The following is a 72,089-nucleotide window of genomic DNA, read 5'->3' on the forward strand; positions in this document are numbered from 1 at the left end:
CTACCTAGCTCGGATTGGATTTGGCTTGGATTTCCTAAGTATTTGTTGGTGTCCAAATAAGGAGCTTGACCCCAACACTCTTGGAATAAGACAACTACACTCTCTTCAACCTCATCCAAGTCATCCAAACTATACTTAACAACTATAGGATTTTCCCCCAGTACAAGCTAAAAAGGGGCTCATCTCTCTCATCCAGAAAAAAAGGTCGGACATCCTCAACAGATCGAATTTTAAAGAAGTAATTTTTAAAGTCATGGAAAGAGTTATAAAAAATGGCAAAGACCTTTCTCCCTTGAACAGCTCAAAAGGAGATCCAGCCTTGCTCTTTGGAACTAAAGTACTTGATAAGAATAAAAAGGCAAGAGAAAACTTTATTGGAAGGAGGGACGTCGAGTTCATGGCAGAGGAGTTGATAAATTTTCAGAAAACCCCAAAAGTTGGGGTGGAGCTGGGAAGGAACGACTTTACAAAGCCTAAGGACCTCGGACTCAAAGTCGGTGAAAGGAAGGCTAATCCCCAAATTTGTAAAAAAAGTATTCATACACATATATGAAATGACGTTCCGACTTGTCAAGTTGGAAAAAACAAACCCTCTCTTCAGGATCAGCCATTATGACCTCATATCTATGCTCATCCTCCCGGTTTTCACACAACCTATGATACCTATGAAGGGTCTCAGCATACTCATTATCAATAACAGGAAAGGAAGAAAGAATAGATACGTCTACCCAAGTTAAGTCGGACGAAACTTAGACGACATGCTAAGAATTACTGAATGAGACATAAAAGCTACACCTACGATCATGGTTCTGAAAACCGGACTGGACTGGCCGGTCAAACCGGTTCAACTACGAATTGGCGATGCAAGCGATCCGATCCTCCCCCTATAACCGCTCGAAAGAAAACCAGTAGAAAACCGTCGAACCGGCCAAAAATCGGCCGGTTGGACCGAACCGGTAACCGACCGGTTCGGATAAAACGACGCCATTTTTTAGTTGTAAAAGAAAAAAGAAACGGATCCAGGTCATTCCCAACCCCCCCTCGTGACCCAACCTCCCCCCCTCTTCCCCCAACCATTCATTTATTCATGTACTGGAGAGTGGAGAACTCTAAATCGAAGAAACCCTAGTCGCCTAGCCCTCCGCCTAGCCCTCCATATTGTCGCCGCCTAACCCAGGTCCTCAGCGTCGCCGCCGTCCCAGGTCCTCAGCAACGCCGCTTCTTCCTCCATCGTCGCCGCCTAACCCAGGTCCTCCATCATCACCGCCTAACCCAGTAACTCGGCAGGTCCTCTTCGGCTCTTCATCCTTACTGGCTTCTCGGCACGGACCCAGGTTAGTGGCTTCTTGTCTTCATTTTCACTAAGGGTTTGGTCTTCTTCTTTAATTTTTGTTCCATTTTTCTTCAAGTCTGCTTCAAGTCTGCTTCGGTCTTTGTTTCAAGTTTAGTTCTGAAGGTTGGTTCTTCAATTCTTCTTTTGGTTCTGTCTTGTATTTGCTGGTTGCTAATGCTGGAAATTTTACAAATTTGCAAATTTATATGTATGGTTCTGATTGTATAGTTCTGTATGTATGGTTCTGATTGTATGGTTCTGTATGTATTAAATTTGTTTTACCAGTTGCTGATAGTGTTTTACTGGTTCTGATGGCTCCTAATTTATTTGTTGCAATATTGTTGAATGTTGTAGGCAGAATTTATATATGGTCTTGTTAAGGATTTTTTTTATTTTTCATTGTGTTGTAGGCCATATACGGATATACCGATGTCTACTACTCCAATAATTACCTCACTCTCTGCCACAGAGGCAGGTAAATGGGTGCTAAATCTATCCAAACTAGCAAGAGTTAGATCCAATCCAAGGAAGTATGGTGTTCTTGTTGCGTGAAGCTCGTATTTGCACTTCGGTATGAGCGAAAGGATTCCTGGTTGCTTCGAGAGCGCCTCGGCTTCTTGGTTAGTTAGCCTTGTTGAGAAGCCATGGACTACATGCTTGTAGGTGTATAGCATCTCTGCTGATTCTGATACTGATTGCAATGATGATTCAAACCAATTGTGGTGATCATTGAAACTTGCTGGCATGGTGGACTTCTCCATGTGGACTATGTATGTCTTTTTTGGATTGTTCTATGTTGTTTTCTGCTATGGTGTGTTTGGCACAGAAAATCAACAGAAGATTCTGAAGAAACATGAATTTTAGCATCTTCATTTTGTGACTGTGTTCTTGCTAACTAAATCTTTGGCTTGTGTCTTGTTTTTTTTTTATTTGGATATGTGGGAATGTTAAGGTATTTATTGTTGTTGATTTGGAACTCTTGAACTTTTATATATCATATGGGCAAAGATTCTTTTACATGATAATTGGAGGTTACACAAAAAGGGTTGTTCTCAAAACAACTGAAAAATATGGACTAAGTTATAGAAAATAATTAGGCAGTGTTGTTAAATTGAATTAATAATTATTTGTGTTTGTGTATGTGTTTAGATCCATGAAAAGGTACTACTTTTCAGGAAGTTATGCAAGTTTGAACAGACCATTGTGTTAATCTCTTGTGTAGTTGTGTTGCCTCTTCACATTATGTTATGTGTTTAGATATATTTTTTTACTATTTAACTTTTGAGTTTGGATTTTGATAAGATTATATGTATTTGGTTGATGATGTTTTATGTAGTGTTTTAAATTTCGAAGATATTTTAAGATTTATATTAGACTATAATTATATTTTAGGATGTTTATTTATAATTTATTTATTATTCTATTCTAAAACATTTTTTCGGTTGAACCACCGATTAGACCGGTTAGACCAGTAAACTAGTGACTAGAGCGATTTGATGACCGGTTCAGTTTTCAGAACCTTGCCTACAATACAACAAAAGAAGATCATCACCACAAAGTCAGAAAGTAGGGAACCACAACACAAATATTCAGGCAAATTTGCACGAGGTCGGGTTGTCTTTAACAACATGAAAGAACTTCATAGTTCTTAAAAACTTCTTGCGAACAAACAATCAAACCAATTTAATAGAAATGCCGCCGTTTTTCGGATATAAAAGAACGGCACCATTTGGGGGCAAAGACCAGAGCCCCACACACGGTACACAGATTTATAGTTATAGATTTATAGTAGAAGAAAATAAATTCCAAAGAAAGAACGTGAAAGACCATCGCAACCATGAAGATACAACTTCAAAAGAACATCAAATAAAGTTCAAACAAGGAATCATTTTGCACACAAAACCAAAAGCACATTATCTAACTGAAAACAAAGGTGTGTGAAAAATAAACGTTAAAGGCGAAAACTAACCTTGATTGAACGGGGAAACAAAGAGCACACGTAACCGCAAATACACGAACGTTCCAAAAACTCCTCAAGAAAGCATGAATGAAGATTGAAAAGCAAAAGTTTCAAGATGGAAAAACCTTGCTAATGATGATGGTTGCAACGAAGAAGATGAAGAGCTTTGTGCAAGAAGGAAGTAAAAACATTTTCAGAAAGAAACGAAAAAGAAGAAAAAGAAAAGAATTTGGGTACTTATAAAGGACTAGGGGCATGATGATAAGTCATCTTAGGCTAGTTTCACAAGCATTTTTTACTTGTTTTCATTAGGTTTCATACACTTTCTTGAGCAATAAGTAAGTAATTGGATTGGAATTTCATACATCCTTTGATTCAGCTAAACATGGTTGTTTATGTGCTTTTTCATAAGGTTTTATACAAATTACACTTGTGTTATGAATGATGCAGAACCTTGTGATTATGGCAAACTTTTATGCAATGGTTTGATTGATAATAGGTGGAAAAGAAACAAGAAAGAAGCAGAGGAAGGAAGCAGAGGATGTAATGTTGGTAGCCAAAGTTGGCTCACCAATGTTACCTCAAACGTTGGAGGAGAAGGGGGTGGCTAATGTTGGTGGAGGCAACGTTCTAGTAAAATGGGTGCCAACGTTGGAGGGAATGTTGGTGAACCAATGTTACCTCCAACATCTTCGATAGTTTTCAAAATCTGGAGCTGAGAAAATTTTGGGCGACGCGTACGCGTCTATGACGCATACGCATGGAAGTGTAATTTCCGTGTACGCATGAGCTGCGCGCGCGCGCAAAATGGCAAGAATCCCATTTGATGCGAACGCGTGGGTCACGCGTACGCGTGATCAAGCCAACGTTGGAGGGAACGTTGGTGGACAAACGCTGCCTCCAACGTCCGCGATGAGAGGCCCAAAATTGGAGTTGGAAAATTTGCATCAACGCGCACGCGCCTATGATGCGTACGCGTGGATGCAGACTTTGGCCAGACACGCAAATGCGTGAGCGACGCACATACGCAAAACGCTGTTTCGACACGTACGCATGGGCGATGCACACGCGTGGATGGAAAAATGTTGGTACACCAATGTTGAGTCAAACGTTGGCGGCAACGCTCATTCTTTTAAAAGCAACGTTTGACTCAACGTTTTCTAGCAAACGTTGATCACCAACGTTGACACCAGCTTTAGTGTAATTGAGCACCCATGCAAATCATGAATGTTAATTACCAAACACTCCTCTTCAACATCACTAAGACCCATTCTAGATTGCTTCAATGGAGGCCAAAAAGTCCAATCCAAGGACTTGAAGACTGAATTAGAAAGTGTATAAATAGAGGAGAATTTGATTTAGAGAGGGGGGCTAGCAGATCTAAAAAGCTAAGGAGTCAGGAACCCAAATTGGGAAACTCTGCACTTCTTTTCTTTATATTTTTCTCTTCTGCATTTCTCTGCAATTTTCTGTATTTCTGGTTTTTAATTGAGCAATGATGAACTAAACCCCAAATTCATTAAGGGGAGGAGCTCTATGTAATCATAATGAATCAATAAAATTCTTCTTCTTCTCAATTCAATTGTGTAGCTATAGGATATCCTCTGTTTTTATTGTGAATTATTCACTCCGGAAGGGGGTTTAATTCAGCTGAATGCTTGTGTGAGCCTCGGAAGGGGAATCGCTTGCATTAAAATTGGAGCTTTATCCTTCACAATTCTCTTAACCAACACCATTCGGGAGGAATTGAGGTTTTGAGAATTTGTGTGGCTTATAGATAAGAGAATGTGCTCTAACTCTTCTCATAACAATTAGATCAAGGAATTGGCAAGATTGATTGTGATTAGAGAGATTGGATTGCCAAGGAATTGGGATCCAATCAATTTCAATCCGCCATAGATCTACTCATATGATTGGAAAAGGAGTTGAGACTCAATTGATTCATGATGGATTATGATATCTCCAATCCCTGATGAATCATTTTCTTTGAATTTTCTCAATTTAGATCTCTCCGATTTCACTTTAATTTGCAATTGTTCACTGCTGTTTTGATTCCTTGCACCCAGTTCCCCTTTATAATTCATGAAAATTAAGTTTCACTGCAATTTAGATTCTGCAATTTTACTTTCTTGCATTCTAAGATTCAGCTATTTACATTTCTTGCAATCTAAGATTCAGCTCTTTTAATTTCTTGTTCTTTAAGTTTCAGTCATTTAAGTTTCTTGTCATTTAAATTTCAAGCAATTTATATTCAGCTCTTTAGATTTCCTGCAATTTAATTTCTGCTGATCCAATTTCACTCAAAACATCACTTGTTATCTTGACTAGACTCATCACCATACTAAAATTGTTTGATCCATCAATCCCTGTGGGATCGACCTTACTTTTGTGAATTTTACTACTTGATACGACCCGGTACACTTGCCGGTTAGTTTGTGCGAATTCAATTTTTCGCCATCAAGAAAAAAGAGTAATTTCGTGACCCCTCATTCATGGCGCAAAACTACAAAAGGACATAACACCTCAAATTTTAAAACACATCGAGTGCCCGACCTAGTCCCAAAAAAGGCGGAGTGCCCGACCTAAATGTGCCAATCCACAAGAAACCGATCTAATCTACAAATGCTCGAACCCGACCTCATAAAAGTTCAGACTCAAACAGGGGCATTGTTCATACCCTGGCCAAAAAATATACCCATGCCCAAAATGAATAGAAGTCCACCCAAAAGAGATGGCCTCATCTACACCTACCCAACAACCTTAGATATATGTCGGACACAACGACAACAACTCAACTCTACTTATCTAAATAAGTAACTAACTCCTAAGATATCTCTCACTTATCTAAAAGGGAGATCTCAACAACTTTCCTAAAAAAAGGAACAGTTATCCACCATCAAAAGTGGAACTACTCTGAAAGCTGGTTATCAACTCTATTATAAATACACTGACACTTTCAGGTATATTCAAAATCCAATCTACTAAAAACATGCTTTAAATCCTTGCTAACTTAGATATCAGAGTCCCTTGCAGATATCACCTCCTACCTTCTCACGAAAAACTCATATGGCAGCACCTCAATATCAATAGAAGTCGGACGCTGTCTCATAAAGAGTCTGAACCTCACGTTCAGGCCTAAAAACAATCCTGTTTCAAGTAATCCTCGTAATAATATTATTCAATTCGTAAAACAACGTGATTTTTTTAGAATGGTAGATAGGATGTAGCTTAAATAAAGAGAATTAAAATAAAATAAAAACGGAAGAAAATTGGTAAATAGTTGGTGTTTTCCTTTTGTCTATCAGTAGTAATGAATAGAATGGAAGTAAAAACTAGACACTAAATATTAATAGAAAGAAATCCTAGATGGGTCTGGTAAATATTCTGAATTGTTGTGCCAAACAACAGTGGCATATTTTTAAGAGAACTGATTTGTGTACGTTAAAATAAGTTATCAAATTTAGTTACTATGTATTTTTAAATATATATGCGTTGTTTTACACACTTTTAATATATATTCTGTATTTATATTTTATATGACTTATTGATTTGATAAGTGATTTTTTTTTACACTTACCATAGTTGCTTTTAAGATATATGACGTGGTAAATCAATTAATTGATAAGATGTTAGTATATTAGTTATTAAAATTAATTATAATACATTCAATTAATAATTAATTATCTACAGATTGTACAATACTATATATCCATCATCTATACTTGCAAAATTCTTCAATCACCTTGCGTCTCAAAATTATGCTAATATATGCTTATCTTTTTTCACAGCTTGTGTTAAGAAAGGGACTACTATTTTTTGTCTATTTATGAAATATGAAAAAAAATAATTTGTTATAGTTCCTACTACTGGAGTTTGGACCTAGGGAGTGAAGAAGGAGAAGAAAGGAATTACACTAAAATGATTCATTCTATTATTGGTGGTATTGACTATTGAGATTGTCGCAATCTATAATAGAGTAAGGAGCAACGAGCAAAATCTCAGGCAGCACCACAGGATTTTTTATTTTTATAAATTAAATAAATGTAATAATTACTAAAATAAATAATTTTAAAAATATTTATCGAAATAAATATTTCTCTTTTATCTAATTTTGTATCTTATCTAATTTTGTATGTATCTCATTTACAGTGTAAATAAGATAAGACAGATATATGCGATACGTGTTTGTACTTTTTAAAAAAAATAAAATTAATAACAAATATTAATAATATTAATAATCTAAACTTTTGACATGTAATTAGTACATAAAAAGATTGGTAGAAGAAATTAAAATGAATATATTTGATCAATTTTAGTCCATTTTAAATGATAGGGATTAACACGTTTACTTGGAAACCATTAAACTGCCCAATATTAACATGCGGTTACCTCTTTTCTAACTACCCACTATTTAAAAGTTTAAAATATAATTTAAATACACGTGATTTATTTAATGACCCAGATAATAGATGCCACTACTCCATTGGTATATATTATAAAATCTTTTTTATTTAAATTATATTTTAAATTTTTATGTACTTTCATGCAACAAATAAAATTTATATGTACTCCGTACAACAATCGAAAAAAAGTAGGTGAATATGAAAGAAACAAATATATTAATAATGTATAGTTAAAAATATATTTGTAACTACCTATTATCAATAGTGGACTGCCCATTATTAATAGTGTGTTAGAAATATATTTGTAACTACTCATTAAATAAATCACGTGTAAATAGTAATGGGTAGTTACAAATTTATTTCCAGCACAGTCTACTATAAATAATAGGTAGTTACAAATATATTTTCAGCACATTATTAATATATTTGTTTCTTTCATATTCACCTACTTTTTCATTTGTTTTACGGGAGTACATATAAATTTTATTTTTTGTACATAAAAATTTGAAATATAATTTTAAGTAAAAAAGATTTCATATTATATACCAATAGAGTAGTGACATGCATTAGTTGGGTCATTAAATAAATTACGTGTATTTAAATTATAGTTTAAATTTTTAAACAGTGGATAGTTAGAAGAGAGATAACCGTGGCAGTTTAATTTTTAAATAGTGGGTAGTTAGAAGAGAGGTAACTGTATTAATAGTGGACAGTTTAATGATTTCCAAGTAAACGAATTAATCCCTATCATTTAAAATGGACTAAAATTGATCAAACATATCAATTTTAATCTCTTCTACCAACTTTTTTATGTACAAGTTTGAATTATTGATATTATTAATATTTTTTATTATTTTCAATTTTTTTTAAAAAAAAAAAGTACATATATATCGTTTATGGTCGCATACATCTATCTTATCTCACTTACATTGTAAATGATGATCACTGTAAAATGATAAGAGAACTGTATTTATTTCGATAAATATTTTTAAAATTATTTATTTTAGTAATTATTATATTTATTTAATTTATAAAAATAAAAGACCCTAGCACCACATGGAAAGAGGAAATTGTTTCTTACTTTCTTTTAAAAAGCATGACATAAATTTACTTGAAGTAGCATATTAAAAAATACAGGTAGCTCATGTTCAAGGGAAAAAAAGGTAAAGGTATTAATTTTCTTCCCTCCAACTATATTCTTGGAAGCATCTCAGCTTTGTTCTTCTTGGGTAAGAGTAGATCTTCAGTAAGGAACATGGATTCAACACAAACCCATAAAGAAAATTTGGGTGGTGCAAGCTGCTCCTGAGTGGAGGTCTTATCATGGAAGGAGAGTGTTGACATTGGAGTTTTCATATTGAAAGAGTTGCTCAGAAACAATAAATTTTCATGGTTGGTTTTGGTGGTAATAATGGTCAAGTACTCAGCGTAAATTTGGTCAAATACTCAAAAGTGTAAATTTCTTACCATGTGGGCTCACATCTCCCTGTTATTGACACTAGGGATGGCAATGGGAAGTAGGGGCGTACATGGTCCGACACGACTCGAAGATCCGGCCTAATCCCAAATACTTTAGGGACTAATTTACTGTGATTTCATCGGGTTTAGGATCGGGTAAGGGTCTCAAAAATAGATCTAATCATTATTTCGGGTCGGGTCCGGGGCATAGTTCGGGTCACCCGAACTCGGCCCGGTGGCCCGGTCATCATACACAATTAATATTTTGTGTTATTAGTGATGGATGATGGCTATTCTTATGTGGAATTTAAATATTGTAAACCTTAATATTTTGTCTTATTAGTCATTATAAGATTATAAGTTAATGTTTTATGTTTAAAATGCATAAGACTTTAGACTAATGCATAATATTGTGTTATTTGTATTGATTTAAATATTTGGTGTTATTAGACAATATTAGTATTGATTATGGTTATGCTTTAATTTTAGAGAAGGGTTGGTTCTTGTTATATTTTTTTAAGTGAATTTTACTATGTGAATTGTGAAATAATGGTTGGAGATTAGGTGATTTTTACATGTTAAAGACCCGGTTTTTACCCAGTTTTCACCCGACCCGAAGGTGCGTAAGTTTCATCGAGTCTAGGATTGGGTTAGGGTCTAAAAATTAGGCCCGATCTATATTTCGGGTCAGGTCTGGGTTAAGCCAAATGCGGTGTGGCCCGGCCCATGTACACCCCTAATGGGAAGGGTAGCAGCAGGCTTTTGCCCTATCCGATCCCGTCCTATAATAACCTGCATTAAACCCATCCCGCTCGTACCATAGGTAGTAAAAGGTTAAGCTCTAACCCGCTCCTGTGGGTACCTGCTCCTGCGAGTACCCGCCCCGCCCTTACCTGCCCCTATAATTATTAAAATTTAACAAATAAAATTAAATTTTAAAATTTATATAACCATCATTACATACAAAACATAAATTAAAATAAAAATTTAAATATGATACAATATTATTAATTATTTTACTAATTATTATATATATATATATATACCAGGACAGGTAGGGGTGGATTTAACCTAAACCCGCCCCGCCCCGCCCCGCCCAAGAACCCTCCCCGTTAAAAATTCGCTCCGATGCAAGGACAGATAATTATCCGCTCCAAGCAGATAAGGGCGGAATGGGTACCCACGAATTCGAATAGTGTTGTCACCCATAATTGACGCTGTCAATTATACATGGATACTGCACTGTCAACATCTTTGTATTACCAATTGATTAATCAATAATATCTCAAGTCTTGTCTTGCACTATTCTGTTTTAAAACTATTAGGTTGACAATGACATTTGTATTTCACTTCTTTTAGTTTTCTCTTTCACCATGAAACATTGAAACCAATAAGGTGTTCAGACACAGGTTACTTCACTCAAAAAATTGTTTGTGAATTGGATTTTGAAGTGTCTCCCGTTTCAAGTTCAAGTATGTAACTCAGTACTTTGACATTGGTAACATAAAAACCTAAAAGGAACAAGTGAAGTTGAATTCGCTGTACTAAAATAAAAGCCAAGCATTGAAAATCATTAACTTAACCACATTAATCCAGTGGTCAACTCTGTTACTCATCTCTGAAGTGTTCTTCAATGGTTTCACACCAAAATTGAAGTCAACACCCAGTCCCAGAGTATACCTGTAACTTCTTAACTATTCAATCCAAGAAGCTTAAGTCATGTTCGACTTTCAGTTTAAATATTGTCACGCATTTTTTCTTAGAAAATGTTAATTATAATAGTAGAGTTTATACGAAATAGGTTCAATAAAACTCTCAGTTCTTTCCTCTCGGCTCTCGGCACATGTTAAAAATAAAAAATAAAAACACAAATAAAAATAATAATAATTAAAAAAATAAAAAAAATAATAATAATAACAATAATGAAAAGAAAAACAACAACAACAACAATAAGGGTCCTATTTCTCTTGGTTAACTACTAATAAATACTTCCTAAAGAATAATAGGTACATGATATTCTATCTATTACCCTCATGTGCGTCCATAGAACCCAAGTCCTTTCCATGGTGCAGATCCCGAGTCTGTGACCACCTGAGAGGGTGTGACCTCGGCTTTTTCGAGATCCAATTGTATTTATTTACTTTGTCTCTCATTTTTTATTCTTTTATTTTTTTTGTTTTTTTTTGAAAACTTGAAGTTGAAAACTAAACTAAAAATCCAACAATTTTGACGGTCAAACTTGAGTTTTTATATAGCAATACTCAAATAAATGTCCATGACTGAACCTTTCAAGAAATCATGAGATATTCAAATTATCTTCGGAATAAAAAAATTGGTACAGGAGCACACGGTCGGTTTACCATTCGGAGCTTGCAGCAGATCCAATTCTCAACAGGCATTCTCGCAGCAAAAGTTTCAACAGCCTCCAATTCCTCCCTGCACATATAAAAACATCAGTGTTTGTGAAAAGTATGTCTGTTAGTTACGTAATGTTATACAATATACATATAATAAAAGTGGCAGCCTAGTGCACAAGTATCCTGCGTTACTCGCAGAAAGGTCACATCCAAAGGGTATAAAGTAAGCAGCCTAACCTGATAATTACATCAATGAATGTTTCCACTGCATGAACATGTGACTTTAAGGTCACACGGAGACAACTTATTTGTTGCTCCAAGGCTCTCTTTCTGAATATATTATACATATAAGTCCATGTTATAGATGAATGAGCATTCTACTTATTGCAGAAAGAACAATAACTATTCCCTCTCTTTCCCAAAAAAAAAAAAAAAAACTATTGCCTTCTCCTAAATGCATTGTCAAAATATATTAATTTTTCAAAGAATTTACAAAGTGAAAAACACTGTTTTGGGAACGAAGGAATAACATGTAAAGAGAGGAGAACCAAATAATGAGAAGTGAAGCGATGGTAATGACTAAAGGGCGAATAAGCATTGTTTAAGGCCAAGCAACATATTTTGTTCATGTAATTTTTTTTTCATACAAGAATTATTTAAGAGTTTTGTTAATCAATTCTCAAATTTTTTAAGAATACTAGTTAAGAAAACCAAGAGTAGGAAATGTTTAACAAAAATAGTAAGATTTTTAAGCTAAGGCATTGAATAGTTGGAAAATTCAAGAGTTCCCACTACTATCTTTTAAGCAGACCATTAGAGTAAGGACACTCGTTGGCTGATGAGGTTCCAAGGTTCCATCATTAGGTACCGAAAGAACCTCACCAGTCATCACATGCGAACGCGACCTGCAAGTTTGCAGTATTACAGTAGATACCGAGCAGACCCCATAACAGTCCCACTGCTACCTATAGTAGAGTGGCAAAAGCACTAAGAAAATCCAAAAACCAAATTGTTGACCCAGTGAAACTGAATTAATCCCACAAGGTATTGAAACTTCAAAGCCGGTGCTAAAAATACATGTCCATGGATACTTTTACAATCTAAGGTAATGAACAGTGGATGAGACTAAAAAGAGAATTTATAAAAAGATTATCTAGTCAAAATCACTACTGAAATTTTTCGAGGAAGCAGAGCAGATGGCTGCGCTTGTCAAACATTAATTGAACTTAATTACTTCAAAATAACTTAACTATTGGTTATTGAAATGCTCAAGACTTCGCCGAAGCGAATCATGCTTCAGATAGACAGATACAGTTAAGATATTGATGCCAAATTAGCATATTGTGCGTTACAAAAAAATTCAACATGGAAACAAACTATAGAGACAGGAATATTACCGTCCACCAGGGTGCCCAACATAGACCACAATACTGATAAGCCCTCCTGGCATTAGAATTCTCTCTGCAGCTTCCAGTGCCAGAAACGTTGTTTCTGGCCTTGTTATTATTTCTTTTTTGCCACCAGGAAGATAACCCAAGTTGAAGCCAACAAGCCTAAAAGGAAGTATTGTGGCACATTAAGATAGAGCTCACAGCTTTAAAAGTGACCACCATGATGAGTGCTTCTAAAACATGGTAAGTACATAAGTGGACTTGATATTCAAGATTACACATTAATAATATTCAGTTCAAGAACACAACACTGATAAACCAAAAGTTCCTTTCACATCTCATGGAAAAAATGAGAAAACACTAATGAAATTTGAACCTCCCTTCCCTTTTGGATACAATGACAGTAATGAGATTTGAACCTAGGATCTTATGCATACAACATAAATCCCACACCATTAGACCCCTCATGGTGCCCTTTTTTTAATATCTTTTTTCTTATAATACTATTCATCAGTTCCTTATCTCAACCCACCACCATTAGGATCACCACTTCATTGGTGGCAGCGCAACTTTGTCAAAACTATCCCCCTTTCTTTCACAATTAGTGAGACCACATCATCAATAAAGAAAACGAATATATCTGTTTATATTATTTTATTTGTCTCTCCTCTTCAATGCTGAAGTTAGGAATACTAAAAGTAACAAAAGTACAATACTTGGATTGGGTTTGAAAAAGTACTTGATACAGTGACTATCATAATAGTTATTGATGAAGAAAACCTATGTATAATATATTGGTTAAATAGCATGAGGCTTTTCAAATACTAGCATTTGCAAAGTGACAGTAGAACACTTTGAATAGATTAAGATTCAATGGTTGACATAGCTTCTTCATTTACCAACCCAAATCTGATGAAGTGCATGCTAGGATGGCTATCATTATGGTAGCTACGGTAGCTATACAACTTTGGCAACCCTTTAAAAATGTTGCTAAAATTAACGTCATGCTTTTTATATTTTTGCAACATTTTTTCCTTTTAAGTTTTAAACTAAAAAGTGTTTTCAAATATTTGAAGAGTATTACTTAAATTTTAATAGCACTTTTTAAATGTTGCCAAAATTGTAAATCTACCATAGCCACCATATTGATAGCCACCATAGACTCTACCATCCAAAAATGCTTGTGGAAATAGTATGATCTAAAAAATATTTATATATTTCGTTGTGTTCAAATTTTGAGATAGATTTGCTTAGTCTTGATAGGATTCATTCAAATGAGACCAACTTGGACTTAAGGCTAAAATTTAGTGTGTGTATGTGAGGTGCTGGTTTGGTGGCGTAGAAAAAGAAGCAAAGGATTTGCAGAGTAATTAGGAATTCATTTCACAAACACAACCTATTGAATGAAGTATTTTAGATTTTGGTGATTACAATTAAACTAATTCAATTACATCGACTGTTTAGAACCATTAGTTTCTAAACACAAAATGTGAACATAGGAATTGAGTTTAGGGAAAGTGAGTACCTCACTAAGGCATTCCTTGGAACCACTTCTTCCATTTTACTATGACAGATGTTGACTAGCTTGACAAGTTGTCTCTGCATATATTTTGCAATTAGTTACATAGTAGATCATAATTTTTGCTAAATTAATTACATTGAAATTAAAAGTATTAAATACTTAAATAACATACAGTCATACCCTACAAAAGAATTTCAAATATAATAATAAAAGAAAAGCACATAAAACTGAGACCGAATAATTTGAAGCAGCACCAAAAGTTATCTGGACAAATTTGTCTGTATAATATAGCCTTTTTTTTTTGGATGAAATATAGCCAACTTATTTATACCAGAGCTGAAAATACTTTATACTTATTTTCAGTTCTCACCTCATCCGGATTTAGTGATTCTTCAAGCAAGATAGAAGTATTATCTAAAGCATCTTTCTGAATATCCAATGCATATACATAACCTTTTCGAGAATCATCAGCAACCAAGTTGAGCATTGCCAAGGTGTCAAAGCCGTTGCCACAAGTGGCATCTAGGACTGTGTCTCCCTTCTGGACAACATGTTTCCATACCCTGGAACGAAGAATGAATGGTAAGTAGCTGAAGTAACAAAATTTATGCCATAGGGTTGCAAGTTGCAAAGTGAAAACAATACAATAGGCATACCACGAGAGTCCTTTAACAAGCAATGTTCATGATTACTTTCTAGCTAAAACCTAAGCTCCACTATAAGCTAAATAACAGTAGCACTCAAAAGTGGAATAAATAGAATGCTTCTGCAAATTATTAGATTAGTTTATGCAAGTGGAGCATTTGATCAACTTCAAGCATATTAGAGATATTAGTAGATTAGTTCGTTAGCTAGAAACTTGTTCTACTTCATATGCTATAAAATATAAATGGTTTGCTTCACTTGTAGTGCACACGTTTCCTCATTTTATCAATGTTAAGTATCTAAGGAAAGTGGGAAACCACACCTTAAAGGCTAGCTATTAAGAGAGAAGAACCACTCTCTTTAAATATAACATCAACCATCCCATACTACCTGACTTGGGACTTTGGGCACCCCATAATACCCAAGTCCCTAGCAATCAATTTCATATTTTCCAATTTGCACTTAGTCTTAGCTCTTTATTTTCAGTACCAACCAATAAAAAGTCTGCATATCTATTACATTGAAATAAAAAAGTCATGGTTTTGCACTTTTGCATAATTCTTTTTTATTGCAAAATTCAAATAGAGCTGATATGGTATGAGAGAGAAATCAATACAGCATATATTGGGTGATGATATTACCATTACTATTTTAAATAATGTCACTCCACTCCATACATGATTTTCTTGTATTGTATGTTTGCATTAATTTATAAAAAAAGGAGTGGCATTATCAAAATAGGAGTATCAATATGTATTCTCCGTATATTAAAAGTTGAGACTTTTAGACTCACCATTTTCCACAAAGAAACAATATCAACTAAAAATTGAATACTTAAAAGGCAAACACATAAGTACAGTTTTTTCCATAATCAATAAGCAGAGCAATTGGAGGAATTTATAAAATTTGTGATACAATATCGACTTTTAATTATAGAAAAACATATTAGCTCCCTTAGTATACACTTGGTTAGTGGGGACAGGAACAAGAAATAGAAAAATGTGTTTCCCTTCACCATCTAAGGACACAAAAAACATTATTTTCTACATAAACACTTTTTTTTTTACATTTATCGAGAATCAAATCGAAATAACTGAAGAAAAATAAAAGAATTCTTTTTTGCAAGTTTGAAAAATCTCTTACTGGAAAGCCACAACAATTGCACCTATGAAAGCAGCTAAGAGAATTATTGAAATTAGCTCAAATGGAAGAAAAAAATCTGTTGATAAATGAACTCCAATTTATTGACTAGTAACGGATTCTGACTTCTGAGGAGGGAGGGACTATACTGATTGATTAAATTGCATACCCCGCATGCCCATTAACATATAAATTCAATCACTCGTAATATCACATTAGAAAAAATGGTTATTTTCCCCATTGTTCATCAAAAGAACGGATATGATTGAAACATATCCGTAAATACCATAAACATATAAATGAAATGATGCAAATCACCAAGTTAGGTCCCTAAAGATTTTTTTGCGGACAATTATTCCATTCGAAAATATTGAACCTAACCCGTGGACCCCAATGATAAAAGAACAACATTCGACATACATGTGAGCAAGGTCTGTTGCCTTCTTCTTGCCACACAGATAGCTCACCAAAGTATCATCCATTCCTGAAAACAAAGGCACAATATTATGCAACTGAGTTCCCACATATTTCAACTTGAATATATAATTGAAATTAAAAAGAAAAACGGTTACCAAAAAGAGGAGAATGTTTTGGCGAAGCAGAAGGAGGAGAAGATTGAAGGGTATTGGCCTCAGAAATGAAGTCATTTTGCCTAGAGGGTTTCGCGCAGCAACAAAAGGTGTTGATCCTTTGAGGGGGAATGGCCAAGAGATTGCGGGGAGAGCATATTGTAAGAGAAGTGAAGCAGAATCTAAGGGATGACATCAGTCACACTTAATCTTACTTACAAAGTTCAAACCAATGTAATTTGAATATTTTTAAATCCAAACCCGAAATAAAACAAAATTTACTCGAGTAAACCAATTTTTCTAACAACCGGACCACCAATTGAATCGTCCGGTCACTCAAATCAAATGATCTGCTGTGTAAGCTTTTGAAAATCGAGTCGATCGTTTTTGTTATTGGTTTATTAATTTAAAAATTCAATTAGTTTAATTATAGTTTAACTGAAAATCTGAAATAATCGAATTATAATAGAATAATTTATAAAATTATAAATAAATTTATAAAAATATAAATAAACGTTAATATAAATTTTAAAATTTATAAATTAAAAATATAAAATTGAATAAAATTTTATAATTTTATGTAAGTACAACACAAGAATTAAATAAAAAAAAACAAATATCAAAATTTATATATGTATATAAGTATACTATAGAATAATAAATAATAGATAAAAAAAATTATTAGTTTAATTGTATCTTAATTTGTAAATATTTGCTTGAAAAATAAATATATTTTATATCTTTTAATTTTTAATATATTTATTTTAAATTAGATGTATTATATTAATTTATTATATAAAAAAATATTAAAAAGACAAATGAGCTTTTTTATCGACAGAGTTACTACAAAAAAATAAGCTTTTTGCCATGCTTTTAAAGCGTGCTAAAAAAGTGTGAAAAAGCGTGCTGATAGTTTTTTGTCACGCTTTTTGTCGATCTATTGGCATGTTTTCTTTTTATCCACGCTTTCATCTATTGCCACGCTTAAAAGCGTGGCCGTATGTATAACTCTATAGCTACGCTTTAAAAGCATACCAAAAAGTGTACATATAGCCATGCTTTTGAAGCGTGCCTAGAAGGTTTGTTTTGGCTACGCTTCTAAAGCGAGCCGATAGGGGTAGATATGGCTCCACTTTTTAAGTGTGCCAATAGGGTAATATATGGCTACGCTTGGTAAACGTGGCTGTTGATGACAAGAAGATACGGCTATGCTTACAAAGCGTACCAATAGATGAGGATATGGCTATACTTTTAAAGCGTGCACGCTTTAAAAGCGTACCGAAAAGTGAAAGATATGGCTACGCTTTTAAAACGTGCCAATAGTAAAAGATATGATATCGCTTTTGAAGCGTGCCAATAGTGAAGAAACATGATCCTATTGCCACGCTTTTAAAGCGTGCCTATATCCCTATCATCAAAAAAGAAAATCTGGCATATGCTTTTACCCATACTCTAATGCACTCCAAAAATAATAAAAAAACATTGACAAAAATATGTGAATATCATTTAAAAAAATTAATTAATAAAAATTAGTATTACATTAATAAAATTCAAACCAAAGTAGTTATAAAATACATTGGGCTAAAAAATATCAATACATATAAAACTTATTAAAAGTTATTAACTTATTCTATCTCTTTGTCATTTTTGTGTAAAAAATAAAAAAAATTAAAAACTAAATATCAATAATCCAAACATAATGGCAAAAACTCATGCTGCTGAATCTTGTAGCTCACACCATTGTGCTTTAGAAAAAGGAGATAGCCCTCTTAGAAGAACTTCTATAATTTTTGTAGCGCTTGAGGATTTTATATTCTTCATGCATGAATATCAATGCAGTTTCTTTACTTCCCGTTCTTCTTACCTGCAACAAGTTTAAAAGAAATGCCATGAAAACACACTCAACCATTTTATCTTCATTTAATAATGATTTCAAAAAGTCTAAGCACAACTACACAAAACATAATGCAGTTTTGTATTGTAACTATCAGCTTGAAAATGCTGTTATACCTTAAATTGCATAAAGTCTCAGTAAGGATGCATAAATTGCATAAAGCTAAAACAAAACAATGTTTGATCCATTTATACTCTTGAGAAAAACAAAATTACTCTTTGAAGTCAAATAATTGCCTAGCGTATAGCATTACAAGTTCCAAATTTCATATAGATCAGATACTATAAATCACCTATAAACAGTTTGTAAAATATATTTATATATAAATATATATAATGTAGAAACTGATCAGATACTACATTATGACCAGTTTGTAAAATATAATCAGAAACCTATAAACAATAATGAAATATTAGATACGATCTATATTCATTAGAGACAAGCTGTTTTGAGATATCCATATTACTCTGCTGTTGACACAACACCTCAAGCACATCATTACCGATTCAGAACCATCCTTAATGCATGCATATACTCGTACATTAGTAATAGAACTAGTAATAGAACTATTAATTATTAATATTATAATAATAGAATATCTTTTTTCTACTTAAGCAATGACTTAAGGATAACACGACTAAAGATAACAAGCTGCAAGCAATGATGTCAGTGCATTGGAAAATTAAATGTAGGCCACTAGAAATATTGATTTTAATTCCGAAATTTTCAAGTAATCCATGAAATAGATAAGATAAGCAAGGAAGGTCGACCAAATATTCAATTACTGGATGTGAGCAAGCAAAAATAAAAAATAAGAATAAAATGGCATAAGTATAATTAATATGTCAAAGGGAGAAATTCCTACGTAACGTTGGGGATTTGAGTTGAAAAGGAATCAAATGAAAGCCAAAAACATGTGTTTGTTTCCTTTTGGATTGCGTGGTTTTACTGGTTTGTATTTAATGAACCAAAAACCAAAGCAAAGGGTTGCTGGAATTGGAGAGGGACCTACGCTCACACTGTCACACATTACCCCCACTTGATCACATGCACCGTCCAAACTCCCTGTACTCCATGTCAATTTCTTCAAGGGTCTCTATGTGCTCACTCACAAAGCTGAGATACAAGGAGGAGGAGTGTCTTTTACTCTTAAGGCTATTTCACAACTTTCAACAGTGTCTAATGCAAAACACAATTAAAATTTAAAACCGGGTAAAAGTCCAAAAATAATGTACCTCACTGGAACAGCTAAAAGACTCCTCACACCTTTCTGACCAAGCTCAACGAGAGTTTCATCTGTATATGGTTTCAACCACTGTACCAGGCCCACTCGACTCTGGAAATTCATCCAACAATTCCATAAGAAACAGAGGCTCTAAAAGGTAAGCCAACAATTCAGCAATTAAAAAGCAAGTTAATGAGGTCCAAACTAACCTGATAAGCAAGAGTGTGCTTATTGTTAATTCCTCTAGCTTTCAACTCCTGCATAATCAGATTTACCATCACTTTGTGCACTGATAAAAATAATAATAGCAGTAAGTAGAAGCAGAAGTAAAAGTATTGATATGAGGTGCTCCATTAAGTAGAAGCAGAAGTAAAAGTATTGATATAGTGTATATGGGGCTTTTGCAAATATTAGGTTATTTGAGTGTTTGAGAAAAAGGTATACAGGAACCATATCATAGATATTCTACAGCTATTCCAGGGTTGTGAAAGTAACTCATCTGACTATATTCTGTGATCAAATAATAAATAAAAGGGGGAAATAGAGACAATGGGATGAAATTTACAATAACAACTTCAGCTTGCAATTATTTGATATAATCAGAATAAAAGTATGCCTTTATAATATAGAGAACTAAATTTCCAATTTAAAAGAAGCAAATGATATTATGTTTACACATAACAGTTAATAACATGATACATTCTAAAGAAAAACAGAAACTTAGACTCTTACTATGGCAAGTAATTACCACATCCCAACTTGCCTCTTCACTTCAAAAAGGATACAAAGCAAACAGGACAAAGAAGAAACATATAAAGAGAAGATTTATTAGTGTCACTATTATTACCCTTAGCCAATGTTGAATACAAAGGACATGCGAACCAAATAGTACCATTCTGTATCTGTGAGATCCTCCGGAGACAGTGCTGCTGAACGCCTTTTGGTTTGAGGGCTGGCTTCTACAGCTTTGAGGGACTTGTATAACTCCCGAAGCTGCTCACTCCGCTGTAACCCTATCTGATCAAAATTGAGTTCCACTCCTTGTCTTAATGTCTCCATCGTAATATCCTTCCCCCCAACTCAACACCCTGCTAAATGGGCACCATGAATAGAAAGAAATTGATTTTGAATAGTAGTATTATTGAATTGTGGTGTTGTCTAAGAAGCCATTGTATTGAGTTGTTCATATTAGAGAAGAAGAAGAAGAAACAAGTCATGATGTATCTCGTCATATGAAGTCCATTGAGGTATTTTCACAAACAACACATATTCAAGAAACAGAAAATGAAAAAAAAATCACAAAACAGAACTGAAATTCAAGGAAACAGTTAGTTAGAAGTTAGTACCCGGGTTGGGTAGATGAAGTAGACCAGAATATTGCATAGCTCTACTGGATGCTTCTCACAGACAAAGCAAGCTGTTCTTTGAAGTTCTCCAGCAACATTTCCTTGTTCTTTGGGTTCAGGAAAATAACCTTTCAGCTTGAATCATACTTGATTCTCCCCATGAAACCTAAAAAATGAATTAAGCAAACTCTTAAAAAATTTGGTCTAGAAAACACATTGGTATACCAGACAGCAGCTGACAGAATTTATATCTTTATCAGTTTTACAAAGGGCATTTGTGAAGAATACAAAAATAGAAGAATTTTTATAGGAAGGATAAAATCTGAGTTTCCAATGGCATTAAATACATAGAAGTTCACTTTCTCTATAAAATCATTTCCCTTTTGTATTAGTAAAACTCTCTCTATACCAAATCATATCCGCAGAGAACACATTAGGATAAAAAGTAAAAACATATATCCAGGCCCCAAAAAAATGAGTATGAACAGAGGATACTTATTTGATTCAGATCAAATGCTTAGCTTCCTACCACCAGATTATTGCAAAATTACAGCATTTAAGCTAGGAAATAATTTTCTTTTGATGAAATGCAAACCGCAGTACATAAGCCTATTACATGTCTTGAAGGTTGAAACTTCTTTGATGGAGCTGCCTGCAATTGAAACTTTTATCTAACTATTCAATTCCATTAGACAAAATCAAATACAAGAACGAAAACGAATTGAGCACTCACATAGTTGCATAGAACTTCCAACACACCTTCATCACAGATACACTGCTGCACCAAGACCGTTCTAGGTGGCAGTGCACCAGAGACCCTCACACCCTCAAGAAACCTCCATTTAGTATTTCTTTACCAAAAAATTGAAGACAAACATCAGAAACCATTCCAATAAGCAATTTACATCATAATCAAACAAAATAACAAATGATCATATCACTCAAACCTTATATCAAGTATCTGTACTATTCGAATAAATGCATGTGTCATGGTAAGGCAAAGCACATATAATAAAATAGACAATCCATCGCATTCCCCACACCAATGCAATCAAACTAGAGGGTTCACCACATAATAGAAACAAAACAAAAAGAGAGGTGATTACAGTTGCAAGAGATGATTATATAAGAAAAGAAAACATTAATCAGCGTTATGGTGAGGGTTGAATAGAGAAATTTGCGGAGGGTTGAAATAGAGAAACAAAAAGGGATTAAATCTTTAAATACGTACCTTCTTGTGTTATGGTGAGGGTTGAGCGCCGATTGAGGGAGGAACGACGATTGAGGGAGAGGCAGCGACGATTGAGTCAGCGTCGACGGAGGTAAGGTTTGAGCAAGAGAGAACGAGCGCTGATGGAGGCCTTGCGAGCGAGAGTGAACGCCGACGGAGGGCGCGCCGATGGAGGGTGCGCCGGCGGAGGCAGCACCGATTGAAGTTTCCAAGAGTTGTAAAAGAGGGATAAAGGGTTGCAAGAGAAGGATAGAGGGTTGCAAGTTGAGAGCGGGCTACGACCTGAAAGATGACGATGGATTCTCACTTCTCAGTGATGAAGAGGGCTGCGAGCTGAGACCTGAGAGGGCTGTGAACTGAGAGAGAGCTGCGAAAGTTTAGGGTTCTTAGTTGAGTAATGGAGAGGATTCGAGGGTTTGGGTTCTCACTTCTAAGTTAGGGCTGTTTTGAGTGTTCTGATAAAGAAATTAAGTGTTTGAGTGAGAAATTAAATTAAGTGGGAATCCTATCGTCACGCTTTTTTAGGGTCCCAAATAATTAGAGTTTATAGGCACGCTTTAAAAATGTGCCCCGTATCTTGACAAACTAGCCACGCTTTAAAAGCGTACCTGTTTCTCTTTATGGGCACGCTTTTGAAGCATGACAAAAAAAAGGGTAGTCAAATCATAAATCAGTGGCCATCTTTATAAAAACGTGCCAAAATCTCTCTATGGCCACGCTTTTGAAGCGTGCCAAAGAAAAGCATGGCCGAATCACAAATCAATGGCTACTCTCATAAAAGCGTGGCCATTAATCACTTTTGGCCACACTTTTAAAGCGTGGCAAGAAAAAAGGGTGCCGATAGGCCTTTTTTCTTGTAGTGGTGCCAGTTTCCAAGTTATGGCCACATTTATTAAGCGTGACTGTTAAGCACAATTGTACGATATAGCCACGATTTTTAAGCGTGGCCATAAGTTAGCTCACAAATACTCTTTTTTCATTAATCTTCCTAATATTTCTTGCAAAATTCATATATAATTTTAAAATCATAGACCAAAAAGAACTATGTATATATCAACAAATCCAATATATATATATACTTATCACCAAAAAAGTAGACTTTGATTACAAAGTACTAAATAGATGAATTATAATTCCAACAAGTGTCACATATCTATTTCTTTTACATACTTAGTTACAAAATATCAAACTTCATGATTAGTGTGATCATTTACTATGAACTCTATTATTTTTACCACTGTCTTACACAATTTTAAATATTATTGTGTTAGTGCATGTTATAAAGGCTAATTAATAATACAAATCCAATTTCAAATCCAAATTGATTAAGAATAAAAATGGCAAGACGATTTTAATTAGGTCCCGCAATAAAGTTATTAGCATTTGGCAAGTACATAATTGAAGCATATATAAATGTTTAGAGAAGGGGGGTGGGGGTGGAAGAGAGCATGTAATTCATCAATAATTAACTAAAAAAGATAGCACCCACTTGGATAGAGGAATCTAAGAACATATATATAAATGTATATTTAGACCTTTCAACTGTCATATAAAAAATGTGGCACACCCTGTTTTCACATCTTTTTTATTCACCAGCTTCATTAATCTAAGCACATGATTCATAATATTCGTTAGATTAAGACAACCTAAACTATTGATTTGTATTTTATAGTGGTTAAATTACTCTCAAAGAAAGAGGGGGCTGTGCTGTGTTACTAGCATATAATATATAGGCATTTTATATAATTTTTTTTGGGCAAGTTCGTTGCATGATAATTCAAAGCTCAAGACATTAGAGGACACTAGTTTTCAATGCTATACATAGTCACAACCATATACTGAAATTCAAAGTAAATCTAAATTCACACCGAATTAAAGCAATGAAGTTTGATGCAAAGGAGATATTCAGTTGCAAGTACTTATCAAAAAATATTTTTCAACTACCAATCTCTTTGCTTGTTGCAACTGTGGTTAGGGACGGATCCAAGGGGAGGGGCGGGGGAAGCATAGGTCTTGCCCCCTCCCCCAACTTTTTTGAACAAAATTAATCATTATAAGGATATAAAGTTATTATATATTATATAATTTTATTTGAAAAATAGAATAAGTAATTGTCTTAGATTAATAATTAAATTAGTATACTCAAAACAAAGTAACAATTTTTAAATTGAAAAAAATATTATTGCCAATTACTTTTTAATTAAATAAATTTCCAAATCTTTAAATATTTAAACCTTTTTTCTCTTTTTAAATAATTTTTTTAATTTTCCATCTATTATCATATAAAAATACTTTAATATTTATAATAACTAAAAAAATCTTTATATATTATAAGACATAATGAAATTTATTTATTTTTCTCATGATATTATATTAATAACATACATATTATGTAAATTCACTAAAATAATTATATTTTATATATTTTATTCATGAATATATTTTAAATGCATATAACAAAGTTAATAGAGCAACTTATTTATATTATTTTATAGTATATTTTTTATGATATGAAGCATAAAAATATAACTTATTGTCACAATAATACTCAACAAAATATGCTAATAAAAAACAGATAATTTTTATATTTTATCGAATCCAAAATAAAAAGAAAATATAAGAACTAAGATAAATTTTTTATGTAACAAGAATTTATTAGTATTTTTTTAATAAAAAAAATATTAATTATGATTATATAATATTTTAATTTTTGGCCCCTCCTCTACTAAATTCTTAGATCCGTCCCTGACTGTGGTGCTCTTTCCTCTAATCAGAATCATAAACAAACCACATTTATATGGGAACATAGAAGAAGAAACAAGAGAATGCAACATATTTTCTGGGCATTGGGCTACTTACTATTCTAAGGACCCTTATTACAATAATGCAACATATTTTGCTTAGACACAGATTTTACCACACAATGCATAAACACCACTAACTAATAATTAACTGATTGCTAACAAAATCAAGTAACAAAGAAAAATCAACAGTACACTTCAAGAAAATTCAACAACCAATAATGCATATTCAGCCAGCAACAAAAGTTCAATATGAAAAATGAAATTCTATAATCTAGAACAAGGCAGCGACCACCTATTTCTCTTTTTTTTTATCAGCATCTCTGTATGACAATAATACGAAGAAGATAGTAACTTACATTATCGGTTGGTGGAATGTGAGTTGATTCGGAGGAGCCCCAAAAGAGAAATTTGGGCAGCTTGCACTAAGGCTGCTACCTCTTTGTCACTCATTCTAGGGCTGATTTGGTGCAACATCACCTTTAATAGACCACAAACACTGTCTATCTTCTTCTCTAATGATAAGACCTTGTCATTGTATTCAAGTTTGACGTGGCGAATCTCCTCATCCTTTTTAAGAGAGCTTCTTCTAATCGAAGTCCCATAACAACGAACTCGACCTAATTGGTCCTTTTCTAGCACTGCTACAAATGTATCCTCATGATTTTTTCCTGCCTCTATGCGGTTTTGAAGTTTATTCTACCAAAAGTGACAGCAACAAAAAATACAAAGTCACATTAACTTAATATAAATACAAATCAATTTAGCATTTATATTGTACAATTCCAAATACAAATACAAAACTCACGATTGTTGTTTATGTTTTAGCATCAATTTCTTTTCCATTTTTACTTGTACGAGTTGCTGTGAAAACTTCAGCCCTTGATGATTCTTCATTATTCTATTTAGAGTCACATTAGATTTTGAAGAGAAAAACATACATGAAGCATACTAACTAGACAATATAACATGGATATAAAGGAGAAATTACAAAAAAAAATTGGACTTTTCTGTTTCATAATTTTTTGGCCTATGGTAATTATTCTTTTTCTTTTAGTGATCTCCCCGTTCTCTATTCTGCATACACAAGAAATAAATGAAAAAAATGTTATTTTATTAACTAAATGAACATAATCAGCACAAGCAAGTAATTAAATAAGCAAAATAACCAACAGAAGTAAGTCATTTAGGATACTACCAAAACATCCTACATGAACACATATCAAGATGTTTTAGAATCAACATCCTCATGTACTCATCATATTCGCTTTTCTCTTCTTTCTCACAACGCTGTTTTGCAAACATGTTTGGAGCCATATCTATGATAGTTGCTCGTAGATCATTTCTTACTAGATCAACTTCGCCATTATCATTTGGAAGACATAGACTCATTTCAAGTTCACATGGCTCCCTTGCATATATTATTAGGACATAGAGAATCATGATCACATGACCTCCAATGATAAAGTAATTAAAACAGATTCCACTTGTTATTTTGTAAGTTAAACTAAAATTAAGATAGTCAACTGGCACCGTAGAAACTAAATCTGTACGCCAGCAGCAGCAGCAGTACCACAATGGAAGCAAACCAAGAGAGATGGCAGTAGCAGTAGCAGCAAAAATATATCTACCAAAAGCCTGGATAAAAAAATAGACTTGAATAAATACTAATATAATTAATATATAACTTCCAATATTTTCCAGTAACCTCCCTCACTCACTGATTTATCACTTCAAGTTTTAGTTCATGTTTAGATATATAGAAAAAATTCGGCAAACAACACAAGATTCAGTTCAGGAAATAAACTAACAGAAAGCAAGCAAACACAAGATTCTGTTCAAGCAAACAAACACAAAATATCTGTGATGATTTGAGTGGCTTAAAGAGTAAAAGATATGTTCAAAAATATTTTTTACCAATGTTAAAAGATAAAGGACTAATGAACTAGTTAAAAAGTTTTCTTATAAGTATATAAGTATAAACAATATAAAAAGCCAAAGAGGACATGTTAGTTTTTGTTGGATCCACAAATTGCTAAATAGGCTAGCCATTGATGAGCGGATAATTTATACACTTTTTGGCATTATTTTTACATAGTTTTTAGTATGATTTAGCTAGTTTTTAGTATATTTTTATTAGTTTTTAAGTAAAATTCACATTTCTGGACTTTACTATGAGTTTGTGTATTTTTCTGTGATTTCAAGTAATTTCTGGCTGAAATTGAGGGACTTGAGCAAAAATCAGATTTAGAAGTTGAAGAAGGACTGCAGATGCTGTTGGATTCTGACCTCCCTGCACTCAAAGTGGATTTTCTGGAGCTACAGAACTCCAAACGGCGCGCTCTCAATTGCGTTGGAAAGTAGACATCCAGGTCTTTCCAGAAATATATAATAGTCCATACTTTGCTCGAGTTTAGATGATGCAAACTGGCGTTCAACGCCAGTTCCATGTTGCATTCTGGAGTTAAACGCCAGAAATAGGTTGCAAAGTGGAGTTAAACGCCAGAAATAGGTTACAAACTGGCGTTCAACTCCAAAAGAAGCCTCTACACGTATAAAGCTCAATGCTCAGCCCAAGCACACACCAAGTGGGCCCCAGAAGTGGATTTCTGCATCATTTACTCATTTCTGTAAACCCTAGTAACTAGTCTGATATAAATAGGACCCTTTACTATTGTATTAGACATCTTTGATTAGTTTTATGCTATCTTAGACCTTTGTGGACGCTGGCCATTCGGCCATACCTGGACCATTATCACTTATGTATTTTCAACGGTAGAGTTTCTACACACCATAGATTAAGGTGTGGAGCTCTGCTGTTCCTCATGAATTCATGCAAAGTACTATTATTTTTCTATTCAATTCAAGCTTATTCCTATTCTAAGATATTCATTCGCACCCAAGAACATGATGAATGTGATGATTATGTGACGCTCATCACCATTCTCACCTATGAACGCGTGCCTGACAACCATTTCTGTTCTACATGAAGATCAGATAGAATAAGTATCTCTTAGGTATCTAATACAGGGGGCTGAGTCCGAGATATTAGAGTCTTCGTGGTATAAGTTAGAACCCATGGACGGCCATTCCTGAGGTCCAGAAAGTCTAAACCTTGTCTGTGGTATTCCGAGTAGGATCTGGGAAGGGATGGCTGTGACGAGCTTCAAACTCGCGAGTGCTGGGTGTAGTGACAGATGCAAAATTATAGTAAATCCTATTCCAGTATGATCGAGAATCGACAGATGATTAGCCATGCAGTGACAGTGCATTGGACCATTTTCACAGAGAGGACGGGATGTAGCCATTGACAACGGTGATGCCCAACATACAGCTTGCCATGGAAAGGAGTAGGAATGATTGGATGAAGACAGCAGGAAAGCAGAGGTTCAGGAGGAACGAAAGCATCTCTATACGCTTATCTGAAATTCTCACTAATGAATTACATAAGTATCTCTATCCTAGTTTATATTTTAATTATGTTTTAATTATCAATTCACCATAACCATTTGAATCCGCATGACTGAGATTTACAAGGTGACCATAGCTTGCTTCAAGCCGACAATCTCCGTGGGATCGACCCTTACTCACGTAAGGTTTATTACTTGGACGACCCAGTGCACTTGCTGGTTAGTTGTGCAAAGTTCTGACAAAGTGTGATTCACGTTTGAGAGCACCAAGCCTTTGGCGCCATTGTTGATGATCACAATTTCTGTGCACCAGCCCTCTAAACTTTAATTATTTTTGTTTACCTTATCAATTATTTTAATTTAATTAGAGATTCTATTACAAAACATATAAATAATAGCAACATAACATTTATTATCTTAGTTGCCTTTATAGAAACTGCCAGAGTTTTTTAAATTAAATTATAAATGTCCAAGAAAAAAATGTTTACTTTCGTTCATAGATTAAAATTGGACAGTAGCAACTAGGATTAAAGTAGCTCGTATTTTGAAAATAAATTAAAGTGAAAAGTATAGACTAAAATTAAGATAGTCAACTAGCACCGCAGAACAGAAAATAAATTCATACCACAATAGCAGCAGCAGTACTACAGCAGAAGCAAATCAAGAGAGGTGGCAGCAACAACAGCAAAAAGATAACTACCAAAGGACTGAAATAAAACAAAGCTTAAATAAATACTAATTACTAATATGTAGCTTCCAATATTTCTAACAACCTTCCTCAGTCTCTGATTTGTCACTTCAAGATTTAGTTCAAGTTTAGACATATAGAAAAAATTCAGCAAACAAATACAAGATTCAGTTCAAGTTTAGACATATGATGACTTGCATTATCTACCCTTCTTTCTTACATAAAGAAGACCATAAAAGAGCATAAATCTCATTTGATCAGTACAATTGATGCATTATTTGATAAATATTATGGTACACCACTTTGAGATAAGTTGTGCTGAATTTCAGGTGAGAAAAATATCAAAAATTTGGTGGAAGACAAACAAGAAGCTGGGCGTGTGAAACTGGCGTGACACTTGAAGCAAACTCCACAAAAACGCACTGGCGTGGCATGCCAGGAGCAGGGCATGGCACGCCAGTTCTAAAGTCCAGAGAAGAGATTCAAAGCATGCATATGGGCGTGGCACGCGAGAGACTGGGCGTGGCACGCTGATACAAAATTCCAGAGAGCCACAATGGAGGACACAAAAGGGGCGTGGCACGCCAAGCTGGGCGTGGCACGTGACGTGGCGGAAATTGGCGAATTAAGAATTGTTATAAGATATGCGTTGCAAGTATAGTTCTTAACCAACCAGAAATCCACTTATCAATTTAGAAGGGTTGTCACAAAAATTAAAATTAAAATACTGGGAGTATGAATCCCAGGTCGTCTCCCAACGAGTTGCAGAAAGGTGTGCTATTTTATTAATCAGATGTTTTCAAAAGGAGTTTGAGTTGAATAATCAGGAAATTAAATTGGAGAAATTAAGTAATTTAAATAAAAGCCTTGACTGGGAGTAGATTAGTTGGAAGCCCTATTCTTGTTGAAGTACTCTCAAGATTAATTGATAATTGAAGGTTGTTCTGTTTAGTTATCCCTTACTAGGTAAGAGAAAGTCAAACAAGTTGGAATGCTGTTTCTATTCACAAGTTCCAATCCGCTCAATTGAAAAGGATTAGTGTCAGTGACTAGAGAGCATTCCAACAGTAAACCCAATTACAATTTTTCTTTTAAGCACCCCAACTCAAGGGTTCCTTTCAATCAACTCCCCGTCAAGTTAGGGAACTACTCGCTCATCGTGAATGTGGAACTCATAACATAGGAAAGGGAATTAAAGAAAGACATGATAAATAAAACTCAAAAGAATCAATTAAAAATAAAAGTAATTCTTGTATTAATAAATTCTAAAATAATCCAATAGTAAAATTGAGTAAATTAAAGGACATGGAAGAGTAAAGCCAAGTAAAGAAAACGAACTAGAATGACGAAGTCTTGATGAGATAATAACTCTTCTCAATATCCCAATGCAAAGGGCAATAGAAATAAAATCCTATGAACTATGAACGTGTAGAGAGAAAACCTAGAGGAGGAGTAAAACTAGATCTAAAAACTAAAAATTGTGTGGAATGAATGTTGTTCTGGTTTCTGCATGTTCTCTGGCTCTAGCCTGCTTTTCTGGGCCGAAAACTAGGTCAAAACAGGGCACAAAATCGCCCCCAGTGAATTCTGCAGATTATGCAGATCACGCACGTCACGCGATCGCATCATTCATGCGGACGCGTCATTCGGCGTTTTGCTTTGCCACGCGGGCGCATCGTCCATGCCTCCGCATCACTTATGCTATTCCAATCCGCGCGGTTGCGTGAGCCATGCGGCCGTGTCACTGCGATTTCCTCTCTTTCGCCAGTCGCATAAGCCATGTGGCCGCGTCACTTGTCGCTGGTCATCTCCTTAATTTCTTGTGTTCCTTCCATTTTTGCCAGCTTCCTTTCCAATCTCCAACTCATTCATGCCCTATAAAGCCTGAAACATTTAACACACAGATCACGGCATCGAATGGAATAAAGGAGAATTAAAATACATAATTAAAAGTCTCTTAGGAAGCAAGTTTTCAATCATGTAATAATTTTAGGAAGGAAATATAAATGCATGCTAATCATATGAATAAGTGGGTAAAGACCATGATAAAACCGCACAATTAAGCACATTATAAACCATAAAATAGTGGTTTATCAACCTCCCCACACTTAAACATTAGCATGTCCTCATGCTTAGTTGAAGGAGATAAAATAAATGAGTAGGAACATGTAAAACTCATGCAATGCAATGCAACCTATATATGTGAATGTAACTATATGATTCTTGTCTACTTGATCAATAGTAAATAAGCTCTTCAAAACAATTACAGATCAAATTCCACTAATTCAATTCTCATGCAGTAAGAACAGATAAAAATACAAGAAGGTAGCTCATGAAAGTAGGGAACATAGAATTTTAAGCATTGAACCCTCACTGATGATGTATGTACGCTCTAATCTCTCTAGTGTATAGGGCAATCACTCTATCCTTCTCTAATCATGCTCTCTAATTTTTGTTCTTCTCCTAATCAATCAACAACATTTAATATACCAATGCAAACATCATGAGGTCTTTTCAAGGTTGTAATGGGGCCAAGGTAATGGTAAGGATACATATATGGCTAAGTAAGCTTATAAACTGAATCTTTAATTAACCCAAGCTTTAACATAACATATATATACATATATATTCTATATAGCTTTAGAATTCATACCTAGCTACCCAGAATTTCCCTTTCACATTCCATACTCATGTATCAACTTTTTATTTTAATTTTATCATACATGCATTGATCTTTGAATTCTTAACTTAGCATTGGGGAAATTTTGTCCCCTTATTTATTTATTGAATATTTTTGGTTTTTTTTAAACATAAACATAAAAATAAACATAGCTTATCAATGCACATAGATTTTCGATTCTTATAGTTTCACATGAGTAGGTGTCCAAATTCCCATTACATTATCATGACACATTCCCTTATTATCTTTTGTTCCCACAATTTCCCATACTTAATTAGCACACACAATTCTATCTTAAGCTAACCAAAGATTCAATTTGGGATATATAATTGTTTTTCTGCTTAAGGCTAGTCATGTGGTAAAATATAGAACAAATGGGATTTAAAGGCTCAAAGTGGCTAACAAAGGTAATTGAAAGGGTATGCTTAATTTGGATAAGTGAGCTAAACAATTAATGGTCTCAATCATATGCAAACATATAAATATAATAAACATTGGACATATAGGATGGAACAAAATATAGATCACAATCATAGAGAAGCAAACACACAAGAATAAAATAATTATGGTTAAATAATGTAACCATGCATAGAGGCTCGAATCTCAGAGGTTGTGTGTTCTTTAGCTCAAAAATCATGTTCCAAATACAACTTCAAGCAAATTTAACATAAAAGTTTTAATTAAAATTAGTGAAATTTTGTTCCAAAAATAGAGTCTTAGAAGAAACTTATTGTCTTCTCAATCAAGTAGAACATGCATGCAATTTATCCTATTCTATAAAAGAAAAACTAACTAAATATCCTAATTCATTGGTGTTTAGGGAAGAGAAATTACCTCCGGAAGTTAGGTACTGACCGACCTCCCCACACTTAAGGCTTTGCACCGTCCTCGGTGCCATCTGTCAGGAACAAAGGGGGGCTAGTAGCAGTGTCTCCACAGGCAGGACCATCATGGCTTCCTGTGCTGGTAAAGGAAGTGGAGTCCGGGGTGTCTAAGTCCTTGAATTTTCCCATAATCAGCTCCTTGAGGTATGTGAATCGGCGCTTGTGGTGCTTGTGGAGCAGTTGGTCTGTTGTAGGTGCTTGTGGTGTTGAAGAAGGAATATCTTCAACCGGTTCAGTCTGATGGCTTGTGGCGGCTGGTGGAGGTCTGATGTATTTCCTGTTAGGGACATACTGATCATCCCGTGGAAGCATGGCTTTGGTGTCCCTAGCTCTGTAGGAGACTCCGGCTACTGAGACAAGATCTGAGACCAAGGGGGGAAAAGGTAAGTTGCCCGCAATTTATACGTGTCCCATGGCATTCCGGATGTGTCTTGGTAGGTTTAGAGGTTGGTCTATAAGGATGCACCGTAGTAGAACGGCCATGTCCGCAGTGAAGGAGGACTCGTGAGTGCTCGGAAAGACGTAATGGGACATGATCTGTGCCCATACGTGAGCCTCCAAGGTAAGTACTGAAGCCGATATTCCCTTAGGGCAGGTACGATGGTATCCGTAGATCCAACGGCTGCCAGGTAGTGCGATAACTCTGAGAACGGTGTCCCAGTCAAATTGGTACATTTGGCGCTTGAGTGCGGCTTCTTGAAAGGCATCCAATCCTTCTGGAACAGGGGGAAGACCTAGAGCTCTTTGAATGGCCTCTTCTGTAATGGAGACTTGCTTCTGACGGACAAAGACAGACTGCAGGGTTGGCAGGTGGAAGTTGGAGTAGAACTCGACTACCCAAGAAAGATTGACCTGCCTCGGCTGTCTCTATAGGAAACCCCATTGTCTTTGTGCAATTTTTGGCTCAACAAAGGTAGCAATATGGTTTGGGAGGAGAAGAAGGTATTCGTTGTTGTAACTCCTTTCTGCCAGGATGGGGAACATCTGCTCACAGTAGCGATTGGAAAATCGCGCAGTGTCCTTTGCTGGGAAGGTTCTTTCTTTATCATCAACCTTTATAATCCTCTTAGTTCTTTTTGTTGAGGGTTTAACCGCAGTTGAAGAGGGCTCTGCCACTAGTGCTCTCTTTGTTCCTCTCCTTGCTGTTGATTTGGGAGTAGCTTTCTCTTTGCATTTCTTGGTGGCCATCCTGAAAAAGGGAAGAGAGAGTAAATTAAATTTAAAGAGATAGAGCAAGGAAGAGGATTGTATGAGTGATAATTAATGCACGGCAAAGAGTATGTCATTAACACATGGTCATGACTACATGTGAAAAGTTCATCAATGAAAAAAAAGCAAGTGCAGTTGAGGACAATTAAATACAAGGGGTTTATTGGCATGCAGGCAAAGGCATGAGTAGTATAGCTCAAGCATTTAATTAGTCAAATTTGTTATCACTCGTAACAAACTAGCCATCACGTTTGTATTGACAATTAAATTCAATTAATACGATAGTAAAGGGAATTTGTGAAAAGCAAGCATTGAATGTTAGAGTAGAATAACGTAGGAAAGTGCATAATGCCATATGGGCGTTTTCACAAACACATAGCATGCATGGTAAATAAGGCATAGAAAGTATTAAAGTGAACATACAAGCAACCCTTTAAAAAGGTATATAATTGCAAAACAATTTTACAACAATCCACAAGCATATAATGAGAAATAATGACTCAAATAAATTTCCAACACCAAGTAAAAAGGAAAAAGAAAGAAAAAGAAAATATGGATAATGGAAGTAAAAAGAAAAGAAAAGAAGATAACATATAAAAATAAGAAGAATAGTAGAAAAATAAGGGGGGAGAAGAAAAGAAAACCTTGTTAATGGGGGTGAGAGAGAGAGAGAGTAGAAGGTGAGAAAGAAGGAAGAAGGAAGAAGGAAAAAATAAGGTGGGAAAAGAGAAAATAGGATTTGGGGAAAAGAAAGATAAGATAATTGGTAAATCAGGGAAGCTGTGCTGCGCAAGCGACGCGGTCGCGTGAGGCACGCGGTCGCGCGACTTGCACTTATACTAATTGACGCAGTCGCGTCGGCCACGCGGTCGCGTGACCCGTTTCATGCTACTGGCGCGAGGGCAGCCTCGTGCTCGCACAACTCTCTGTTCGAAATTTTTATTTTTGCCAAATCTGGGGTGACGCGATCGCGTGGGGCATGCGATCGCGTGAGTGGCCATTAGAAGGATATGATGCGGTCGCATCGGTCACGCGCCCGCATGGGAAGAATTGTGCGTTCAGCACCAATCCAGCACCACTCTAGCACAACTTTCGGTTGTGCACCCTTTTCACGTCGAATTTCAGGGCACGTGGCCGCGTGAGTGACGCGGTCGCGTGGGAGGCCAATGTTCCCATTTGACGCGGTCGCGTGAGGCGATTTGTGCCACTGGCACGCCTCCAGCCACGCTCTTGCGTGACTCTCTGTTCGTTTTATTATTTTCTCCCATCACCTGCGGCGCGGACGCGTCAATGATGCGGTCGCGTCGCGCGAAAAATATATATTTTTTTAAAATATGTAAATGCAGATGCGCAAAAAATGTACTAATAAAGAGAAGAGTTATTGAATAGGAAAAACTAAGAATAAAGAAAAGAACGATCATAACATGGTGGGTTGTCTCCCACCTAGCACTTTGCTTTAACGTTCGTAAGTTGGACGCTCCACTAGCTCAGGCTTCGGCTATGTGGGGATCTTCCAAGAGGAAGATCTCGAGCTCCTTGTTTTTCTTCAGCTTCCCGCCATGGTACAACTTTAAACGATGTCCATTAACTTTGATAAGTTCAGAGCTTGAAGGATGGCTTAGGTGATAAACTCCGTATGGTTCGGCCTTCTCGACTCTGTATGGACCTTCCCATCTTGATCTCAACTTGCCTAACATGAGCCCCAGTCGAGATTTGTAAAGGAGGACTAAATTCCCAGGTTGGAACTCTTTTCTCTTGATGTGCTGATCATGTACAGCCTTCATCTTCTCCTTGTATAGTCTTGAGTTCTCATAAGCTTCTAGGCGAAGGCTTTCCAGTTCTTGCAGTTGCAACTTCCTTTCAGCTCCGACTTTCTCAATTCCCATGTTGCACTCCTTTACTGCCCAAAAGGCTTTGTGCTCTACTTCAACAGGGAGATGACAAGCTTTTTCATAAACTAAGCGGAAAGGACTCATCCCAATGGGTGTTTTGTATGCTGTTCTGTATGCCCAGAGTGCCTCTTGTAGCCTGGTGCTCCAATCTCTTCTATGAGGTTTGACTATCTTCTGCAAGATACGCTTTATCTCTCTGTTTGGCACCTCGGCTTGCCCATTAGTCTGAGGATGGTAGGCTGTTGCAACCTTATGAATTATCCCATGCTTCTTCATTAATCCTGTTAGTCTCCTGTTACAAAAATGGGTGCCTTGATCGCTCACGATTACTCGTGGTGATCCAAAGTGACAAATAATGTGGTTTCTCACAAAGGAAACAATAGTGTTAGCATCATCAGTGTGGGTAGAAATTGCTTCCTCCCATTTGGAAACGTAATCCACAGCTAACAATATATAAAAATAACCATTAGAATTTGGAAATGGACCCATGAAGTCGATGCCCCAAACATCAAAAACTTCACAGAAAAGCATAATTTGTTGAGGCATCTCATCCCTCTTGGATATATTACCAAATTTTTGGCATGGAAAACAAGATCTACAAAATTCAGCAGCGTCTCAAAAAAGAGTAGGCCACCAGAATCCACAGTCTAAGATTTTTCTAGCTGTTCTTTGAGGGCCAAAATGTCCTCCACTCTCATACGAGTGACATGCCTCTAAGATGGACTGGAATTCTGATTGAGGCACGCACCGTCTAATTACCTGGTCAGCGCCACATCTCCATAAATATGGGTCATCCCATATATAATATTTAGACTCACTTTTTAGCTTGTCTCTTTGATGCTTAGAAAAGTTTGGAGGAAAGGTGCGGCTAACTAGATAATTAGCTACAGGTGCATACCAAGGGACTACCTCAGATACTGCTTGCAGGTTATCAAATGGGAAATTATCAGCTATAGGAGTGGGGTCATCTGTAATGTGCTCAAGGCGACTCAAGTGGTCTGCCACTAAATTCTGGTTACCACTCCTATCCTTAATTTCTAAATCAGATTCTTGTAATAGTAGTATCCAACGTATAAGCCTTGGTTTGGACTCCTTTTTAGCTAATAGATACTTTAGAGCTGCGTGGTCTGAGTATACTACTACCTTCATACCAAGTAAATAGGCTCGAAATTTATCCAGAGCAAAAACAATAGCAAGAAGCTCTTTCTCAGTAGTAGTGTAATTGGACTGAGCAGCATCTAAAGTTTTAGACGCATAAGCAATAATGAAGGGGTCCTTACCTTCACGCTGAGCCAGTGCTACTCCTACTGCATGGTTGAAGGCGTCGCACATTATTTTAAATGGCTGGCTCCAGTCTGGTCCTCTGACAATTGGAGCTTGAGTCAGGGCGGTCTTCAGCTTATCAAATGCTTGTTTGCAATCCTCACTGAACTCAAACTCAATATCCTTCTGCAGTAGTCTAGATAAGGGAAGTGCTACCTTACTGAAGTCCTTAATGAATCTCCTGTAAAAACCTGCATGGCCAAGGAACGAGCTGATCTCCCTCACAGAGGAGGGGTAAAGTAAACTAGAAATAACATCCACCTTTGCTAGATCTACAGAAATGCCAGTATTAGACACAACATGTCCTAGTACAATACCTTGTTTTACCATAAAGTGACATTTTTCAAAATTTAATACAAGGTTTGTATTGACACATCTATCTAATACTCTAGATAATCCATCTAAGCAAAGGCTAAAGGAATCGCCATATACACTAAAATCATCCATAAAAACTTCCATACAGTCCTCAATAAGATCAGAAAAAAGACTCATCATGCACCTTTGGAAAGTAGCTGGTGCATTGCACAAGCCAAAGGGCATTCTCTTGTAAGCGTAAGTCCCAAAAGGACATGTGAAAGTAGTCTTTTCCTGATCTTCAGGAGCTATATGAATCTGGAAATAACCTGTGTAACCATCTAAAAAATAATAATGCGATTTACCTGACAGGCGATCCAGCATTTGATCAATGAATGGAAGAGGATAGTGATCCTTACGAGTAGCCTGGTTGAGGCGTCTGTAGTCAATGCAGACTCTCCAGGCATTCTGAACTCTGGTTGCCATGAGCTCTCCATGCTCATTCTTCACTGTAGTGACTACAGACTTCTTGGGCACCACTTGTACTGGGCTTACCCATTCACTGTCTGAGATGGGATAGATGATATCTGCCTCTAGTAGTCTGGTCACTTCCTTTTTGACAACCTCTAAGATAGTGGGGTTTAGTCTTCTCTGGGGTTGATGGACAGGTCTTGCTCTCTCTTCTAAAAATATTCTATGCTCATAGACTTGAGGGCTGATGCCTACTATATCTGCCAAACTCCAACCAATTGCCTTCTTGTGCCTCCTCAGCACACTAAGTAACTGCTCTTCCTGTTGAGAAGTGAGTTCCCTTGCAATGATAACTGAAAACTTTTGCTCGTCTTCAAGGTAAGCATATTTAAGGTGTGGAGGAAGGGGTTTTAATTCTAACTTCTGATCGTGGTCAGGCTCTGGGTTGTCTGGAGCTGGTAACAATGGTAAAGTACTGTCATTGTCCTTTGAGAATGTCCCCACACTTAGACTTTGTCCTATGTACTTTGTCCTATGTACTTCTCTTCAAATTCCTCCTGGTGAACTTCAGCCACGGTTTCATCTATAATGTCACACTGGAGGATAGAATGATCCTCTGGAGGATGCTTCATAACTCCATTTAGATTGAAGATTACTACTCGGCCATCTATTTCAAAAGAGTATGTTCCTGAAAAAGCATCTAATTTAAACTTCGAGGTCTTCAGGAATGGTCTTCCGAGTAGGATTGATGACGGCTTTTCTGAGTCATTTTGGGGCATCTCCAGGATATAAAAATCAATGGGGAATGTGATCCCCTTAATGCCCACTAATACATCTTCAGCAACTCCAGCCACTGTAATAATGCTTTTATCTGCTAACACAAAACGAGCTGCCGACCTTTTTAAGGGAGGGAGCCTCAAAATATCATATATAGACAAAGGCATTATACTCACACATGCAGTCAGAAAATACCACACCACCAATAGTACAATTAACCATACATGGACCTGGGTCACTACACTTTTCACGTAAACCTCCCATTAAAGTAGATATGGAACTACCTAAAGGAATAGTTTCTAATTCATTAATTTTGTCTTTATGTATACATAAATCTTTTAGAAACTTGGCATATTTAGGTACCTGTTGAATAACATCAAAAAGAGGAACAGTTATCTCAACCTTTTTGAATCTCTCTACCATTTTGGGATCAGGTTCCAACTGCTTTCTGGGCTTCCTTGCAAGTTGTGGAAATGGAATGGGAGTGGTGTCTTCTGCAGTGTCTGCGCCCTTTGGTGCTTCCTCCTGTGGTTGAACTTTTTCTTTTTCAGTCATGTCCTGTATGTCCTCTTCTTCTTCAACATCTTCTATTTTCACTACCTCTTCAGCTGAGGCGTGTTTTGGTGGGCTTGGCTCCTCCGGATTCCTCTCCTGCAGTGTGGTTCCGGACCTTAGGGTGATGGCATTAATGCCACCCTTTGGATTGGGTAATGGTTAAGAGGGGATTCCACTGGAGCTCAAAGGCTGGTTATTGGAGTTATTCATTGATCCAATCTGTGAGACAAGAGCTTGCAGGGTAGAGTTTAGACCATTTAGTGTAGCATAAAGGTTATTTTCCATGGTCTGTTGTCTCCGATCAATAGATTGTAGTAAGTCATCATTAGTAGATGAAGAAGGATAAGTAATTTGAGAGGTCTGCTGTTGGGTATTCTGTGGTCCTTGGGATTGCCTCAGGTGAGGTGCTCTGTAAGGCTGGCACTGGTTCTGCTGTCTGTTGTTGTTATTATTCCACCTCTGATTTCCCTGATTATCTCTGCCTCCTCTGTTGTTGTTGTTGTCCCTCCAATTCTGGTTAGAATTGTCCTGCCATCCGTGGTTGTAACTGCCATTTTGATTGTACCCTTGGTTGGCGGCGGTCATAGAAGTTATGAGTGGCTGCCACGGTGTTGTCTTCCTGTTGGAGCTGCGGATATTCATCAGTATAATGTCTATAATCAGCACAGACTCTGCAAACTCTCTGTGGGACTAACTGTTGGCTTTGCTGTGGTGGAGAAGGTTGAGCTTGCTGAACTTGTTGTTGATTCAATTGCATCTGCTTCAGCAAGTTGGTCATTTCACAGATACTCTGAGTTAGAGCAGCAGTCTCTCTACTAGAGAATACTTCTGCAACGGCTTTTGAACGGCCTTGCTTCTGCCTGTGATTCCGAGTAGATTCAGCTAAGTCGCTGATCAATTGCCATGCCTCATCAGTGGTCTTGTACTTTTTCATAGACCCATTGCTAGCACTTTCCAATATGGTCTTATCTTGGGGCCTCATGCCCTGTATGATGTAACCGAGTAACACTATCTTGTCAATCATATGGTGGGGCATGCTTCTAGAAGATTATTGAAGTGCTCCCAGTATTCATAGAGAGTCTCGGATTCGTCCTGAACAATCATGGAAATGTCTTTCCTCAGTTTATCAGTAACTTCTGTTGGAAAGAACTTTTCCAAAAATTCTCTTCTAAGTGTATCCCAGTCGGATACAGTTGCTGCGGGTTGAGTGTAGTACCACTCTCTTGCCTTTCCCTCAAGAGAAAACGGGAAGGCTTTCAACAAAATTGAAGTTTCATCTGCACCATCACGCCTGACAGTAGAACAGGCTGCTTGAAAATCTCTCAGGTGCTTGATAGGCTCTTGAGCAGGTAAGCCATGAAACTTGGGCATCAAATTGAGCAGTGCAGTCTTTATTTCAAAATCTGTAGCCACCGCTGGGTGATGCGCTTCAAACGGTTGCATTGTAAAATCAGGGGCTCCAGCCTCCTGGATAGTAATTCTCCTAGGTGCTGCCATGTCACCTACACATAAATCAACCAAATCAGTAGAACGGGGGCTGGTTTCTTCCTCAAATGACGTTTCAGATCCGCCCTCAGAGAGGACTAACCGACGCCGAGCTTGCCTTATTCGTGAAATAGTTCTTTCAATCTCAGGATCGAATACTGGCAAGCTTGGATTAGGAAGTGAACGCGTCATCTAACGAAAGAAACAAGTAGCTCATAGTAGCAAGATAAAATAAAATGCAAGTAAATAAATTCCAATTAATAACTTTAGCACTCTATTGCAACTCCCCGGCAACGGTGCCAAAAATTGACGTGGCGGAAATTGGCGAATTAAGAATTGTTATAAGATATGCGTTGCAAGTATAGTTCTTAACCAACCAGAAATCCACTTATCAATTTAGAAGGGTTGTCACAAAAATTAAAATTAAAATACTTGGAGTATGAATCCCAGGTCGTCTCCCAATGAGTTGCAGAAAGGTATGCTATTTTATTGATCAGATGTTTTCAAAAAGAGTTTGAGTTGAATAATCAGGAAATTAAATTGGAGAAATTAAGTAATTTAAATAAAAGCCTTGACTGGGAGTAGATTAGTTGGAAGCCCTATTCTTGTTGAAGTACTCTCAAGATTAATTAATAATTGAAGGTTGTTCTGTTTAGTTATCCCTTACTAGGTAAGAGAAAGTCAAACAAGTTGGAATGCTGTTTCTATTCACAAGTTCCAATCCGCTCAATTGAAAAGGATTAGTGTCAGTGACTAGAGAGCATTCCAACAATAAACCCAATTACAATTTTTCTTTTAAGCACCCCAACTCAAGGGTTCCTTTCAATCAACTCCCCGTCAAGTTAGGGAACTACTCGCTCATCGTGAATGTGGAACTCATAACATAGGAAAGGGAATTAAAGAAAGACATGATAAACAAAACTCAAAGGAATCAATTAAAAATAAAAGTAATTCTTGTATTAATAAATTCTAAAATAATCCAATAGTAAAATTGAGTAAATTAAAGGACATGGAAGAGTAAAGCCAAGTAAAGAAAACGAACTAGAATGACAAAGTCTTGATGAGGTAATAACTCTTCTCAATATCCCAATGCAAAGGGCAATAGAAATAAAATCCTATGAACTATGAACGTGTAGAGAGAAAACCTAGAGGAGGAGTAAAACTAGATCTAAAAACTAAAAATTGTGTGGAATGAATGTTGTTCTGGTTTCTGCATGTTCTCTGGCTCTAGTCTGCTTTTCTGGGTCGAAAACTGGGTCAAAACAGGGCCCAAAATCACCCCCAGCGAATTTCGTAGATTATGCAGATTGCGCACGTCACGCGATCGCGTCATTCATGTGGACGCGTCATTCGGCGTTTTGCTTTGCCACGCGGGCGCATCGTCCATGCCTCCGCGTCACTTATGCTATTCCAATCCGCACGGTTGCGTGAGCCATGCGACCGCGTCACTGCGATTTCCTCTCTTTCGCGCGGTCGCGTGAGCCATGTGGCCGCGTCACTTCTCGCTGGTCATCTCCTTAATTTCTTGTGTTCCTTCCATTTTTGCCAGCTTCCTTTCCAATCTCCATCTCATTCGTGCCCTATAAAGCCTGAAACATTTAACACACAGATCACAGTATCGAATGGAATAAAGGAGAATTAAAATATATAATTAAAAGTCTCTTAGGTAGCAAGTTTTCAATCATGTAATAATTTTTGGAAGGAAATATAAATGCATGCTAATCATATGAATAAGTGGGTAAAGACCATGATAAAACCACACAATTAAGCACATTATAAACCATAAAATAATGGCTTATCAGCACGCCTGACCCATCAACTACTATGGGCATGCCGCTTGAGCAAAGGGGTGTGGCACGCCAACTCTCCACCCCAAGAAAAATCTTCACTATGGCGTGCCACTTGGTATCGAAGGCATGGCACGCCAGCCCAAAGAAGTCACTTGGGCGTGCCACTTGAGAACCCAGGCGTGGCACGCCAAGCTTGAAGAGTTCACAAGATCATGGGCGTGCCACTTGAGCAGCATGGCGTGGCACGCTGGTACAACAATCCAGAGAAGGGGATGAAGGCAATTGAAGACTGGGCGTGCCACTTGAGCAACCAGGCGTGGCACGCCAATGCACAAAGGACCAAAAGCAAGGACTGGGCGTGCCACTTGGTATCGAAGGCGTGGCACGCCAACCTTGGCATTTCACTATGGCATGCCACTTGAAGACTGAGGCGTGGCACGCCAACCACTGGAACCAAGACAAGATTATGGGCGTGGCACGCCAGCCTCTAGGCGTGGCATGCTGGTTTAAGTTTCCAGAGAGGATGAAGGAGGCCAATTACATGGGGCGTGCCACTTGGTATCGAAGGCGTGGCACGCCATTCAATATTCTTCATTTAGGCGTGCCACTTGAGCAACCAGGCATGGCACGCCAGTGTCATTCAAGAGAAAAGCATTGGGGTGTGCCACTTGAGCTCGTGGCGTGGCACGCCAAACAGAGGAACCACTCACTCACAAAAGGGGCGTGGCACGCCAGAACCTGGGCGTGCCACGCTAGTTCAACTTTCCAGAGAAGCCTAGCCAAGCATGAAGCAAGGGTGTGGCACGCCAGACCTTGGACGTGGCACGCCAGTACAAGTTTCCAGAGGCAAAGAGAAGTGAGAAAGGCAAGGGGCGTGCAACTTGAGCTCGAAGGCGTGGCATGCCAAGGTTGAGATAGGGACGAGCGTGCCACTTGAAGGAGTAGGCGTGGCACGCCAAGCTAGAAATGAAGGGCACGTAACACGCCAGAGAAGCGCCAGCCATACGCCAGCTAAGAAGTCATGCTTATTGAGTGTTTTCTTTTCTCTCCAAAATGTAATTTTCCTTTTCCACTTTTGTAATTCTTTTATTTTACTAGGAGTAGTATAAATACCCCCAAGGAGTACTGAAGAAGGGGTTAAGCAGTCAGTTTTAGATCCACTTTTACACTTCACTTTTGAGTACTTTTTGCGCTATGAGTAGCTAACTTCCCTCTCATTGAGAGAGGGAGCTCTGTTGTACTTGATGGATGAATGATAATGAAATCCTTCTTCTCTTCATCTTCTCTTTGATTTTCTAGAAGGAATTTCGTTCTTAATGCTTAGTATTCAATTATCTTGGGAAAGAGATTGAATACAATTGGGTTTCATGGGAACCTTGGGAAAGGAAACATGAAATCATGCTTGAAATCCCTTCTCACACTAGAGTAGAATCTGGGTTTTGGTGTTTGGATATGTGACATATAATCCTCCCTCTACTTGGACCTATAATGGTGTGTGGTATAATCAGGGACCAAGCATATCTCTCTTCATGAGCAATTAGACCAAAGAATTGGCTATTGATCAAGATCTGAGAGATTGAGTCACTAAGGGATTGGGGCTCAATTACTCATGATTGCCAAGAGGTCAATGAGTTACATGATTGAAGAGGATATAAGCTAAATTCAAACTAAAGAGACAACATCTCCCAATCTCAATGAATTTCCCCATTCCTATCTATCCATTTCTTTACTGCTTATTTTTACATTCATCAATTCCCCATTCCCATTTACATTCAAGTCATTTATGATCCTGCACTTTACTTTCTGCCATTTATATTTTTGCACTTTATTGCTTTTCTTTCTATTCTAGTCATTTATATTTATGTCATTTGCAATTCTGCACTCTACAATCCTATTGATCCGCTTGACTAATTCATCAATTAATTAAAACTGTTCGAATTTGCCAATCTCTGTGGATACGATCCACTCCACTGTGGGTTATTACTTGACGATAATTTTGGTGCGCTTGCCAAAAGGACTAATTCACCAATTTTGAATGGGGTTTGAATTCCGGTCATCAAGTTTTATGGCGCCGTTGTCAGGGATTGGCTTAAATTTGACAGCGATTAAATCAATTGGAGAGCTAAATTAAGCAATTTAAATTTCTTGTTGTTTTATTTTATTTAGCACCTTTTATTTTCTTTTATTTTGAGTTCTATTTCTTTCTTTTTTGAGTATTTTTTTATATACATATTTCCACTCTTCTAACTGTTTGATTAATTGCACCACTCATACTAACATCCACTTTAACAAGAGTAATTTCTTCATTCATTTTCTTTCTTGCTTTTTGCCTTATTGGTTGTATGACAGGTAGAAGAAGCGGGGCTTCAACTTCCTTTGATTCTGAACCTGAGAGGACCTTCCTTAGATTAAGGAGGGAAGTAAGAAGGAAAAGAGTTGTTGGTGCTGAGGAAGAGGAAGAGTATTTTGAAACAAACATGGAGGAGAACATGGAGAACCATCATGAAGAAGAAGCTCACAACCATGCCAGAGAAGGTCCAGTAAATCATGATGGGCAAGAGATGAGAGTCTTAGGCTCCTATATGAACCCAAACCCAGGAAATTGTGGCAGTAGCATCTTAAAGCCAACAATTCATGCCAATAATTTTGAGCTGAAACCTCAACTCATCACACTTGTTCAGAACAATTGCTCATATGGAGGAAGTGCCCAAGAAGACCCTAATCAACATCTCAGCATATTCTTGAGGATATGTGATACTGTAAAGTCCAACGGGGTACACCTCGACATCTACAAACTACTCTTGTTCCCTTTCTCACTCAGAGATAAGGCAGCAAAGTGGTTGGAATCATTCCCCAAGGATAGCCTAACTACATGGGAGGAGGTCGTGAATAGATTCCTTGCAAGATTTTACCCTCCACAAAGAATCATTAGGCTGAGAGCTGATGTACAAACTTTCAGACAACAAGATGGAGAAACACTTTATGAGGCCTAGGAGAGATTCAAAGATCTGACAAGAAGATGCCCACAAAAAATGTTCAATGAATGGGTACAACTACACATCTTTTATGAGGGACTATCCTATGAAGCAAAGAAGGCTGTGGATCATTCTTCAGGAGGCTCACTCAACAAGAAGAAAACCATTGAAGAGGCCATAGATGTCATTGAAACTGTAGCTGAAAATGAGTATTTCTATGCTTCAGAAAGGACTCAGAAAAAGGGAGTGCTAGAGCTCAACTCTGTAGATGCTTTGTTAGCTCAGAACAAAGCAATTGCAGCTCAAATAGCAGCTCTAACAAAAAGGATGGAGGCCAACCAAGCCTCAGTCATTCAGGACCAAACTCCTCAATAAGAAAGGAATGCACCAGGATCTGAAGGTGACTGGGAATAAGCTAATTATGTGAACAATTCATCCAGACCACCATATGACCCACACTCTAAGACATACAACCCAAGTTGGAAGAACCACCCAAACTTTGGGTGGGGAAATCAACAGAACCACAACAAGCCTTATTCATCAAATCAGCAATTCAACCACAACCCCAACCATTAAACAGGAAACCATAGACCCTACCATAACTCACAAAACACACAACAACCTCAACCAAGATGCACCATCCTCAACTATGCAACCATGTAAAATCAAGAGCAACTTTGAGAGGATGGAAGCTGCAATAGCACAACTATCCTCACAAATTACAGGAGCAGTCTCTACCCTCATGGACAGACAAGCACAAACTGACAGAAGGATAGATGCTAATCAAGAGGAATACAGGTCAAATCTGAAAAAATCAAAGCGCAACAATCTCAAAGTTGGAAGCACAAGTGGGGATTTTGTCCAAGCAAATCCCACTTCCCACACACACATTTCCTAGTGATACTATGGCTAACCCAAGAGGGGAATGCAAGGCCATTACTCTAAGAAGTGGGAAGGTTGTAGAATGAGGAACCCCAAGCAAAGACAAGCATGAAGAAGTTGCAGCAAAGAATGGGAACAAGGATGAAGAAGAAATCCCTGCTCCACCACCACCAAAACCAGTCTTGAAGCCGTATGTGCCAAAGGCACCATACCCACAAAGACTGGGAAAAGATGGGAAGGATGGCCAGCTTTCTAAGTTTCTAGAGATCTTCAAGAGGCTCCAAATCAATATACCATTTGCTGAGGCATTAGAACAAATGCCACTCTATGCTAAATTTTTGAAGGAGCTTATAACCAAAAAGAGGAACTAGGAAGCAAAAGAAACTATAATCTTGACTGAAGAGTGTAGCACCATCATACAGAAGAAGCTGCCTCAAAAGCTGAAGGACTCAGGGAGTTTCCAAATTCCCTGCATCATAGGAGGCATCACCATTGAGAAGGCTTTGTGTGATTTGAGAGCTAGCATAAATCTTATGTCCATGACCATGATGAGAAGAATGAAGATTGAGGAAGCCAAGCCAACAAGAATGGCACTCCAATTGGCTGACAGAACATTTAAGTTTTCACATGGAGTGGTGGAAGACCTGCTAGTGAAAGTAGGAGAGTTCATCTTTCCTGCTGATTTTGTTGTGCTGGACATGGAAGAAGAGGCCAACACGTCAATTATCCTAGGAAGACCATTCCTAGCTACTACTGGAGCCATCATCGATGTGCAAAAAGGGGAACTAGTCTTGAGGTTGCATGAAGAGAAAATGGTCTTCAATGTCTTCAAAGCAATGAGTTACCCCCAAGGAATCCATAAGAGAATGCATGCTGGTAGACACCATGGAACAAATAGTTCAAGAAGTCTTGGAAGAAGAACAATGTGGAGAAACCATTGAGCTGGAACAAGCACCAGATGGAGAATCACCACAAGCAACCATGAGAAACTCAATCATGCTAACCATTACAAGCAACAAAGATGCAGAGCCACCAAAACTAGAATTGAAAGCATTACCACCCAGCTTGAAGTATGCATATCTGGATGCTAACAACACCCAACCAGTGATCATAAATTCAAGTCTGAGTAAGGAACAAGAAGAGGAGCTCATCCAAGTGTTGAGACAACACAAGGATGCCATAGGCTGGACATTTGCAGATTTAAAAGGGATTATTCCTTCAATGTGTATGCATAAGATCTTGCTTGAAGAAGATGCCAAACCTTCAAGACAACAACAAAGGAGGCTGAACCCAACTATGAATGAAGTGGTTCAGAAAGAAGTGTTGAAACTATGGCAAGCAGGGGTGATCTACCCTATCTCAAACAGCCCTTGGGTAAGCCCGGTGCAAGTAGTCCCTAAGAAGGGATGGATCACTGTTGTGGCAAATGAGAAGAATGAATTGATACCCACAAGGACAGTGACCGGATGGCGTATGTGCATTGACTACCGAAAACTTAATGAAGCCACCCGAAAGGACCACTTTCCCTTACCTTTCATGGACCAGATGCTTGAAAGATTGGCAGGACATGAATATTATTGCTTCCTAGATAGGTATTCGGGCTACAACCAAATTGTTATAGACCCCAAGGACCAGAAAAAAACTTTATTTACTTGTCCATATGGTGTTTTTGCTTATAGGAGAATGCCCTTTGGATTGTGTAATGCACCTGCAACATTCCAAAGGTGCATGCTCTCCATTTTTTCAAACATGATTGAGAAGTTCATAGAAGTATTCATGGATGACTTCTCTGTATTTGGGAACTCATATTCTAATTGCCTATACCATCTTGCTCTTGTACTAAAAAGGTGTCAAGAAACCAACCTAGTTTTAAACTGGGAGAAGTGCCATTTTATGGTGACTGAAGGGGTGGTTCTTGGTCACAAGATTTTAAAATATGGCATAGAAGTGGACAAGGCAAAAGTGGAAGTAATTGAAAAATTACCTCTACCTTGCAATGTCAAAGCAATCAGAAGCTTTTTGGGACATGCTGGGTTCTATAGGAGATTTATCAAAGATTTTTCAAAGATTGCAAAACCCTTTAGCAACCTACTTGTCTCAAATACTCCCTTTGTTTTTGATAGAGAGTGCATGGTAGCCTTTGATGAACTTAAGAAGAAACTCTCCTCTGCACCTATTATAGCACCACCAAGCTGGGATCTTCCCTTTGAACTAATGTGTGATGCATCTGATTTTGCCGTTGGTGCTGTTCTAGGACAGAGGAAAGACAAGCTAGTACATGTTGTTTACTATGCTAGTAAGGTTCTCAATGAGAATCAAAGAAACTATACCACCACGGAGAAAGAGCTTTTAGCCATAGTTTTTGCTTTTGACAAGTTTAGATCATATCTTATTGGCTCAAAAGTAATTGTATTCACTGATCATGCAGCACTCAAATACTTGCTTACCAAACAAGAATCTAAGCCCAGACTAATAAGGTGGATCTTGTTGCTCCAAGAATTTGATATTGAGATTAAAGATAGGAGCAGAGCAGAGAACAAGGTAGCTGACCACCTCTCAAGGATCCCACAAGAAGAAAAGATGCAGCAGGTAGCAGTCAATGAAAGCTTTCCTGATGAACAATTGATGATGATTCGAGTAACCCCTTGGTTTTCAGATATAGCCAACTTCAAGGCTATTGGGGAGCTACCAACTAACATCAATAGGCACATGAGGAGGAAGCTAATCAAGGATGCCAAACACTACATCTGGGTTGATCCTTATTTGTTCAAAAAGTGTACTGATGGAATCCTAAGAAGGTGTATACCCCATGAGGAAGGGCATGAAGTATTATGGCAGTGCCATGGATCTGCATATGGAGGTCACTTTAGTGGAGAAAGGACAGCAGCAAAAGTGCTTCAATCCGAATTTTACTGGCCAACAATGTTTAAGGATGCTAAGGAAATGGTGTCAAGATCTGATGAATGCCAAAGAGATGGTAATCAAACCAAGAGAAATGAGATGCCACAGCAATTCATACTAGCGTTGGAGCTATTTGATGTATGGGGGATTGATTTCATGGGACCCTTCCCAACTTCCTACTCAAATAGCTACATATTGGTGGCTGTTGATTATGTCTCAAGATGGGTAGAAGCCATAGCCACTGCAACAAATGACAACAAGGTTGTGATAAGCTTCTTGAGAAGGAACATTTTCAGTAGATTTGGAGTCCCCAGAGCTCTCATTAGTGATGAAGGGACACACTTCTGCAATAAACAACTCGAAGCACTCCTTCTCAGATATGGAGTGAAGCACAAAGTTGCAACTCCATACCACCCACAGACCAACGGGCAAGCTGAAATTTCCAACAGAGAGCTAAAAAGAATCCTTGAAAAAACTGTTGGAAGCTCAAGAAAGGATTGGTCTAAGAAGCTAGATGATGCACTATAGGCCTACATGACAGCCTATAAGACTCCCATTGGGATGTCTCCATACCAACTGGTAGACGGCAATGCTTGTCACTGATGTGCGGAAAACGATCCAACACAAAACTCATCGGCAAGTGCACCGGGTCGCATCAAGTAATAATAACTCACGGGAGTGAGGTCGATCCCACAGGGATTGAAGGATTGAGCAATTTTAGTTTAGTGGTTGATTTAGTCAAGCGAATCAAGATTTGGTTGAGAGATTTGTGATTTGCAGAATTTAAATTGCATGGAAAATAAAGGGGATGGGTAATTTGCATGAAATTAAAGAGAACTGAAATGTAAAATGCTAAATCTTAAAGAGCAAGAAATTAAATGGCAGAAACTTAGAACGCAAGAAATGTAAATTGCAGAATCTTAAAGTGCAAGAAATGTAAATGGCTTGAATTGTAAAGGGAATTGGGAATTGGATTTGCAGAAATTAAACAAGGGAAAGTAAAATTCAACACACAGAAGAGTAGAAGATGCCTTGGGTTGAATCGGATCTAAAACAGAAATATAAAAGAGCTCGAAAAGCAGTAAACAGAGAAATTGAAAATGGAAATCCAGATCTCAGGACTCAAGAGACTAGATAACCAAGTCTAGATCTCAATGCCTTCCTAGATCCAACAAGAGCGATTGCAAAGGAAATGTAAATTGCAGAGAAAGTAGAAGAAGAAGCAATTAACAGAAACTGAAATTCAATTGCGTAGTAAGTAAACAGAGAGATCTCAGGATGAGATTGAAACAGAATTCCTTCAATTCTCCAACCCAAGATCCAAGCAAATGTAATTGGAATTGAAAGCAAGAAAACTAAGAGGAAGGGAATTCAATTCTCCTTCCCCGAGACTTAGAAACTCAAAATCACTCAACACCAAAAGCTCTCCGAAAACTCTCTATGAAAACTAAAAGAAAAAGCTCCCTTAAAACTTAAATCCTAAGCTATTTATACACTTTCTTCAAATGGTCTTCAAGCTTTGAATTGGGCCTTTGCTCTTGATGGAATTGGGTTGATAGAGGCCTTGGTTGATTGCTCTTGGAGTTGGAGAGAGAACCGAAGTGAACCGGGTTGGGAATTATAAAAGCTTGAGTAAAAGTTTGAGTAAAAGTTTGAGGCAAACTTTTACTCAAACTTTTTACACCAGCTGCCCCATTCTTGCTGCTATCAACGTTTGAGCTAAAGTTTGGGGCCAAACTTTTGCTCAAACATTGGCCCCTTTGTGCACACTCATGGCGCCAACGTTTGCCAAAAAGTTTGAGGCAAACGTTGGTGCAAACTTTTTGTCTCCAGGGTGTGTTGCTGATGGCGCCAACGTTTGCCAAAAAGTTTGAGGCAAACGTTGGCGCAAACTTTTGTCCTCCAGGGTATTGATTTGTGATGCCAATGTTTGCCAAAAGTTTGAGGCAAACGTTGGCTCAAGCTTTTCTCCCAAAAGTTTGAGCTAAAGTTTGAGGCAAACTTTTGCTCAAGCTTTTTGTTCCCTGGTGTGTTTTCACTTATCCGAAAGTTTGAGCTAAAGTTTGAGGCAAACTTTTGCTCAAACTTTTTGTTCTCTCTTGCTCCTAGCCATTCCTTCTTACTTCATCCTTTCTCCAAGCTTTCCTCACCTATCATCAATCAACCAAACACATCAAAGCTATGCTCAAAATCATGAGATTGTCATTCTTTCATAATATGTGGCAATTATAGCATAAATCCTCATGAAATTGCATTAATTCATCTATGGTTGATTAAATTAAAGGAAACATGAAAATCTACCCAATTGGCTTGCTTGTGGCTCAAGAAAGTGCATAATTCAATTGAAAACAAAAGAAAAAGGCTAGTGAAACTAGGCTAAGATGACTTGTCATCCCAACACCAAACTTAAAGCTTGCTTGTCCCCAAGCAAGAAATGAATTATTGAGAAGAAAGAATGAAATGGAAGATGATGTTCATGCTAGCAGAGTATTATTGGTAGTTCATGGGGTTTTATGTAGATATGTAAACACTCACTTCTTTTTGACTCTTAGGCCTAGAAAGTCCTCTTCAAGCATAAAGCAACACACTGCTATGACCTCTCATTATTCCTTTATCCTTGGCTATTATTTTGTTCATAAGCTTTATTTGAGTGTCATGTGTAACAAGTTCATTGATTTCTTTATACTTGACACATTATTCACTATAGACACTTGGCTCACATTCCTTCTTAAAACATCGATGCCCAGCACCTCTTTGGGTTACTAAATGCCTTGTAGTTAGGTTGCTCTTGATAGTGGATTTTCAGCTGATGATCCCGGGTTAGTTAACCCAAGTCATCAAGTGTTGATGCACTCCAAAGAGCTTAATAATCCAAGCAGATCCTAGTACAAAGACACCACAGGCATATATTCTAAGGTTCAAGCTATTGGTGTCTAGCTTTGTTTCTTTTTGTTTTTCTTTTGTTCTGTTGCCATTTTTGGCTTTTTCTTTTCTTTTTTTTGTTTTTCTTTTTAACCAAGGACTTTTATTTGATTGAGATTCATAGACAGTAGGCCACTTTCTACTTAAGAGGAGACATCCTAGTTCTCTTATTCATTAAAAGTGAGCTATTATGCAATCACACATTCATACCACCACTTACTTTTATTGTACTTCTATCTAACAGAGAACTATCTCACTTCACATTCAAACATTTCTTTTATTGAATTAAAGATGCAGGGGACAAAGCATGCTTTTTGTTCAGTGAAAGTAAACACACAAGCACACACATAGGCTAGCTTACTTATTTTAAGAGAAACAAACATAATGCAAAGACTACTAATTATAATAACTACTTAAAGATACAAAGACAACTTAAAACAGACACAATGCATGCTTTTTCTTTGTAGTGATGAACAAGGAGCAAGTCCACCTTTCATTTGTCATGCTTTTTCTTTCTTCTTTCATACACCTGGTTGCTGGTGTTTCCTGTGTCCATGTCTGTTGTCTGTTGACCCCGCCAGAACCCAGCTTTATTCATCGCTTCCTCTACTCTATCTTCAAGTCTCATAGCATTGCTTACTTCTATCTCACTTCTCTTTTTGAAGAATTCATCGAAAGTTGGAAATGCTGGATCCATGTTGTGCAGATGTTCTCCAATATAGTTCAGTTTGATTTGTCCATTTATGTTGTAATCGGCTTGGACTTCATATCTTGCATCTTGGAGGGTTGTAAACTCTTTGAAAGCCCTCATGGTTTTGGCTTGCATTTGTGCTAACTTTCCAAATGATTCGTGAGATTGAAAAGCATGCTCTTCTTGCATCACAAGGAATTTTGACTCAAACTCACTTTGTTGGTTCATCATTTTCAGCTGCCTTTCCTCTTGCTGTTGTTGGTGTTTCATATACTGTGAATGGTATTCCTCTTGCCTTTCTTGAATTCTCATGTACTGTTGTGATAATCTTCCAATTGCTTCCTGCATTTGAGTCATATCCAGGTTGTTATGTGGGGGAATGTACTGCTGTTCCTCCTCCTCTTGTGGCTCTTCTTCCTCTTGTAACTCTTCTTCCTCCATTGGTTCTTCTCTTTGCCTTCTTCCGTGTGGTCTTCAGCCTTGATGTGCTTCAGGAACCATCATCATTCTTTCAATGGTTATAGGCATGCCCTGGCTCAACCACGTTGGGTTTTCCTCCTCCATTGGTACTTTAGCTTTTGCACACAACCTCCAAATGGTACTTGGGTAGTATAACCAAGACCCGGCCGAGTTCTTCTCTGCAAGTTTTTGAATGTCTTTTGCAAGGATTTCATGAACCTTTACCTCTCCTCCCACAATGATGCAATGTAACATAACAGCTCTCTTCCTGTTGACTTCTGAGGTGTTTACTGTTCCTAGGATTGATCTTTTCAATAGCTCATACCATCCCTTTGCTTCCGGGGTAAGGTTACCTCTCTTAAGATACTTGTATTTGTTCTTGGCATCTCCTTCCCATTCTGAGTTCTCCATACAAATATCTCTAGAAATTCTATCATAATCCGGATCTCCATTTATCCTTTGGTGGTATCCCGGTTCACTAAAGCGGATTGATTTTAGTCCCAAGACTTTCTTGATGGCCTCCGAGCTAAAGTCTACTTCCACTCCCCGCACATAGCTCTTGTATGTTGGAGCTTCACTCATGTTAAGCCTTGAGACATTGGCATAGAACTCTCTTATGATGTTAACATTGATCCGGGTGATTGGTGATATGAGTTCTTCCCACCTTCTCTTTCTAATCTTGTCCTTCATCTCTTGGCATCCATCATCCGACAGCAAGAGTGGAACTTCTGGATATATCTTCTTCTCATTCATCCCTTCAATTTGTAATTGATGGTACCAAGATTTGAATCTCCATTGGTCATATTCAGGGGTGCTCTCCTCCACCACGGACTCTTTTCCTTTTCTTCGTTTGGTTCTTGAAGAAGAGGCCATGATCACTTGCTTGGTTGAGCCTCTTGAGGTTAGAGGGAGTGTGAAGAATGTTGGAGATTTTGATGTGTGTTTGGAGCAAGAAGAAGTTTGAGGCTGAGCTTATTATGATGAGAAGTGATGAAGGGAATGGAGTTTAAATGGTTGGAGTGCAAGGATTCGGTCATATGCATGGCTTGAAGGTGGTGTATTATTTAAATGAACAATGAAGGGCTAGGATGCAATTAGATACTATGTAAATCAAAGGTGTGCATGGAAGGATGAATGAAGATAAAGCTTGCTTTTTCAATTGTCTTTGCCGTGATCATCTCAAGGAGTGGCAGATTCTCCTTTTGAGGCATGTGATGAGATTTTGTCCTCATGCTATGCTTTCCTTTGTCTCGTCTTTTTCATTGAGTGTTCTTTGACCACCTAGTCATCACAACAAGACAACAAACATTAGTTTTATCAAACTGTGGCAAGAGTGCTTCTTAACTATATGAATAATCATTCCTTATATCCATTTGAACCGTGACTTTTCTTGGAGGACACCAAACTTAATGTTTGGTCATATAGTTAAAAAAATGTGTTTCTTCCTCCAACTAGTGAAATCCCAATGTCCATAAATCAGTGCATCAAGGTTTGGTGAACACCAAACTTGTCTCTTGTTGAGGGGTAAATGTGAGATGCTAGCAGTTAGTCACAATTGATACTTCATGAAAAAGTATGATTTTTTTTTTCAATTGTAAAGTTTTAGAAAATAACAATCGTATGATCATTGATGCATGAATTTTTAATTTTTATGAAGAGAGAAATGAATTAAGTCTTCTGAGAATGTCCACCTATGCAAACACCAAACTTAGTGTTTGGTCATATGCTTTATCAAGCTACTAAGCATACAGCACGAAAATGTTTATAACACTGGTTTGGTGTGCTTGAAGGCACACCAAACTCAGAAGTCTCAGCATATGTTTCAAAACAGTGCATGCATTCAGTAGGTATGTTCATGAAAAAAAAAATTCATGCTCGAATGATCATAGCTTATTGAATTCAAAATGACATGAATCTTAAATCATGGGTTGCCTCCCATGGAGCGCTCTTTTATTGTCACTAGCTTGACATTGGGGCTTTCTTTTATGGTGGTTGATGCTTGTAGTGCCTCAACTTGTCTCCCTTGACTGTGATCCTCCTCTTTGTTCTCTGGTGTTCAATTTCAGCGTGCTCTAATGAGAGTGTGTTGCAGACAGTGTAATAGTCATCAGTATGTTGGTTTGCTCCCAGCTGTTGATATAGTAATTGCACTTTGTCACCTCTGGAAAACCCCTCTGTTGGAATCTTCCTGTTCTTCCAACCCCTTTTTGTTTTGTTTTTGCGTTTCGTCCCCTTTTTTGTTGATCTTTCTTTCTGGCTGTAGGCTTACCTTGGGGATCTCTCTCTTTAGTGGCTAATACTCCAATATCCTCTTGGACTTTTTCATCCTTCTACACAATCTTCTGCCTTGGGGTGTTGTTGTGAATCACCTTGTCAATTTCCATATAGTCCCTCTTCTCATTACTAAACTGGGCTTCTGGTAATACCTTCAGAATGATACTCTTATCATGCATCCTGAGAGTTAGTTCTCCTTGCTCTATGTCTATGATAGCTCTAGCAGTGGCCAAGAATGGCCTTCCTAGTATAATAGAGTCACCATCATCCCCATCTGAATCTAGAACCACAAAATCTGCAGGATATTGAAATTGTCCACCTTGACCAGAAGGTTTTCAATCATACCCCTGGGGTATACCGTTGACTTATCTACTAGCTCTAGAGATATCTGTACCGGTTTAACTTCCTCTATACGCAGCTTTTTCACCAAGGAGGATGGTATTAAGTTAATACTTGCTCCTAGATCGCACATTGCTTTAGTGATGGTTAATTCCCCAATGGTGCAAGGCAGCAAGAAGCTCCCTGGGTCCTCAAGCTTCGGCAGAAGCCCTTTTTGAATCAAGGCCCTGCATTCCTTAGTAAGCAGGATGGTTTCTTTCTCATCCCAACTTCTTTTCTTATTGATAACCTCCTTCAAAAACTTGGCATACAGAGGCATTTGCTCAAGTGCTTCAGCCAAGGGAATATTGATCTCCAACTTCTTGAAAGTCTCAAGGAACTTGTGAAATTGTTGGTCCTTTGCCTCCTTGTTGAATCTCTGGGGATATGGCAGTGGAGGTACAAAGGTATTCTCTGTTTGTTGCTTTTGATTCTTTGTTGGCTCTTCAATTGCTTCATTCCCCTTTTTTGGAATTTTTGATTGTTCCTCCTTTTCTTGAGTTTGCTTTGAAGCTTGCTTGCTTGCCATTGCATCATCATCATTGGCTTCCTCTGTGTGTGTTGGCTGTTCCTCTTCTAGTGGTCTCTTGCTGCTCTTCAATGTTCTCCCACTCCTTAATTGTATTGCCTTGCATTCTTCCTTAGGATTTGGGATTGTGTCACTCAGCAGTGAGCTTGAAGGTCTCTCAACAGAAATCTATTTGGAGATCTGCCCAATCTGCCTCTCTAGGCTCTTCATGGAGGCTTCATGGTTCTTGGTTGTCATTTTCTGGTGTTTCAACATTTTGTCTATCAAGGTCTCCAAGTTAGTGAGTCTTTGAGATTCAGGTGATGCTTGTGGTGGGTTGTGAGATGTGGATGGTGGATGGTAGGCATTTTGGTTGGTGGGTTGGTTATTAGATTGGTACTGGATGGGGTTGGGGTAGTTGTTTTGAGGTTTTCTGTAAGGGTTCTGGTTAGTTTGCTGCTGGTTGTGGTTTTGGTTGTTTCTTGAAGTGTTTTGGTTTGAGTTCCTCTGCCATGGTTGTTGGTTTTGGGTGTGATTATCTCCCCATCTGAGGTTTGGGTGGTTCTTCCAGGATGGATTGAATGTATCACTATACACTTCATTTGGTCCTTGGTTGTGCATATACTGTACTTGCTCTTGTTGTTGTTCTTCTTGAGTTTCTTCATTTTGCCCCCATGTGGATGATGGTTGGCTTGTGTTAACTGCTGCAACTTGGAGGCCATCAATCCTCTTGGCCATTTGCTCAAATTGTTGTTGAATTTGCTGCTGTATCATCTTGTTTTGAGCCAAGATTGAGTCTACCCCTTCTAGCTCCATTACTCCTCTCCTTTGTGATTGTTGACGATTTCTTTGATGAGCAAAGAAATATTGATTGTTGGCCACCATGTCAATAAGATTTTGAGCTTCTTCTGCTGTTTTTATCAGTTGCAATGATCCTCCAGCTGAGTGGTCAAGTGATTCTTGAGCCTTTAGGGTGAGTCCTTCATAGAAGTTCTGTAGCTTGTCCCACTCAGTGAACATTTCTGGTGGATATTTCCTCAGCAGAGCCTTGTATCTTTCCCATGCTTCATACAGATTTTCAGCATCCAATTGCGTGAATGTTTGCACCTCAGTCTTCAGCCTGATGACTCTTTGAGGTGGATAGAATTTGGTTAGAAATTTAGTCACCAAGTCATCCCAGCTAGTGATGCTTCCTTGAGGAAAAGTTTCAAGCCATTGTGCGGCCTTGTCCCTTAATGAGAACGGGAACAGCAGAAGCTTGTAAGTTTCAGGATTCACGCCATTGGACTTGACAGTGTCACAAATCCTTAAGAAGGTAGATAGATGTTGATTTGGATCCTCCAACGGTCCTCCCCCAAACGAGCAGTTGTTTTGGACCAATGTAATGAGTTGTGGCTTCAATTCAAAGTTATTTGCATTGACATTAGGGGTGAGAATGCTGCTTCCACAATGTTTAGCATTTGCAAAAGTATAGGAGGCCAATACTCTCCTCTACTGTGGGTTATTGTTAATCCCTCCTCCTGGATTAGATGGATCTCCTTCCATCTCGTGATATTCTTCCTCAGATTCTTCCTCTCCAACAATATTTTTCCCTCTTTCAGCTCTTCTCAACCTTCTAAGAGTTCTCTGGTCAGTTTCAGATAAAACAGGAATGGATCTCCCTGTACCTGACATACAAACAAAACAAAAGAAACACCACCAGTAACTCTTCAGTCTATTGCTAGAACGAAGTTTTGTTTAAGCAAAATTTCAAACAGTTAGCGTGTCAGTCAAAGATTAGAGAAATAGAAAATAAAAATGCTAGATCTAGATCACCACCTCACTTAATCATTGTCAATCTAATCAATCCCTGGCAACGGCGCCAAAAACTTGATGTGCGGAAAACGATCCAACACAAAACTCACCGGCAAGTGCACCGGGTCGCATCAAGTAATAATAACTCACGGGAGTGAGGTCGATCCCACAGGGATTGAAGGATTGAGCAATTTTAGTTTAGTGGTTGATTTAGTCAAGCGAATCAAGATTTGGTTGAGAGATTTGTGATTTGCAGAATTTAAATTGCATGGAAAATAAAGGGGATAGGTAATTTGCATGAAATTAAAGAGAATTGAAATGTAAAATGCTAAATCTTAAAGAGTAAGAAATTAAATGGCAGAAACTTAGAACGCAAGAAATGTAAATTGCAGAATCTTAAAGTGCAAGAAATGTAAATGGCTTGAATTGTAAAGGGAATTGGGAATTGGATTTGCAGAAATTAAACAAGGAAAAGTAAAATTCAACACACAGAAGAGTAGAAGATGCCTTGGGTTGAATCGGATCTAAAACAGAAATATAAAAGAGCTTGAAAAGCAGTAAACAGAGAAATTGAAAATGGAAATCTAGATCTCAGGACTCAAGAGACTAGATAACCAAGTCTAGATCTCAATGCCTTCCTAGATCCAACAAGAGCGATTGCAAAGGAAATGTAAATTGTAGAGAAAGTAGAAGAAGAAGCAATTAACAGAAACTGAAATTCAATTGTGCAGTAAGTAAACAGAGAGATCTCAGGATGAGATTGAAACAGAATTCCTTCAATTCTCCAACCCAAGATCCAAGCAAATGTAATTGGAATTGAAAGCAAGAAAACTAAGAGGAAGGGAATTCAATTCTCCTTCCCCGAGACTTAGAAACTCAAAATCACTCAACACCAAAAGCTCTCCGAAAACTCTCTATGAAAACTAAAAGAAAAAGCTCCCTTAAAACTTAAATCCTAAGCTATTTATACACTTTCTTCAAATGGTCTTCAAGCTTTGAATTGGGCCTTTGCTCTTGATGGAATTGGGTTGATAGAGGCCTTGGTTGATTGCTCTTGGAGTTGGAGAGAGAACCGAAGTGAACCGGGTTGGGAATTATAAAAGCTTGAGTAAAAGTTTGAGTAAAAGTTTGAGGCAAACTTTTACTCAAACTTTTTACACCAGCTGCCCCATTCTTGCTGCTACCAACGTTTGAGCTAAAGTTTGGGGTCAAACTTTTGCTCAAACGTTGGCCCTTTTGTGCACACTCATGGCGCCAACGTTTGCCAAAAAGTTTGAGGCAAACGTTGGCGCAAACTTTTTGTCTCCAGGGTGTGTTGCTGATGGCGCCAACGTTTGCCAAAAAGTTTGAGGCAAACGTTGGCGCAAACTTTTGTCCTCCAGGGTATTGATTTGTGATGCCAACGTTTGCCAAAAAGTTTGAGGCAAACGTTGGCTCAAGCTTTTCTCCCAAAAGTTTGAGCTAAAGTTTGAGGCAAACTTTTGCTCAAGCTTTTTGTTTCCTGGTGTGTTTTCACTTATCCGAAAGTTTGAGCTAAAGTTTGAGGCAAACTTTTGCTCAAACTTTTTGTTCTCTCTTGCTCCTAGCCATTCCTTCTTACTTCATCCTTTCTCCAAGCTTTCCTCACCTATCATCAATCAACCAAACACATCAAAGCTATGCTCAAAATCATGAGATTGTCATTCTTTCATAATATGTGGCAATTATAGCATAAATCCTCATAAAATTGCATTAATTCATCTATGGTTGATTAAATCAAAGGAAACATGAAAATCTACCCAATTGGCTTGCTTGTGGCTCAAGAAAGTGCATAATTCAATTGAAAACAAAAGAAAAAGGCTAGTGAAACTAGGCTAAGATGACTTGTCATCAGTCACTTGCCAGTTGAACTTGAACATAGAGCCTTTTGGGCTCTAAAGATGTTAAACTATGATGAGCAAGCTGCTGGAGTAAAGAGATTAATGCAACCCAATGAGCTGGAGGAGTTTAAGAATCAAGCATATGAGAATGCAAAAATCTACAAAGAGAACACAAAAAGGTGGCATGACCAAAAGATAGCAAGAAGGGAGTTCACTGAAGGATAGAAAGTATTACTCTACAACTCAAGACTCAAGTTCTTCCCTGGAAAACTGAAGTCTAGATGGTCAGGACCTTTCACCATACTCAAGGTGTTTTCATATTGTCATGTGGAGCTCATGGAGGACAAGACTCAGAGAACTTTTACTGTCAATGGCCATAGACTCAAACACTACTTGGGAGGCTCCTTAGATGAGCAGGGAGTGAGCTACAAGCTCAGCTAAAAATGAAGGAATGTCAAGCTAATGACAATAAAGAAGCGCTAGTTGGGAGGCACCCCAACACTTTATCCTTTTTTATTTAGTTACTTTTCTTAGAAGTAGTTTAAAAATTCGTTGCATTAGGTAGTTTAATTTTCAGTCTCTCATTTATCTTACATTACCATATTAGGATTAGTTTACAATTGCAGATTAGAATGTTTGATTTTAGCTTTGGTAGCTAGATTTTCTTTACATTTTTTTTCTATTCTGGAATTGCAACTTGATGAAGGCATTGATCATGATGAGTGATTGGGCTGAGGACTAGCTAAAGTGCGAAGTTTGGTGTGGCTTTTCACAAACTTAATCTAGGCTTACAGACAATTTATATCTTGATTTGAAGAGTAAGTCTAAAGATTAAGTTTGGTGTGGCCACCACCAAGAATCATCTAGCAGCCTAAGTCACCCAATTTGAAAGCACTTAATGCTTTGGGTAAAAACATGAATGTGGTTTAATGAGTTTAGAGGAATTGGAATCAAAAGAGAATGAAAAGATTTATGTTATTCCACTCTTACGAACACATTAAATACACAATGATAAAACCAATTTATTGAGATGCCAAAGAATTAAGTTTAGTGTCCCAAGGGACACCCATCAGTTGCAATCCAATTCATTCTTGATGAGAAGGAATGTAAAAGGGTTCTTTTGTCATTACTAATGGGTTCAGTTTCATTTCAGGAGAGAAGATAGGGCCCACATGGTAAACAACTCACAAAACAAGGAAGTCAAGGTGTACTTACACTTTGGAACTCAACACACGCAGAAGACACAGTGAGAAAAGAGTTGGCGCCTCTTCCCACGCTAGGCGCCACTCCCCAAGTGGGAAAACATTTACCCTTTTCATTTCTTACCCTTCCCACCACAACATTCACCCATTATAAAAACCTCACTTCACCATCTCCTATTCCACTTCAAACAACCCCAATCATACACGAAGAGCATACGACCCTCACCTTCCTTCCTCTTTTCATCTTTTACCATCTCTTTCCCTACTTTGTTTCTTTCTTTTTCTTCTTGATTGGGACAATCAAGTCCTAAGTTTGGTGTTGGAGCAAAATCTTATTTTGCTTGTTCTTTCTTGCAACTCCATTTCACTTTCAAACACACTCTCTCAAACTCATGGCACCACCAAAAAGCTCAGCCTCAAAGAAAAAAAAATTCAAGGAACTAACCTCTGGGTCCTCAAGCTCCTTCAATGACTACAAGTTCCTCTCCGCATTCAACCAAAACCAATTCTATGATTGGGTGAGTGAGAGGGAGATCATTCCAGAAGTTGGGTTCCAATTAGGGAGGAATGAGCACATTGAAATCAACATTGAGATCAACAATAGAGGTTGGTCACTTCTATGCAACCCACCAAGGAAAGTGGTAGCGAGCTTGGTGAGGAAATTCTATGCCAACGCAGTGCCTCAACCAGGGCAACACTATGGCTACATTAGCTATGTAAGGGGGAAGTCCATTGACTACAGTCCCTCTAGCATAGAAAGGATGCTAATGGTGAAGAGGACAAGCTCCACTCAGAGCTATGAAGAAAGAATGAAGCAGCAAGACCCTAGGTTCGATGAGATCTTAAATGAAATTTGTGTGATGCATGTGCGTTGGATCAATGACAAGGATGGGGTACCTAATCAATTGAGGAGAAGAGATTTGAGCCCCCAAGCTAGAGGGTGGCTAGAATTTGTGAGGAGGTCCCTAATCCCTACATCCAACACTTCAGAGGTGACCAAGGAGAGACCTGTACTCATCTACAGCATCATGAAAGGAGAGAACATCAATGTGGGGGAGATGATTGCCAACAACATCAACAAAGTGCTAAAAAGAACCAGTGACAACACAAGGTTGGCATTCCCCAGCATTATACAGAGGCTATGTGATGAGGCTGGAGTTGAAAAGATCATTGATGAAGTGCTTGTGAAGCAAGACAAGTTCATAACTGCCAAGAAGATGGCCAAGGTGGTAGCTGTGCACCCACTCCACAGGGCTAGAGAACGAAGAGCTCAAGCCCATGAACAACAACAACAACAACAACAAGAAGAGGAGACAGAAGAGCAACCTCAATTCCTGGCACTTCAACCACCACCACAATATCAATATCAGCAATTTTCAGAGGGATTCAACTGGGAGCAACTGCAAGGAGATGTACACCAAATGAAGGGAGATCTACACCACTTGAGGGAAGATGTCAATCAACTCAAGGAAACTCAACAACAACAATGGAGCCAAGTCAACCAAAATATTCAACAACTCCAAGGGAATTGGGAGCATATGAGGAAGGAGCAGCAAGAATAATTTGACTGGGGAGAGGTGCGAAGTGCACTGGACAAAATAGTAGAGCAAGGCAAATGGCAACAGAGGAACCTGGCCGAATTCAGACATCTCTATAATGCCAGAACCATATCCAGGAGGCAGTATGACATTAACACACAAGTGAAGCTGAATCACTTGTGTAACGCCGTGGCCGCTCTAAACCCAAGATACCCAACCTTCATGCAAGGAATGGAAGAACTAAGTGCAAGACAAGAGAAAATCCTAGCCAAACATAAGGAGGATGAAATGAATTACATGAGGAGGGCAGGATTTTGGAAACCTAAGGATGCCAAAGCACAAGAAGGCTCTGCCAAACCAGATGAAGGTGGCTCCTCCCGCTCCAAGAAGAAGGACAAAGGGAAGGGGCCAATGAATTAAAGATGAAGCTGCTCAAGATGGTTGAGTCCCATGGTTGACACTTTCCAATTTCTGAAATCTTGTTTAAGTTTTTTGCTTCATTTACTTTCTGAATAAATAATCATGCTAGGATAGTTTATGCTTTTTGCTTAGTTTTAAATTCCTGTTTGAAGTCTTTATGAGTTCTTCTTTTTCAAGAAAGAAAATGACATGTATTTCAAGTCTTCATTTCACATAAATAAAAGTAGAGTTTGTCCCCATAAGAGTCACTGCGAGTAGTGCAAAAACAATGAGAGAGACCAAGGCCAAGATGGATTATCAAACAAACTAAGAAATAAGAAACTAAGTATAGAACCTTGGATGAACTAAAAAGAAAATGAGTCATGGGAGAGCAACTAGTTCTATAAGGTATAACCAGGGAAGGCCAAAGGGTTTTCCTTGAATATCCATAGAACCAAGAGGTAGTAAGCAATAAAGACCCAAGGCTCTGAGCATCAACTACTGGGATAAAAAAAGGGGAAACATTAGAAAAAAAAGCCTCAAAGAGAATTAAAGATCTTAGTAGATGCTTGTGGTGAAGATGTGTCAAGAAGAGACCTGGGCAAGTAAATTCTTAGGGTGTCTCAACACCTAGTACCCTAAAACCAACTGGTTTGGGAGTGCTAATTGAAAGCTTAAATAAAGGGTTGTCTTGAGACAAAACACTTAGAGTCGTGGTCAAGAAAGCAAAACAACCTTTACTACTTCAAGGTGACAATCAATAGAAAAGACCCCTAAGGCCTACACCTGAAAGAACCTTCAAGGATCCAAGAGCTTCCCATGACATTAAAACATTCATACATGTGTTGAACACTTAGTCTTACTCTTAGTTGTATAGTAATCACTCAAAGCCAAGGCCTCAAGTTATAAAGGTTTACTCACATTGATTTACTTGGGACAAGCAAAACTTAAGTTTAGTGTTGTGATGACTTGCATCATCTACCCTTCTTTCTTACATAAAGAAGACCATAAAAGAGCATAAATCTCATTTGATCAGTACAATTCATGCGTTATTTGATGAATATTATGGTACACCACTTTGAGATGAGTTGTGCTGAATTTCAGGTGAGAAAAGCATCAAAAATTGGGTGGAAGACAAACAAGAAGCTGGGCGTGTGAAACTGACGTGAAACTTGAAGCAAATGCCACAAAAACGCACTGGCGTGGCACGCCAGGAGTAGGGCGTGGCACGCCAGTACTAAAGTCCAGAGAAGAGATTCAAAGCATGCATATGGGCGTGGCATGCCAGAGACTGGGCGTGGCACGCTGATACAAAATTCCAGAGAGCCACAATGGAGGACACAAAAGGGGCGTGGCATGCCAAGCTGGGCGTGGCACGCCTGACCCATCAACTACTATGGGCGTGCCACTTGAGCAAAGGGGCGTGGCACGCCAACTCCCCACTCCAAGAAGAATCTTCACTATGGCGTGCCACTTGGTATCGAAGGCGTGGCACGCCAGCCCAAAGAAGTCACTTGGGCGTGCCACTTGAGAACCCAGGCGTTGCACGCCAAGCTTGAAGAGTTCACAAGATCATGGGCGTGCCACTTGAGCAGCATGGCGTGGCACGCCAATGCACAAAGGACCAAAAGTAAGGACTGGGCATGCCACTTGGTATCGAAGGCATGGCACGCCAACCTTGGCATTTCACTATGGCGTGCCACTTGAAGACTGAGGCGTGGCACGCCAACCACTAGAACCAAGACAAGATCATGGGCGTGGCACGCCAACCTCTAGGCATGGCACGCTGGTTTAAGTTTCCAGAGAAGATGAAGGAGGCCAATTACATGGGGCGTGCCACTTGGTATCAAAGGCGTGGCACGCCATTCACTATTCTTCATTTAGGCGTGCCACTTGAGCAACCAGGCGTGGCACGCCAAACAGAGGAACCACTCACTCACAAAAGGGGCGTGGCACGCCAGACCCTGGGTGTGCCACGCTAGTTCAACTTTCCAGAGAAGCCTAGCCAAGCATGAAGCAAGGGTGTGGCACGCCAGTACAAGTTTCCAGAGGCAAAGAGAAGTGAGAAAGGCAAGGGGCGTGCCACTTGAGCTCGAAGGCGTGGCACGCCAACACAAGAAATTCACTATGGTGTGCCACTTGAGTTCGAAGGCGTGGCACGCCAAGGTTGAGAGAGGGATGAGCGTGCCACTTGAAGGAGTAGGCGTGGCATGCCAAGCTAGAAATGAAGGGTACATGACACGCCAGAGAAGCGCCAGCCACACGCCAGCTAAGAAGTCATGCTTATTGAGTGTTTTCTTTTCCCTCCAAAATGTAATTTTCCTTTTTCACTTTTGTAATTCTTTTATTTTACTAGGAGTAGTATAAATACCCCCAAGGAGTACTGAAGAAGGGGTTAAGCAGTCAGTTTTAGATCCACTTTTACACTTCACTTTTGAGTACTTTTTGAGCTATGAGTAGCTAACTTCCCTCTCATTGAGAGAGGGAGCTCTGTTGTACCTGATGGATGAATGATAGTGAAATCCTTCTTCTCTTCATCTTCTCTTTGATTTTCTAGAAGGAATTTCGTTCTTAATGCTTAGTATTCAATTATCTTGGGAAAGAGATTGAATACAATTGGGTTTCATGGGAACCTTTGGAAAGGAAACATGAAATCATGCTTGAAATCCTTTCTCACACTAGAGTAGAATCTGGGTTTTGGTGTTTGGATATGTGACATATAATCTTCCCTCTACTTGGACCTATAATGGTGTGTGGTATAATCAGGGACCAAGCATATCTCTCTTTATGAGTAATTAGACCAAGGAATTGGCTATTGATCAAGATCTGAGAGATTGAGTCACCAAGGGATTGGGGCTCAATCACTCATGATTGCCAAGAGGTCAATAAGTTGCATGATTGAAGAGGATATAAGCTAAATTCAAACTAAAGAGACAACATTTCCCAATCTCAATGAATTTCCCCATTCCTATCTATCCATTTCTTTACTGCTTATTTTTACATTCATCAATTCCCCATTCCCGTTTACATTCAAGTTATTTATGATTCTGCACTTTACTTTCTGCCATTTATATTTCTGCACTTTATTGCTTTTCTTTCTATTCTAGTCATTTACATTTATGTCATTTACAATTCTGCACTCTACAATCCTATTGATCCGCTTGACTAATTCATCAATTAATTAAAACTGCTCGAATTTGCCAATCTCTGTGGATACGATCCACTCCACTGTGGGTTATTACTTGACGATAATTTTGGTGTGCTTGTCAAAAGGACTAATTCACTAATTTTGAATGGAGTGTAAATTTCGGTCATCAACATAGAAAAAATTCAGTAAACAACACAAGATCCAGTTTAGGAAGTAAACTAACAGCAAAAAAACACAAGATTCAGTTCAAGCAAACAAATGTATAATAAAATGTAAATGAAACTGGAAAGACGCAACCAAGTGACTTCACATATTTGTCCAATCTGCAAAGAATTAGAAGTACAGTTAAAGGCATTATCATAATGTAAGTGTATATCAACAACATTCACCGGTGGCGTATAACCTACAAGTATGCGTGTGTTTCTATAAAAATTTGACAAACTTTATATAATAAAATAGAAAACACATCAATTTCAGCATTATTAAACAAGTCTAAATAGTTTAATAATAATAATAATAATAATAATAATAATAATAATAATAATAATAATAATAATAATCAACAGCTACATGCTTGTTCAAATAATAATGCATGATCTTTCTCCAAAATTTCAGCAGAGCATAACGATTAGTCAGCATGAGAGAAAATAGTAAAAAGAAATGTAAAAAATGCAATAATGTTAAAGTAAAAAATTAGAATTTCAATTCTGAATTTCTCAAAGGCTATCTCTTAGCAAAAAGAATATCGATAAAATATTCAAAATTTAGTTTTAAATCATTAATACAAATTTATAAATATATCTTTTAAAAATTTCTTGTCTATTAACACATCATAAACCGTGCTTCAATGGGCCATCCCTCCAACTATGTAGTTAGCTTATTCTTGATAATGCCTTTGAGTATCTAGTTATTGTGCCTTTCTATTGTTTTCTCTTTTTGTTTGGTTATTTATTTTTTCTTTCCTCTTATTAAAAAAGAAACAAAATATTGTTCATTTTATAAAATAACTAAAATTATACAGGACACGTGATGTTATCCTAAGGAATCAAATGATTTGATATAATACAACAGAAATACCTCATGCTTAAGAAAAATTTGAGGTTAATCTACACTAATGCAAGTCATATCATTGTTGTAGCCATTGCTGAAGTTGGTGTCATGATGGTTAGCGCCACCTTGGTGACCCTTCTGAATTGTGACGATCTACTTATATAGAGGGAAAATAACCAAAATACCTCTGGCATTTGCACACTTAAGCCAACCCTAACAAGAATAGTTAGTAAACTAGACTTCATAGGTAGCAAATAGCAAATTGCATACCTTACACTACACCACCACCATCACCAAAAAGTCTCGCTAAAAAAAATAAGTAATAAAAAAGCATACTGACAAGCACATTAGCCATCACAATTCTCCTTTTTTTTGGTGTCTTTTTTTCAGAATAAAAGTATGAAATTTTGAGGGGTCGAAAATAGAAATAATGCATATCTGAATACCTAGCCCATGAATAAGAAACACAACTTATCAAAGCAACAACACAACACACCATCAATACCCATTCCATTAGGGAAATTCTAAAGCCAAAGTTCTATCGTTTCAGAATATGACACAAAACACCATACAAAGTACTATTGCTTGAAATAAATACATTCAATTTACAAAGAAAGAGAAAAAAATAACAAATATTTAGATATAATGAAATAAGAGAATTAAGTTCCAAAAAGAGAAAAGGACAACTAAAAGAACATGAAAAACAAGAACACATACCTAATGTTCCAAAATAATGGCCCTTATCACAGGAATAGAGAAATAGAGAGAAGAAATACTTACCTTGTGGGGTTTATGGTGAGGGTTGAGCATCGATTGAGGGAGAGGCAGAAACGATTGAGGGAGGAATGAGAGAGAGGCAGCGTCTTTAGTGTTTAGGGTTTGTGAGAGAGACACCGCAGAGGGAGGGCACACCGATGCAGGGTGTGCCGATGGAGGGTTGCGAGAGAGGGTATGAGGGTTGCAAATTTGACGAGGAGGATTACGTTGAGGGTGCGAGGGTTGCGATAGAGCTAGGGTGCGAGAGAGGGCTGCGAGAGAGGGCTCGGAAAGAAGGCTGGGTGCGAAGGTTCTCAGCAGTGATGAAGATGAAGGGCTTAGAGAGAGGGCTGGGTGCAAGGGTTCTCAATAGTGATGAAGATGAAGGGCTAGGAGAGAGGAAAGCTGGGTGCGAGGGTTCTCATCGGAGAGAGGGCAGCTGGGTACAACGGTTCTCATCGACAATGATAAAGATAAAGGACAGTTGGGTGCGACGGCTTAAGTAGTGATGAAAGGGTTATCACTTCTTTAGGGTTAAAGTGAAAAAAAAATAACATGGTTAATAACGTGTTTGGAAAAAAAATTGGTGGGAAATTATTTTTCATGGGAACTCTGTCGTTTCGTTTTTTTAGGGTACTATAATAATTAGAGGATATAGCCACGTTTTGAAAATGTGACCGTAGGAAGACAAACTAGCCACACCTTAAAAGCATACATGTTTCCCTCTATGGCCACGCTTTAGAAGCATGGCAGAAAAAGCGTGGCCAAATCATTAATCAGTCGCTACCTTCATAAAAGTGTGTCGATTTTCTTCTATGGCCACGCTTTTGAAGCGTGAAAAAAAACTGTGGCCAAATAATTAATCAGTTGCCAGCCACATAAAAGTGTGACCATTGACCACTTTTGGCCACACTTACATAAGGAAAGAATAAAGAAGTGACATGATAAGAAGATCCTCTCAAAAGGTTTTGAACCAGGTTAGAAGGTGTTATTATTCAATTCTAGGTTGAAACTATTTTCTGGAAAGCTCAAGTCAAGGTGGTCAGGACCCTTCATAGTGAGTAAAGCATCTCCTTTTGGACATGTCGAGGTGATAGACAAAGATACTGGCAAAATATTCACAGTTAATGGGCAGAGATTGAAACATTATCTAAGAGAAGAAGATCAACAAAGCTTAGTTCACTTTCTACCTTGAAAGTGCCCTTCGTTAAGCTAATGACGTTAAAAGAGCACTTATTGGGAGGCAACTCAATCTTTTATATCCTTTTTGCTTTTAATTTCTTTTCTTCTAATTAATTTCACCCATATTTTTTCTTTTCCTTGTGTTTTTGTTCTTGTTTTATTTTCAAAAAGAAAGAACTTCATTCATACTTAGGAATTCACAAGGAAGTGCAACACCTGGAACATGAGTCAAGGACGTGCGATGCCACACACAGGGCGTGCAACACCCTACAAAGAAGTTGAAGCAGCGTGCCATGCCATGCACAGGGCATACAACGCTTTAGTGTCGAGGGTATGCCACATCGTATACATGGCATTACATGCCCTCGTGTTGTGAAGGGAGGGCATGCCATGCCGTGTATAGGGCGTGCAATACCTTATAAGAAACCCAAAGCTGGCGTGCCACGGAGAGAGGGGAGTGCCACGACCTAAAGGAAACAAGCCCCTGGAAAAAGAATAGCTTGGTGTATTACCGCCTTGCTTGGTGCATGTAACGCCATGGCTTGATCTAGTGAGCACCCCTCTTCACGTACATCAATTGTATGCATACATGCATAAGTGGCGAAGGGTTAGTGAACCCACTTGAACCTCTTTCCTTCCTCGTGGAGCACGAGCTTTCACTCTTGCATGTGACATTGAATAATTGCATTCACAGGCACACAAGCCTAAAAAATTCCAAAGATTTCTTTTGTCACACTGCCTTTTGCTTCGGAAGTCATAAGCCATTAACCATGCCATTCATCCCCAATCACATGATTTCTATTTCCTTCCCTATATAAGACCATGACCACTCCACCATTTTCACAACAACAATACACTCCACGTATCACCATAACACACATTCTTTCATAGCACTCCATTCTACATCTCTAATTGTAAGAAACTAAGTTTGGTGTTATAAAAATGTCTTCCTCATCATCAAAGAAGAAAAATGGGAAGGAAGCAGCCAGTTCCTCATTTGATTCCACAAGGTTCAAAAGAAAACTACATGAGGAGAGATTCACTAGCTGGGCTTTCTCACGAATTGCTATACCCGAAGTGAGCTTCTAGTTAGAAGATGATGAATATCTTGAAATTGAACATAAGGTAGTAAGGAGGGGTTGGTACCTCTTCTGTGACCCACCCCAAGGGGTTAGGATCTTGATGGTTCAAGAGTTTTATATGAATGCATAGCGAACTGATGAGGAAACCAAGAAGGAGACTGATTGCAAGAGCTTTGTAAGAGGAAAAGTTATTGACTTCATCCCCCCTCATATCCATAAGGTTCTACGCCTCCAAAAAACTTCCTCTCCTTCTCAGACATTGTCATACCAATCAAGGCTTCAAACGGATCCACAGTATATGGATGTGATCACTGACATCTGTGAACCTAACACAAATTGAAAATATGATGCCGAGGGAAAACTGAACCAATTGAAAAGAAGTGACCTAATCCTGACAACTAGGGGATGGTTCGAGCTTATCTGACGGTCAATATTTCTCTCGTCCAACAATTCTGAAGTGAGGGTTGAAAGAGCTATCCTCATTCACTCAATCATGTAAGGGGAGGAGGTGAGAATTGATAAACGTATTCCATAATATGTGTGTGTGTGTGTGTGTGTGTGTGTGTGTTGAGTTTGAAAAACTAAAACTTGATTAAAGTGATGATCAAACATTATTGGCTTATTATCAAATTGGTTGTATAATTATTTTTGTGTAATGTGCAGAAATTAATTTGAATTGCAACAGGCCCAATAAGCAAGCCCACAAACACAAACACATTGGCCAACACAAATTTCAACCATACCACTCCATTCACTCAAATCTTGATCCATGAAGGCCGGGACAGCTGAACCATAAGAAAGAAAGAAATCAAACCTAGCCCAAATAAAGATCCAAGCCTAAGTTGGTGATCAATCTCAAACCCATTTCTCTTCAACCTAGTATCTAACAGGGTAAACAACTCAAAATTCAATTGAGTTTTGTTTCACTTCCACCGAACACCATCCTTCTCTCTTCTCTCTCTTCTTTTTCTTCTCTATCACATCAAGTCATTGAACCAAGAAAGAAGAAAGTGGAAAGATCTAAAGATAGGGCTCGGCAAAGAACTAAAAGCTTATTTCTAATTTTAAGCAAGAAGAAGGGCTACAACAAAAAAAGTAAATCCTATTCGAATAGAGCAACTTTAAAAGTTACTTTCTCCATTTGTGCTACACCAAGGAACTGTGAAGAAATCTACAGAGCTTCAAGCACAAATCAAGTAACCATGGAAAGGAAGAAGTCAACGGTACTCTACCTTGAATCCATGGTCCAAAACCAAACTTGGAGCCAAAGAAAAGATTCACAGTCAAGATAAAAGGAACTTAAAGAAAAAAGATGAAAGAGAAAGGTATGTTGTATGTCAAAGATTCGACCTTCTC

General features: G+C 37.8%; 2 protein-coding genes across 3 annotated transcripts; both read right to left on the bottom strand.

The window, feature by feature from the left end:
• Positions 1–11,378: 11,378 nt before the first annotated feature.
• On the bottom strand, positions 11,379–17,115 carry LOC107614427 (S-adenosyl-L-methionine-dependent methyltransferases superfamily protein). 2 transcript variants are annotated; one of them, XM_021109557.2, is made up of 7 exons: positions 16,782–17,115; positions 16,630–16,693; positions 14,795–14,987; positions 14,428–14,501; positions 12,909–13,064; positions 11,749–11,841; positions 11,379–11,590 (listed from the first exon to the last, which is right to left on the bottom strand). In XM_021109557.2, the coding sequence occupies exons 1-7, from the start codon at positions 16,972–16,974 to the stop codon at positions 11,467–11,469; spliced, it is 897 nt and encodes a 298-aa protein (XP_020965216.1). In that variant the 5' UTR covers positions 16,975–17,115; the 3' UTR covers positions 11,379–11,466. The 2 variants fall into 2 exon arrangements, with proteins under 2 accessions (XP_020965216.1, XP_016172125.1); XM_016316639.3 differs by lacking the exon at positions 11,749–11,841 and having other exon boundaries at positions 16,782–17,109.
• Positions 17,116–19,715: 2,600 nt separating this feature from the next.
• LOC107614381 (ferrochelatase-2, chloroplastic-like) lies at positions 19,716–20,792 on the bottom strand. The gene is made up of 4 exons (XM_088495232.1): positions 20,745–20,792; positions 20,107–20,154; positions 19,908–20,008; positions 19,716–19,788 (listed from the first exon to the last, which is right to left on the bottom strand). The coding sequence occupies exons 1-4, from the start codon at positions 20,790–20,792 to the stop codon at positions 19,716–19,718; spliced, it is 270 nt and encodes an 89-aa protein (XP_088351358.1).
• Between the last annotated feature and the right edge of the window lie 51,297 nt (positions 20,793–72,089).

This window comes from Arachis ipaensis, chromosome B8 (assembly GCF_059453495.1).
Source record: "Arachis ipaensis isolate K30076 ecotype BB chromosome B8, ASM5945349v1, whole genome shotgun sequence".
NCBI lineage: Eukaryota > Viridiplantae > Streptophyta > Magnoliopsida > Fabales > Fabaceae > Arachis > Arachis ipaensis.

What these genes read in the sequence shown, in the direction of transcription:
- LOC107614427 (XM_021109557.2), bottom strand. Translation starts at nt 16,974, where the DNA reads ATGTCATCCCTTAGATTCTGCTTCACTTCTCTTACAATATGCTCTCCC. An exon ending in AATCACTAAATCCGGATGAG is followed by an intron (nt 14,502 to 14,794) that starts GTGAGAACTGAA and finishes AAATATATGCAG; the next exon opens with AGACAACTTGTCAAGCTAGT. An exon ending in GTTGGGCACCCTGGTGGACG is followed by an intron (nt 11,842 to 12,908) that starts GTAATATTCCTG and finishes TAATATATTCAG; the next exon opens with AAAGAGAGCCTTGGAGCAAC.
- LOC107614381 (XM_088495232.1), bottom strand. Translation starts at nt 20,792, where the DNA reads ATGGTACTATTTGGTTCGCATGTCCTTTGTATTCAACATTGGCTAAGG. An exon ending in AGCACACTCTTGCTTATCAG is followed by an intron (nt 20,009 to 20,106) that starts GTTAGTTTGGAC and finishes ATGAATTTCCAG; the next exon opens with AGTCGAGTGGGCCTGGTACA. An exon ending in CTTTTAGCTGTTCCAGTGAG is followed by an intron (nt 19,789 to 19,907) that starts GTACATTATTTT and finishes CTTGTATCTCAG; the next exon opens with CTTTGTGAGTGAGCACATAG.